Source organism: Crotalus tigris, unplaced genomic scaffold (assembly GCF_016545835.1).
Source record: "Crotalus tigris isolate CLP2741 ecotype Arizona unplaced genomic scaffold, ASM1654583v1 scf7180000024369.3102671, whole genome shotgun sequence".
NCBI classification, from domain to species: domain Eukaryota; kingdom Metazoa; phylum Chordata; class Lepidosauria; order Squamata; family Viperidae; genus Crotalus; species Crotalus tigris.
In genome coordinates, this window is record NW_024100539.1 from 859,553 (window position 1) to 931,641 (window position 72,089).

The 72,089-nt window shown below is 39.1% G+C and overlaps 1 protein-coding gene across 1 annotated transcript; it reads left to right on the forward strand.

Moving 5' to 3' along the window:
* Positions 1–20,730: 20,730 nt before the first annotated feature.
* On the forward strand, positions 20,731–48,369 carry RND3 (Rho family GTPase 3). Its single transcript, XM_039327827.1, has 5 exons — positions 20,731–21,117; positions 22,339–22,426; positions 37,003–37,112; positions 42,256–42,390; positions 46,461–48,369. Exons 1-5 carry the CDS (start codon positions 20,968–20,970, stop codon positions 46,710–46,712), a joined length of 735 nt encoding a protein of 244 aa, XP_039183761.1. The 5' UTR covers positions 20,731–20,967; the 3' UTR covers positions 46,713–48,369.
* Positions 48,370–72,089: the final 23,720 nt, after the last annotated feature.

The following is a 72,089-nucleotide window of genomic DNA, read 5'->3' on the forward strand; positions in this document are numbered from 1 at the left end:
TCTTTATGAATTCATTCTTCTCTCTCTCTCTCTCTCTCTCTCTCTCTCTCTCTTGCTCTCTCTTTCTCTCAGTGATACCTAATCAATGTTAAAAGGTCGTACTCCAAAAGGCCATTGTCACAATGCATCAGCTACTTCTGCATGCTAGAGAAGTAGAATAGGCCTGTCTGTGCATTGCACCCCCAACCCCTGTGAAGCTCTCAGATAGGAAACAGTTTATTATTATGGTCGGTTGCACAGTCAATCAGATGTTTAGACTGGATTTGACACTTTTATCCATCTATCAAGTCCTTCTCAAGGACCTGGGATAAGTACATGTTGTTTGCTGGTGTTAAAGGTCTCATCTCAGGATGTAAGTTGTTCCGAGTAAAGCTATCTTTTGCAATTGACTGATTTTGTTAGTGCCAATGATGTTCAAGTGATGCTCCATTTGTTTTGGGATTGCACCCAAGACACCTATGACTATTGGTTCTATCTTTGTTTTCGTTTGCCACATCCAGCTTCTATTTGCAGATCCCTATGTTTTGTGATTTTCTCCAGTTCTTTCTCTTCTCTTCTGCTGTCTCCAGGAACTGCAACAATCCAGACTTCTTTATCTTTTTTTATCAACATTTGTTAAATCTAGTAAGTTATGTGGCATACTTCCCTGTTTGAATTCTAAAGTGCCAGAGGATTTTAGCTTCTTCATTTTCTGTTATGATATTTTTAATCCCATGTTATTTTGTCTATAACTCAAGGCTGGGGGCATGCCTTATATTCCTGCCTGCCCGCACGAGAACAACCTTGTAAGTTGGGTTGGATTGAGAAAGAACAACTGGGTCAAAGTCAACCAGGCGGCTTTCATGCTCAAGAAACTTATAGAACTTATAATTTTCTGCTTTCCAGGCCTACACCATCACCACTGCACCAAACTGGCACTCATAATGGGCAAAAATTAAACCCAGAACACAGCAAAGAATCTTCCTTAAATAACGATTCAGGGAGACATTTGTAGGCCATTGACCTTGCTCAAAGCAGAAGTTCCAAGGGTGAAATCCTGAAACACACGCTGGATACATCCCCTCTATTTCTCTTTGGCAAGGGTTCTAATGTTGTTCTGTGCAGTTATCTCTGAATGTAAGGCTTGTCAAGAGGGCTTTTAAAGTAAGCTCCATCAAACACATATAGGTCATGGGCTCAAACCTGTGTGAACAACAGTAAGGTGGAGAAAGGCCAGTGTAGAGGGAACATGACCTCTTTCTCAATTTCTCCCTTCCAGTCACCTCTAACGTGGGAAAGGCCATGCATATATTGGTGTGGGGTTAGTTTGAAGCACAAAGCTTCGAGTTCAGAAACTGATATGTGGTATCACACTTTGCTGATTAATACAGTATATTATGCATTATTTGGTTGTTTTACTTTCTGGAAGTACTTGTGATTTTTATTGTTGCATTTTTCACTAAAGAAATCAAAAACGTGCTTTGCTCTCTAATGAACTCTCTCTTTTTTTTCTGTAGTTGAGCATTAACATAAACTGAAGCTGAAGTAGAAATAAAAGGCCATCAGATCCCATACAGCCTGAAGCATTGTGTTTGCTGTAGGGACTTGCTTTTAGAAATCTCTGATCTTCAGGAATCACATCGAATAGGGAATTGAGAAAAACAGATTGGTAGATCATAAAACAGGCTGAAAAATAGGCTTGCAGAATAAGGGCACAGGATTTATTTATTTATTTATTTATGAGACTTATATACCGCTTTAAGTGCAAGCACTCTCTAAGCGGTGTACACCAGTAAGCAATGTATATATATTTTACATTGCCCCCAACAATCTGGGTCCTCATTTTACCTACCCCGGAAGGATGGAAGGCTGAGTCAACCTTGAGCCAGTGAGATTTGAACTGCTGACCTGCTGAACACAGTCAGCTAAAGTGGCCTGCAGTACTGCACTCTAACTGCTGCGCCACCTCGGCTCAGAAGTATCTTTTCCAACCTTGTTAGTATCAAAGGAGCAACCTTCTTCCACACATGGCCACCTACAAATAGTGTGTTTGGTTTCTAGGGGTGAAATTTCTGAGGTGAAATTTCTGAGGTGAAATTTTCTAATTGAAGAGACCTTGTTAATCTATAGCTCATTTGTATGTATGTATGTATTATCTATGTGTTCACATACACACACACACAAATATACACACTCTCCTAAGCTCAGAGAGTGGCTCCAACAGATCCCAGGAACAAGATCAGAGTTCTCTGTTCAGAAGAATTCAGTGCTAGGAAGAACTAAGACCTTGTGCAGAAGCTTCAAGTTCCCAGGTCTCTTGTAGAGGACTCAAGACTGAAGCAGACACAGAGCACCCATAGGGGTGAGAAGAGTATTTTCTTTTATATACCACTGATATAGAAAAACAGTCATTAGTCATCTGAGTTAATTATAAAATCCATAATTCAGTATTTTCTTTATATATAGCTCATGTGAACTGCCCACATAATGGCAAATGAATATGTTAGAGAATCTGAACAAAGTTACTGGTTTTTGTTTTATAAACATTTTGCAATGCCAAACCCTTGGTGCAGTGATATCTGCAGGAAGGGTCAAAATGGGCAAGATGGCCCTTACAGCATCATGATCCAGGCCCAGCTTCTTCTCTACATGTGTTGACATCAGATACATGTTCAAAAGGGCAGGGCTGTGATTGGGAAGCTCTGCCTGCCATCACCCCTTCTAGATATCACTGCTAATACAACAATTTACTTTTTTGTAGATTAATATCTTAGATGTTGTTATGCATTTTTGCCTACTTACGCCCTTACACATTAATTTCATGGTAATCATAAATGTTACAATAAGATACTATCATTAGCTTCATGCAGAGACATATGGAATCCAAAAAAGTATTTTTTTTGTCCAATAACTTACAAATTCTTCAAGTTTAGATGGGCAATTCATTGCAGATGCTCTGATGCTGCAATGAAGAAACTAAGTATCAAAGCTTATTTAATTTTTTCCAAGATGCCAATGGATTCTTAGCAAGTTCTCCACCTGATCCACTATTTTAACTTGCACCAATTCCTATCTCTAATATCTGATTTAGAAAAGCTCTTGATTTAATTCCACCATAACACGCTCACCTTTTTCCAAGCACAACTGATATTCACTATAATATTCAAAAGGTGGGTCATTAAGAGAAAGGGACAATCATTCAAATTAGTTGTGTTTTTTCTTTTCATTTTGAAACTCCAAAATACAAAGGGATCTGTTTCCCGCTGCAGTCTGTTACCTAATTAGTTAATTATTTGTAGGATGTAGGTCATCAGAAAAGGAAAATACAAGTCAAATTATTTTCTTTTTTTTTATAATATATATAAAATTGGAAGGGACCTTGGAGGTCATCTAGTCCAACCCCCTGCTCAGGCAGGAAACTAGTCTACACCATTCTGGGCAAATGGCTGTCCAGTCTCTTCTTTAAAATTTCCAGTGTTGGAGCATTCACCGCTTCTGGAGGCAGGTTGTTCCACTGGTTAATTGTTCTAACTGTCAGAAAGTTTCTCCTTAGTTCTAGGTTGCTTCTCTCCTTGATTAGTTTCCATCCATTGCTTCTTGTCCTACCTTCAGGCGCTTTGGAAAATAGCTTGACTCCCTCTTCTTTATGGCAGCCCCTGAGATATTGGAACACTGTTATCATGTCCCCCCTTGTCCTTCTCTTCATTAAACCAGACATACCCAATTCCAGCAACCGTTCCTTATATGTTTTAGCCTCCGGTCCCCTAATCATCTTTGTTGCTCTTCTCTGTACTCTTTCTAGAGTCTCAACATCTTTTTTACATCTCAGTGACTAAAACTGGATGCAGTATTCCTAGTGTGGCCTTACCAAGGCATTGTAAAATGGTATTAACACTTCACATGATCTTGATTCTATCCCTCTGTTAATGCAGCCTAGCACTGTGTTGGCTTTTTTGGCAGCTGTAGCACACTGCTGGCTCATATTTAAGTGATTGTCCACTAGGACTCTGAGATCCCTCTCACAGTTACTACTATTTAGCAAGGTACCCCCTATACTATATCTGTACATTTGGTTTTTCTTGCCTAAATATAGAACCTTACTTTTTTCACCATTGAATTTCATTTTGTTAATAGCGCCCAGTGTTCAAGTCTGTCCAGATCCTTCTGTATCTTAAGCCTATTTTCTGGAGTGTTGGCTATTCCTGCCAGCTTGATGTCATCTGAAAATTTGATGAGTTCCCCATCTATCCCCTCGTCCAAATCATTGAAGATGTTGAAGAGCCCTGGGCCCAGAACAGAGCCCTGGGGCACCCCACTACACACTTCCCTCCATGTAGATGCGGTTCCGTTAAGGACCACATGCTGAGTATGGCCTGTCAGCCAGCTACAGATCCATCTGGTAGTGATGCTGTCTAACCCGCATTTTTCTATCTTATAAAATATCATATAAAATATTTGCTGCCTGATGAAGCTGATGGCATCCTTAGTTACCGAGCCGTGATCAGATTCATACAGTGTGCCATCTACAACTCTTCCTTTTCCCCACCTTCTTTAAAATCCAATTTTGAAACTGATGATGTGGGACAGAAGCTGGGATAGGAAATGTCACCTCCTTTTTCTTACTTCCATTTGAAGAGCTGGATTGCTATGACAACCACTTGAATCTGAAGGCTTTACAACATAAATACATTTATCTTAAAGAGTTTCCTGGGAGGATGCTTAAGATAATGCAAAAAAAAAATCATTTTTATTACATAACATCTTTGTTCAAGGTCTTGATTTCAGTCAGAAAGATTTCATCAAGGGCTCCCAATGGCTCAAAAATAAGTTCCAGAAGTAAGACGAAGGCTACAAGAGACAAGGTTTAGATCTAGGTGAAAATTTATAAAATACAACAGAGAAGGACTGAAAGTTCAAGATTTCCTTGTCTAGATGTGCCTGGGAAATCATGACGGAATGTATCTAGGATCTGGCTGGGTCCAAAATGCTAGGGATGTTCTCTCCAGCTACACTCCTTCAGGAATTTCTGAATTCCTTATTTTCTCTTATCAATTGCAGGATCATCCACATTCACTAAATTGGTGCTATGACATTATTTTTATTATTGGTAGTGAATGGGCTGGCTCTTCTGCCCTTCTCAGCAGCTCACCTCTAGCCAGGCATCTGAAGCAGAAATAGTTGGGGTTTGGCACCTCCACAACCAGTATTTCCCCCCCCCCACTTCTTTCTCCTAAATAGAAAAAGTTTTTTTTTAAAAAAAGTCAAGCTAGAAGGGGCTGATGATCTGGTCACCAGTAGGCTTTTTCAACTCAACCTCCAATTTAAGCTGGATTTTTGTGGAAAGCAGGATTTTCCAGGTAGTAAAATTGGCACAAGTTACATCTGTTTCAAGGGCCATCTATTCTCTAAGAAGCAAGGAGAAATTAACTAAGAACTGCCCTAAGCTTAATTTCGTTTCTGTCTCTGCTAGTTAAAGCTTAATGGTCTCTGATATTTTAGAGTTCTGTGTACATGTTGAAAAAAAATGTGTGGTTTTATGCAAGTTAGAACCTCTTTACAACTGGATTTCTCTAGATTCTAGGACTTTACTTTGAGTTTACCCAGAAACGTAATTGTAGTTTTCTTAGTTTTCTACCGAAAATCTTTTTATATCACAATCTGTGCTCTGAACAGTCCTGTAGTTTTTCACTTTTACTACTGAATGATTGATTTCTGGCTATTGAAGGAAGATAACGGAATTTTGTGCATTCTCCTTTTTAATTAAGTAATCTTATACTTTTTGGTCATGAGACTGACCTTCCTCCAAAAGTAAAGACAACTTCAGAGTCAAATAACTTTAAATCAATTCAATAATTTTACTTCAAACTATATTCATATAAATTATGATAAAAGCTTGATTTCATTGGGATCCTCCTCTATAACAACTGTCAAGGTCATCTCCCACAACAATGTAATAGCCAATATTATTTTATAAAATATAGGTAATTTATATACTTAAACAAGAATATAGCCTCTCTCTGACTACAATGTGTGTCATGTTCTTCATTGTATAGGGTATAGTATAGGGGGTACCTTGCTCAATAGTAGCAACTGTGAGAGGGACTTCGGAGTCCTAGTGCAGGGCTTTTCAAGCTTTTCACCCATTGTAGCACTTTTAGGATATGGCAATATCCAAGTACCACCAGTCGCCTAGCAAGGTGTCAAAAACTTGATGACCCAAAAAAAAAAGGAAAAAAGTGATAAGGTACAGGTAGTCCTCGACTTACAACAGTTCGCTTAGTGACTGTTTGAAGTTACAGTGGCACTGAAAAAAGTGTCCCCCAAGCCATAGCTGAGCAAGACACCTGCCTGCCCACCCGGTGGCTCTCTTCCTCCTGTCCGAGGTTTTTATTGTTGTGAGCATTTCTGTTGAGGATTGGCAGTGGGGGTGGGGTGGGGGGTGTTTGGTTTTTATTCCCCCCGTTTGCTGGGTGGTTGCAGCAGGTTTTGGTCACTTCACATGACCCTGGGACACTGTGACCGTCATAAATATGAATCAGTTGCCAAGCATCTGAATGTAAATCACAAGACCAGCAGAAGCACCAGGATCAGCACCAAGCTCCAGCTAGAGCAGTGGTTCTCAACCTGTGGGTCGGGACCCCATTTGGGGTCGAACGACCATTTCATGGGGGGTGCCAAACAATGCAGTCCGCCATTTTTCTCCCCTTTTCCTTAGCTGTGCTACTCCCTTTTATTCTATTGGCTTTTGAAAGCCAATAGAATAGACTCTCTTGAATAGAGTCTAATTCTATTGGCTTTCAAAAGCCAATAGGAATTGTCCAGGCTGTCTCTGCCCTGCTGAGCCGCCAAAAGTCCCATTCTGCAAACGGTGCTGCACCAGTTGAGTAGTCCTCGACTTACGACCGGTTGAGTAGTCCTCGACTTACGACCGGTTGGGGGTCGCGGCATTAAAAAGGTTGAGAACCACTGAGCTAGAGCCTGGCACTGATCCTGGTGCTTCCACTGAGCCCTGACAGCCCTGCAGCTCCAGCCATCTCTCGCTCAGGCTTGTGTGGTGCTGCCACCAGTTCAGCTCATTCCCCTCCCCTGCTACTACTTTTCTAGGATGGTCGCGTACCACCTGCCAGGTGCCAATGTACCACAGGTGGTACCCGTACCACTGGTTGAAAAGCCCTGTCCTAGTGCTCAATGACCTAAATATGAGCCAGCAGTGTGCTGCAGCTGCCAAAAAGGCCAACACAGTGCTAGGCTGCATTAACAGAGGGATAGAATTAAGATCACGTGAAGTATTAATATCACTTTACAATACCTTGGTAAGGCCACACTTGGAACACTGCATCCAGTTTTGGTCACCACGATGTAAAAAAGATGCTGAGACTCTAGAAAGAGTATAGAGAAGAGCAACAAAGATGATTAGAGGACTGGAGGCTAAAGCATATAAGGAACGGCTGCTGGAATTGGGTATGTCTAGTTTAATGAAGAGAAGGATGAGGGGTGAGATGATAACAGTGTTCCAATATCTCAGGGGCTGCCACAAAGAAAAGGGAGTCAAGCTATTTTCCAAAGTGCCTGAAGACAGGGCAAGAAGCAACGGATGGAAACTAATCAAGGAGAGAAGCAACCTAGAACTAAGGAGAAACTTCCTGACAGTTAGAACGATTAACCAGTGGAACAACCTGCCTCCAGAAGCGGTGAATGCTCCAACACTGAAAGTTTTTAAGAAGAGACTGGATAGCCATTTGTCCGAAATGGTATAGGGTTTCCTGCCTGAGCAGGGGTTTGGACTAGATGACCTCCAAGGTCCCTTCCAACTTTATTATTATTATTATTATTATTATTATTATTATTATTATCCCAAAGGGGTTTGTTGAGGGGCCCGAAATGCTTCTCAAAGTTGCACAATAATTTTAACAGTAATTGACAAAAGAAGAAATGAAATAGAAATTGTATAAGGCCTTCACTAAAAATAATCCCTTGAACTTTGGAATATTGCATTGCACTTATGATCGTTCTATTATCTCTGTAACATTTTGAATATACCATAATGATTTTGTACTTCATCCCATTCATCTTCTTTTTTTAGCAGATACTACTCAAAATAAGCATTTTAATTATTTTTCCTCCAGCAATTCTTGGTAGATTGTTCCAGTACCTTTATAAATGCATCATTTAAAAAAAAATTGCAAATTTCCAGTGAATGAAAATTAGGCTTGTGATACCAACCAAATACTATTTTTTCCCTTTAACTAGCAAAGTTCCTTCATTATTTAGCTTAAACCATAAAGACAGAAAAAGTTTAATAATAAAGAAATGAAGTATTTTTCTTCAAAATAATTGTTTCTATGTGAATACTTTTGCAAGTGTACAGGATGAATACAGGAAGATTGATTATACTGATTTTGGATGCAAACTTAGAGATAGTTAATCTACTACCAGCATTGTATCAATGAGTAGAATTTCTAAGGAAAATTTTGCAGGAACCATGGAAATTTGGGCATGTCAATGGGTACTAAGCCTTACAATTATTGTCCAAAGAAGCAATCATCATTATTCATCCAAGTAAGCATAACCCTTAAGGGGAACTACCTACAGGTAGTTTTAGACTTATGATAACAGCTGGAATCAGAATTTCTGCATAATTCCACATTTCTGAACACCTGCATAATTTGCTGAACAACTGCAATAATTCATTTAACAAATGGTTGTAAAATTAAGCATGACTCACTTAATTTGCCTTGCTTAGCAACAAAAATTCAGATGCCAGTTGCCACGTCATAAGTCAAGAACCACCTGTAATATGGGATTGAGTGCTGAAATCCAGACTTCACATAGTATTAGGGCCAAAGTAGGCCCCATGTCCTTCTGAGGATACCATCAAATTGTGGTGTGGTGCAACTGATGAAAATTAACAAGAAACATAGGACAACTGTTGGCTGGGCGCCATAGTACATTTAACCTAGTTAAAAAGCAAACAATTCTAAGTTTTGCCTGCCCAGAAAATCCCAATTGGGTCTGCTGCTTTACATCATCGTCCCTACCCACTTTGTATTTTAGCTCCCCAAATATTAAATCAGCTCCCAGCTGCCAGATGTTTGCTCATCTCAGGTGTAGAGGAATGAATCTGAGTTGGGACTTTATTTAAAAGGAAGGAAGTTTCTGAAAAATTCTGCAAACCCTTTGCATTCTCTGGAATTCTCCAACGTTGCCTCATGTGAGAATTTCTCAAGGATGACCTTTGGTGAACGTTTCATTACTTTTTCCAAACACTCTGAAGATAAACATGCTTCTCTCTGAATGTGCCTTTGTTTCTTTCAGAAGTGTTCTGTATCATCAATCGACTCAGAAGGGAAGGAGAAGACAGGGAAGGATTACTGTTGATGCACATCTAAGACCAGATGACCAGGAATAGGAAAGATTCTGCTTAGGGCAACTGACATTAAGACACACACCCCCTCCATTTCAATCTTTCAGATCCCTTGAATTTTGTCTAAAAAATTCAGGCCTGTTTTCCCTCATTTTAGAGGGGGAGGATCAAAACATTTGGGGAGGATCAAAAGAAAGACCAGTTTTAGGAAGCTAAGAGGATCTAGAACAGTGATGGCAAAACTTTTAGAGACCGAGTGCCCAAAACCCCACCACCACCCTTGTGCCGCACTGCCCCCCCACCCACCTGCAGGGCCACCCATCGCCTCCATGGCCCGCAGCATCATCTGCATGCGATGGAGTGAGAGGGCGGAGTCTTGTCCCCGCTGCTCGGCTGCCATGTCCTTGGCTGCGCTGCTCCATGCAGGCCACGCCTGGGAGTGACTCTCCTCTGGGGGGGCTGCTGGTGAGGAGGGGGCCGTGGCGGCAGTGTTGGGGTGATTGCATGCATGCCCACAGAGAAGGCTCTGAGTGCTGCCTCTGGCACGCGTGCCACAGGTTCGCCACCACTGATCTAGAAGAACTACTTCTTGCCAAAGTCTTATAACAATTCAATTTCTAAGTTTGATGTGTTACTTCTTTATGTCATGAATGGCCATTAAAAAAAAGTATTTTTGGCCAAAGACCTCACTGAGGATTCCATTCAGTTATTGGGTGGAAGTGGGAGATAGAGACAGAGTAGAAGTGTTCAAAGTAATTCATTTATCAATTGCTTCCCTTTTCCAACATACTTTTCCTTTTTTCACAAATGAAGGAGAATATATGTGTCCCAGGAATATGTTGCAGGATCCAACTTGGATCAGTCACTGGGACCAGAGGTTTTAGTCTTTTGAGTTTTTGGACTCATGCTGGAGACTATCTTCCTGGTTTTCATTTTGTTTTTTCCCCTTCAGAGATTTTTCCTCCTTCGTTCTCCACTTGCCTGTTTATTTAGGGTAGGGATTCGCTGTTCTTGCCAGAAATCTTAACTTCCCTTTTGGCAGAGGGAGCTTTAAATGAGTCGTGTTAAAATAATATGCACATCAGAGGGGCTTTAGGAGAGCAGCCTATGAACCCCAACTTTATGATCAGCTTCTCTAAAGTGAGCCCCAACAATTGTGAATATTCTTCTGGTTTTCTGCCTGGGCCTTGTGTCAAGATCAACAGATGTATGTTGCAATAGACATGGAAATATACTGTTGCACCATTGACAGACTGACCATTGCATCCAATATGTACAAACTGAGGTAATTAGACAATGCACGTAGTCTTCAAAAAAAACCAGGTCCATTCCTAGTGTCCCTAGAAACCATACCATGGCTTAGCTTTCCAGTTACAGACTGTACAAGAGATGACACCATATACAAACTCAAGAGGCAATCAAAGATCTTATTATTACAGGCACATTCTCCTGCCTCTGCCACACAGCAAACACACCCTGTTATCATATGTTATCAAGATGGTTGCTGTGTAGCAGCTGTAAACCTGCTACATCTTTCTGGTATCCTTCTGGGTTGTTTCCTGTAGGCCCTGATGAAGAGCCAAAAGCTTGCCTGATGTTACTGAGTTAAAATCATGGGTTCATGAGGAGCTTCTGTCCACCAATATCATTGTGTGCTTCCCCAGCATGATTCAGGCAGAGGGACTTCAGCAACGAGATTGTCCATACTAAAATTTGATTGTACACACATATGGGTATATATGATTATGCAAAATGAAATGTGTAAAGGAAAATATTCACCTATTTATGACTGCAAAAAATATACTTCTGGAGGAAGCCAAAAGGCTTGCCTTGCCAAACAATGGGAAAGGACTAGAAAAAAATATATATATGTAATTATGCTTAAGGAGCCGTTCCTCTTAATGTACTTTATAGGACTATTTCCTTGAAATACACTCTAGGCAATAATTACATATCTACATATCATACCATTTTCACATTCCTTAGCCTAATCCAGTCCCAAGGTTTTTGGCTTGTAATTTACATAACTCAGAAAATCACAGGATGGATATAGTTAAGTCTTTCTTTCACAGGTCAGACTTGTCTGTGCTCTCCTTATTGTGGAAAAGATTCAAGGAATGGATTCCTCTTTCTCCCTCTTCCTCTCCCCCCCCCCGCCTTCCGTTCCCGACACCTGCACTTGAGATATTCTAAACATGAATTTTGGACACCTACAATTGATAAAATTCACTGAGATCCAAAAGACCAAGGAAAATTCTTGTTAGCCCTTTGTTTGCACAAGAAACTTCTTCTTTTCTTTTCTTTTCTTTTATCAAAGGCAAACTTTCTAGAAAGTTTCTAAACATATGTTCAGGGAAGCTACAGCTCCTGTTATCCCCATCTAACACTTTTATTGTTCAAGGTTCCCATGGAGGATGGGACTTGTAATCTAATCTAATCTGAATGCAGAAAGCACCTGGCTAGAATAGTATGGTTTAAGAGGCAGCCTTAAAACTGTTACCTGCCTAAGACACCCTGGTTATTTATTGTATGGACTGAGGCTTGCATGCAGTTTCAGTTGAAAGTAACTCTGAGAAGCTTACAAGTTCAGATACAACAAAAAGGTTTAAAATGAAGACTTCAATGCAATGATAAATGCAACACTCACACACTCAGCAGTAGGCAATATACAATTTTTTTCTTGAAGGGAACAAAGACTCAAATCACATGCACACACAGCCAGATCTTTATTGGCTTTCCAAAATCATAACCAGGTTGGGTCATTCTGATTCTTCAACAAGTCCTTTTGTGGCATCAGTTAAGAAGGCCCAGTCCTGGGACCCATAGCCAGCCCTCCCTTTTAGTCAAGATTCTTAAAAAAGGAAAAGAAAAACAAATATTACCAAACCAACAAACTTCCAGAATAACTGGTATTCTATAAATGAATCACAGTCAAAGCATGAGTTGACTTTATTGTTGCAGAATGTAATAACTAAAGGCTGACAGCCTGGCAGCAGAGTGTCTATAGGATGTGGTTAAAAAAAAAAAAATCAAAACAGCAACCACAATAGTGACAATCAAATTTGTGTTTGCTTTTCACGTGTACACACATAGCATTGAGCCATAAACCATGACTTACACACCTTAAACAAGCCATGTTATCCTTTAGAGTTCTCCATACGCTTGTTATATATCTTACAGAACTGAATGTAATGCATGAGCTTGTTCAACAAATCATGATTGAAATAAATCATGTGTGCATTCTCTGGCAGCTGACCTTAAGCAGTTTACCTTATCTCATCTGAACCAATGTTTGGTGAAATTTCTTTTTTTTTTTTTCTGAAGTAAAGAAGGATAATGTTAAAAGAGGTATCAATTTTTTTAAACATTGTCTAGGGCAGTGGTGGCGAACCTATGGCATGGGTGCCAGAGGCGGCACTCGGAGCCCTCTCTGTGGGCACACGTGCTGTTGCCCCAGCCTCCCCTCCCCCTGTGGCCCCCTCCTCTCCAGCAGCCCCCCTGAAGGAGAGTCGTCCCTGAGCATGACCCACGTGGAGCAGCATAGCCAAGGACATGGCAGCCAGACAGCGTAGACAAGACTCTGCCCTCACACCCCATTGTGCACAGTTGATGCTGCAGGGCGTGGCCAGAGGGCATGACGCCATAGTGCTGCTGGGCTGCCTGGGCAATCTGTGGTGGGCCCTGGAGGTGGTGAGTGGCCTTGCGGGCAGGCGGGGTGGGGAATGGGGGGGCGGAGTGGGGGCGGGGCAGGGGTGGAGCGAGGGCGGGGCCAGTTTTTGGCACTTGGTCTCTAAAAGGTTCGCCATCACTGGTCTAGGACAATTTAAAGATCTCAGCAGAGGTCAAAAACTTGGTAATGTTCTCTGGACTTGGAAGGAAGCAGGGTTAACCCCAGTTTAGTATTTAGCTAGGAAACTCCCAGAGAATATTATATTTTGCAGCTGATTATGAAGCTGAAAAAAAAAGGCCATGGCAAACAACTTCTGGAACATTGGCAAGAAAACTGCATGTGTGTATATGGGTGACTACAGGAGGCAAATGATCACATGTATGAAAACATGTTATCACGCAAATCCTGCAACTTGCATACAGGACATGTATGACATGCTGGGACTCAAATATATAATCCTGGCATGGATATGATATCATATTTGGCATCTTGCAGTTAGTTATAAATGCCATGGATATGTCTGTGTCCATGAAGTCACTAAGTGACAGGTCTGAATTAAGGAAAACTCTACTTTTAAAGGACTTAAAACATTCACATCAAATGAATACCAATGAGTATATTTTAAAACCCCAAACACAGATTTTCTTTATCGTGAATTATTCTGTGACTGATTTATTGTTTACCCTTTCTGAAGACAATTGTTGCACAAGAATGCAGTCTGTATTTCTGAAGTGACTAAAGAAACAGATTGCACATTACATATGTGAAAAACAAAGCACTGGAATGTTTTTGTTCAAATGGTGACTGATTCTGTTACCGGTTTATTTATCTTAGAAATGTTTCATTAACACCAAGCCAGAAATGGCTGGAAAAATGTATTCAGGATGATGTATATGACCTGTGTTGTAATACAAAGAAAATACAGAATATGTTGCGGTATGTATTGGCAGCCACATGTTATTAACCTAATTAGTGGCATTTCTCTTGATTAAATTAGTATTATATCTGCTGAAATAAGAACTGGGGAATTTGTGCCAGAAGACCTGTAGTTATAGAATAAGATGATTCAAGGATTGGATCCCATGCCATCCTAAAGAGGAACTTGTACCTCAGAGGTAGTGCTGAATATCACAGAAAACACCCGCTGTTTGGTGGATGCCAAACTTGAACTGACCTGAAGCAATACACTTCATGGTCAAGTGAGCCAGCCTGGTGTAGTAGTTAAATTGCTGGCTCTAATTCTAGTCCAGCCTTAGGCATGAAAGCCCAACTGGGTGACCTTGAGCTAGTCACTCCCTCTCAGGCCAACACACCTCATAGGGTTTTGTTGTGGGGAAAACAGAAAGAAGTAGATTATTTATTTAATTTATATGCCACTCATCTTTCAGTTAGAGGTGACTCTGAGCAGCTTACAACATCATACAGGTAGTCCTCAACTTACAACAGTTCATTTAGTGACCATTCAAAGTCACAACGGCACTAAAAAAGTGACTTATGACCGTTTTTCATAGTTATCATCTTTGCGGCATCCCCATGATCATGTGATCAAAATTCAGATGCTTGGCAACTGGTTCATGCTTATGACCGTTGCTGTGTCCCAAGGTCATGTGATCACCTTTTGCGACCTTCTGACAAGCAAAGTCAATGGGGAAGCCAGATTCACTTAACAGACGGATTACTAACTTATCAGCTGCAGTGATTCCCTTAACAACCGTGGCAGGAAAGGTCATAAAATGGGGCAAAACTCACTTAACAAATGTCTCACTTAACAAAAGAAATTTTGGGCTCATTTGCAGTCATAAGTCGAGGACTACCTGTATGCATTATGCATGTTCACTGCCTTGAGTCACTTGTGAAGTAATAAAAGCGGGATAAAAATCTAATCAATAAATAATAGAGGAAGGTACTATAGCCCTTTAGGTAATACTTACAGCTTCCTTCTATGGGAAAGTTAAAGAGTAAGGACCCCATGAATCATGCTGCCACCTGATGAAGTGTGGGGATCCCCCCTCCCAGTATGAACACAAACACATATCATTGTTTTAAAGCAGGGATGGGCAACTAGGCCCCCTTTACGACCTGTGGACTTCAACTCCCAGAATTCCTGAGTCAGCATGGTTGGCTCAGGAATTCTGGGAAATGGAGCCCACAGGTCGTAAAGGGAGCATAGTGGCCCACCCCTGCTTTAAACAGGCCTCATGCTCATCTGTGAGGCCACTTGTGTGCATGTGTAAATACACCTATATGCTTTCGGCGGTTCAAACCAGAGTACTAAGATGTCAGCATTTATCCAGCGAATCTGTAATTGGCCTCTTGTGAAACATCCTTCAGGAACAAGTTGACAGAACGGAACTCCAGCTGGTCTTTTGATCTAAAGACACTTCCTGGGTGGGGTGAGGCCAACCGATTTTTTTCCCCTTATCTTCAGCAAGGTTTATTCCTTTCATTCATCTTGGCAGCATTTCTTAGATGCATTGTCATGCCAAAGAGATTGTTTTTTTTTTTCTTTCCCTCCTCCAGATACTATAAACCAAAAAGCAAATAGTTCTTGGAAATGAAGCAGAGTGGTTTCTCTTCTTTACTCCACCCCGCCCCACTCCAAGTTGTTTCTTTGGGAGGAGAAAGACATTCTGTCTTCAGCTTCCGTATAAGATTTCCTTCTGCATTTCAGAGCGTTTCTCACGCTTTTGACCGTAATCAAACTTTAATCCTTTTTGATATGGGAACTCGATTCAATACTGGCAGCGCAATCTTATCCTTTCGGAAACATTCCCACTGAATTCAACTTATAGGGGCAGAGAATGGCAACTTTCAATTGCTAGAGTCCCTCTAGCATAAATGACAGCAGACCTCACGTTTCCCTTTGACCACAGTTTCTGTTTTAATTTGTCTATGATATGGAAACAGAGGGAAAAGAGAGAGAAATCCATAAAAGCAAGATCTCTCTCTCTCTCTCTCTCTCCCCCCTCCCATGTGTTTGTGAGTGTGTGTGTGTGTGTGTGTTACTATATCAGTTATCTTAAAAATAGTGAAAAAGAAGAAAGCAAATCTACAGATATGTTGCCTTAATTTTCTCCAAATGGGATTCCAAGCCATAGGATTCTTGTTTAAATATGCGGAGGTGAGCTTGACAGAAAACAGACAACTTTTCATTCTATTCGTATACGTAGTATTTACTGCAATCATAAAAGCATACGATATATATTTACGTTATCTCCTATTTCATTTTTCGACTTTTGGCATGTTCACTATAAGTATATCATAAAAACCAGTATTACATTTCCAGTAAGGAACTAAATCTACCAATTTCTTCCTAAAGTCTCCAATATACCCCAATTAATTTTGGGTTGAATTGTATGTTTAAACTTATAGTAATGTGGCTATAGGAGATGACCAGGCTGAAACCAAGGGAGGAGTCAAGGACATTATCAGTTTGGAATCCCTTCGCACCCGCAAAAGATCTAAGTACAGCCCTCCTTGAATTCCACTGACTCTTATCTACCACCAATTTGCCTTGACTGTTAGTAGTTCAGACTCTTGTAGCGAGCTAGTGTGGATTAAATTTGTACTCACTTGAACGGCTTTGGCTCCTGATTTCTTACACCTGATATTGGCCTATTAATGCAAAATTTTAATCCATTAATTCTTCTCTCTCCTTCAATATCTATATTAATTTAATGCATTACATATCACTTATAAACAGTAGAGCTCTACAGCTCTCTGAAGGACATTTTGTTACATCTCTATAGGTACAGCATCTAACCAACCATGTCTGGACTCTGAAGTTAAGCAGGGTTGGGCCTGGTTGGTATTTGGATGAGACACCTCTTAGAAATGCCTGGGCTAGATTGGGAAGTCCAAAAGATATCGCAGGAAAAGTGAAGGACAAACTTATTCTGTAATTCTGCCAGCAAAAACATCATGGATATGAACATGAAGTTATCAGGAATTGTTTGACTTGAAGGAGATTTTACTTCCTTTTATTTATTTTTGTTTCATGAAGCAACACATGGTGCACTTCTTGTATAAATCTGGTCTTGAAAGGTCATGTAGTTCTCATTTCTCTGTTCTATTTCCTCCAGTAAATTAAATAACTGGAAGAGACTTTGTATACATATTCGCAATTCCTCTCACAGGTCTTTAGTTATTTTCCAATCCAGAAGGGATCCTGAAACAGAGCTACTTGCCCATATATACCTGATTAGCTTCTCTTAAAGTAATAATCACATAGTCCAGTTTCTCTTTTTAAAATCTAATACTGTAGCAGCTTCCAAGCTTTATAATCTTGCTAAATCCAACACCCTAACAACTCTAAGCTTAGGCAAAAGTCTGCATCAGAAACATTTCCCTTCCATCCTATGCAGACACATATACAAGGTTTCCACATCACACAAAGAATATGATTTAATTTATTCTGGAAACATAGTCATTGTGGTTTCTAAATCATGTTTGATGGCTTTAGTCCAAAGTGTGCGTCTAGCTATTGTGGTTAAGTCAATGAACCACAGGGAGAATTATCAATGGCTTCATATTATGTGTAATGTGAACTGTTTTTTTCCTTCCGGTCTCAATGAATCAGCTATAGTTTGACATTTAACCTATGTCCAGAATTTGATCTTCACACTTCGCGCAGGAGCCATGAATAAAATATTGAAAAGTCTCTGCCATAGAAACATAGGCAGTAAATTGAATTCTAAAGAGGGAAACAATCCAGTTGCTGACATTTCTACAACCTCTCCTCTTTCAATAAATTTTGGTAAAGAAACTCTAGGAAAAAAAAATCTTGTTTTTATGGGGGGGTGGGGCAACAAAGAATTTGACAAGTAGTTTGAACTGGGCTCTGGCTTAAATAGGCAGCCTGTTAACAACCTTGTGATGTAACACAACATGATAATACCCCAGAAGATCCAGAGCAGATTGAATGGCACTATTTCAGACTAGGATCAAAGGACAGAAAGGAAAATCAAGAACACCTGCCTGGAGACAATTGCAGTAGATTACAGTAATCTGATTTAGATTGCAGTAATATATGTAAAGGATGATGCAGTCAAGGCATGACCAAATAAAGGACACATATTCCTCTCAAAACTCTTTGGATCCTATGAATTACTCATCAAATGAAAATTAATGATCAATAAATAGATGCAAAGTGAATTGATTACCAATCCAGCCCTGAGATTATGGGCAGTTAAAAGGTGGGGGGGGGGAAATCTGAAAATCTTAGAGACAAAGAATATGAAGGACAGTCAAGCCAAAAGAGAACATTATCTACCTTATCCATCTTCAATTTGAAATGATGAGAGGACATGGCAATCGCAAGTTGTCTAGAAGTTTTTACAATAACAAAAGGCATGTTAACTAAGGTATGTACAGCAAATGTACACAATATTTTAAACACATTTGCTATGGCATCCACTTCTGTGAATTAGAATTCAACTGCAGATGACAATACCAAATTGTATACTAGTTATCTATTAAGCAAATGGTTCACTTAGCCAGTGTTGCCTGATCTTGAAAACTAAGCAAGATACATCTGGGTTAGAATTTGCATGGGAGAACTGCTCCAAAATCAGATTGGTGATTATCTTCTTCTAGAAAGACATTCTGGAAACAGCAATGGCAAACTATTTCTGTAATGCTGCCAAGGACATGACTTCCTCTAAGTGTCATCTACTAGGAGCAACTTCCTCTAGCAAGGATACAACTGAAAAAGAGGCCGAACTAGAAGTCATTAAGGATGATGTTAGCTCCAATTTTGTGGATTGGTCCCCTTAAGGTACGGTTTTCATCTTGTCTAAGAAGGAAAGAAATTTGATAAATTATTCTCCCTCCATAACCACAAAATCTGCATACTGTATGTAGCTTTGGGGGGAAAAAATTCTCAGTAAATAAATGAAGAAGTATAATATTTTTGACTCATTTGTTTAATTGGGGTCTCTTCACCCACTTGTTTTAGGACTTGTGTGGAGAATATATCCATTTTATATCATCTTTACGCAGTAATATTGAAAGACTGTCTTGCAGTCTACCAACTTTTAAGCACCATTGTATGTTGAGCAGGCCCTCTACAAGGGAATTTTTGGGATGCAATACATGAACATTGAAAAGTCAGGTGCCTTCTGCCCTACCACACCTAAGATGACATATGGGATGCATAGCTGTGTGATTTTGGCCCTAGTCTATCAACAGTTACCTGTATCTGTACAAGGTATTTCTCGCCTTATGGCCACAATTGAGCCCCAAAATTGCCGCTGGTAAGCAAGACAGTTGTTAAGTGAATTTGCCTCATTTTATGACCTTTCTTGCCACAGTTAAGTGCAGTGGTTAAGTTAGTAACAACTGCAATTGTTAAGCTAGTAACACAGTTGTTAAGGGAACCTGGCTTCCTCATTGACTTTGCTCGTCAGAAGGTCACAAAAGGTGATCATATGACCCTGGACATAAATATGAACCAGTTTGCCAAGTACCTGAATTTTGATTACATAACCATGGGGATGCTGCAACAGTCTTAAATGTGAAAAACAATCTTAAGTCACTTTTTTCAGTATCGGACTATCATTGTAATTTCAAACAGTCACTTAATGAATGGTTTTAAGTCAAGGACTATCTCTATTTTCATCCCTATGTGACTGCCTGTAAATAGACATGTACATTCAAGGCGAAGCTCCTTCCTCAGAGTCCACCTCAATCTCTAAATCAGGGGTAGGCAACCTTGGCTCTTTTATGACTCGTGGACTTCAACTCCCAGAATTCCTGAGCCAGCTTGGCTGGCTCAAGAATTCTGGGAGTTGAAGTCCACAAGTCATAAAAAAGCCAAGGTTGCTTAGCCCTGCTCTAAATTAACACTGAAAGAGGAAGAGCAAAAAACGCACTCAGCACGGAAGACAATTGTTCCTTGCTGACACCGCAACATTTAAATGGCAATTCCAACCAGATTCCATTTGTTTTTTTTGTCAGAAAATACTTTCTGGAACTTCACTCCAGAGTGAAAGGAAGGTGACCCCTCTTGAACATATTTCGAGTTAATGCTACTGACATCACTACCACTTCTTTTGAAGGAAAGTACAGATGGTCCTCAACTTACAACAGTTCATTTAGTGACCGTCCAATGTTACAACATTGAAAAAAGGTGACTTACAACCATTTTTTACACTTATGACCGTTGCAGCATCCCCATGGTCATGTGACCAAAATTCAGATGTTTGGTAACGGATTCGTATTTATGATGGTTACAGTGTCCCGATGTCACATGACCCCCCCTTTTGTGACCTTCTGACAAGCAAAGTCAATGTGACCTTCTGACAAGCAAAGTCACTTAACAACCCTGTTCCTAAATTAACAAACCGAAGCGGTTCACTTAACCATGGTGACAAGAAAAGTTGTAAAACGGGGCAAAATCCACTTAACAAATGACTCACTTAGCAACATAAATTTTGGGCTCCATTGTGGTCGTAAGTCGAGGACCACCTGCCTCGAGCGAGGTCCTTTGTCAAATATCATCCGACCGCCGCTTTCTAGCGGGCCGAGCCGATTTCTCCTTCCCGCGATCGCCGCGTTACTCCCGGTGGTTTCTCCCCTAGAGGGCGCGTCAGGGCCTATTGCCGTCAGGGCCTGGCCGGCTTATAGCAACCATAAAAGGGCAGGAGGCGGATCGCTGCTTTCTTTCCTTGAGCTTCGGATTGGAAGGCGGCAGGGTGTATAAATTCCGGCGGGGCGGAGTGAAACAAAGCAGTTTGCCTTAGGATCCGGCGCGGAGAGGTGGGAACCGAGCTGCTTAATTCAAAGGATCGACGAGCGAGCCTTCGTTTGGCAGCGATCCGGGAGATTCCTTTTGCGCTTTTGGATCGTTCCCTTCCTCCCCCCGCCCCCTTTCCTCGAAACTGGTAACTTTCGTGGTTTTTTTTTTTTTTAATCAGAGAGAGCGAGGGGAAATCAAAAGATTACGGACATCTCAATGAAGGAAAGAAGAGCGAGCCAGAAATTATCCAGCAAATCGATCATGGACCCTAATCAGAATGTGAAGTGCAAAATAGTGGTGGTGGGAGATACGCAGTGTGGGAAGACGGCGTTGCTTCACGTCTTCGCCAAGGATTGCTTTCCCGAGGTAAGTTTCCACCCGCCAGCCTCGGGGATCACTCGAAGTTTTTGAAGCTTCGTCCCGGCTGCAGGCGAGACGGATTTCCCAGTCTCTCGTGGCCCTCAGTTAATGCGGAATGCCAAAGAAATGCGACCTGATCCGGATCCCTCAGTTTAGAAATTAGCTTGTCCCGGACCCGGGTTTGTGGGTGATAATGGGGGGGGGGAGAGAGAGAAGTGAGAGAGAGAGAGAGAGAGAGACTGTGATCATCAGGATCTCAGCTCCCCAAGTCTTTCCTCTGAGAGACTTTAGTCTAGCTCTGGATCCCGATTGTGCTGTCAGGATTAAAGCTGCTTCCTCGCTCGTGATTAATAGTGTCACCTAGCCACCCTGCTGGTGACATAAAGCCTGTCGCCTTGGCTGATATATTAGCCCTGGACTGGTTCATTGCCTTATAAATCACCAGTGAGGAAATGGACTGGATGCCCTTAACTTCTAGTTGCTGTCCTTTATCCCTCCACTCTTTAGAAACCATGCTTGGGTTCTTCCCAGTAAAGCTTTGCTGAACTTATGTATAGCAATTGAGTTAAATGTAATAGACCCTTGCCTCCATGATTTAGTAAATTTAACTTGTTTAAGTGAGGAGTGGATGAAACCCTAAGAATCTGTTTAAAGCATACTTGTGCAAGCAGATAAACTCCAGCAGGACTTTGTCAAGCTGCACTGTACATCCATTGTAAAAAAATATTTTTGTGAGGGGTGGGGAAGGAAAGAATAATCATGGGGGTGGGGGGGGCATCCAGACTTCTGCCCCCTTGATTGAGTATTGCAAAGGAGACAAGATTCCTCATCTGGGAGCAGAATCCATTTTAATTTGTCCTTCTCCAAGCTTGGTGCCCACGGAACACTTTGAAGAATGACTCCCATTAGTCCCATCTACCCTGACCTTTGAACCAAGCGTGAACAACCGAGAGGCTAGGTTGACTTTCAAGATCTGAGAAGGATAAACTTGGTGGGAGGAGGTGAACAGAGCCTGATGCCGCAATGTACATACGTTCCAAAGCAATAAAGGAAAGTGGTATAGAAATAAAGGGATGACCCATGGCTGAGCGGTCCCAGGGAAAGATTTGTGTTCCCGTCTGAGTCTTTGAATCTTCGAGAAGGAGGAACAAAAAAAAATGTTAAAAGTGATGTGATGTTAACTTTCAAAGCGACCGTAACACTGTGCTTCTCTCTTTTGTTGCCTAGAATTATGTGCCCACGGTGTTTGAGAATTACACCGCCAGTTTTGAAATAGACACACAGAGGATAGAGCTCAGTCTCTGGGACACGTCTGGTAAGAGCCTGGCTGTGTAGCAGGAATTCTCCCCTTCCATGCCATTCCAATGACTCATAGCTGCCTTGCATCCATAATTATAAGGCTTCACTCAAACCTCTGTTAACACCCTGTTGATGAAGTAATTACTTGCCATCTAGAAGGCTGCCTTTTTCAGAGGGTTATGTGTATGTCTTGTGTGTCTTTGTCAGATTTTTGACAGAAAGTATTGTGTCCCCTCCTCCGTCCTTTCTTTGTTTTAATTGTAACACTTTCTGCAGTGTGGTTAATGCTTCCGTCATGTTTACCTGATTTTCCCCCCTTCCCTCTTATTTTTAATTCTCTCAAGGGTCTTAGGGTAATTAGCTGAACAGATGGGAGAAGGTTATACTGGCCTATTGTGAGCCATTCTTTTTAATATTTGCCTCCACTGCTGGGGGAAGCCGGCATGTGTTCTCCTTCTGGTAATATGTGATTATACAGCCGCAAGAAAATGAGTAAATACACATATGCCAACGTAGATTGTGGGGGTGTACGTGTTTCTCAGTGGGGTTTTTTTCCTGCCATTTCGGCACGCATTTCCCACATATTTTCTCCCCCCAAATATTCTCCACCGCAAAATGTGTAGGAAGGCCTCCACTTAGTGGATATGAGGTGATTTTAGCTTGGGGGTGTAATCCCTGGAGGATTTGACAATACATCCAGCAGGGGGTGGAAAAGCTTTTTGAAATGGAATTTGACAAAAAGCTGAAAGAAGTTTAAAGGCAAACTTGAGTTTTATGCCTGAGCATAGTTCAGTTAGGTAATTCTAGAAAAGGGGTTATGACAAGGTAGGTAATTGAGGAGTGGGTTGCAGAATTTCAGCAGCTGAACAAACTTTATACCTTCCAATTGTTTTTAACCCGCAGCAAGAAAAGGGCTCTTTGTGCTGTAAAATTTGTCTTGGGATCTCTAGTAATTGGGATGTAGACTTGAAATTGTCATATTCAGGTCACTCTGTATGTAAGGTTAACTGAGGAAAATAAATGGCAGGAGTTCCTCTCATCTGAGCCATTATTGTTGTGTATGTGATATAATTTGGTCACTTTTAGTTGCTGCTTAAAGTAGCCTTGTTTACTAAATCTAGGAACCATTGTTTTGTAGCAAGACAAATCAACATAGCTTGAATTGACTAGCAATCATCCTGTGGCTTTCAAACAAGAATCATTCCCACACCTACATGGGGATATCAGAGCCTGAACCATGGGCCTCCTGAGTGATGGTCCTTCTCTTCCCCTGCCTTCCATCTTGCTAAATTACAACACTGGAAACCATTGCTGTTCTCCTCCCCCCCCTGCTGTGCACCAGATTGTCTCGCAATCTTCCAGATGAATTTTCTGCCCCATAAATCATCCTCTTGAGTCTTTTTTACCTTTCCCCTAGGCCAGTGATTTAGTGCTAGGTTTATAGATACTGTAATCTCAGCCCATGTTCTACCCTAAGGGAATAACATTGAGATGATGGGGGAAATTAAAGAAAAAAATGTAACCTGGATCATTTCTGAGAGACTGAGACAATAGTTGTATAAAGAGAATAATCTGTGTTTTCTGGTGGCGATAGATAGATAGATAGATAGATAGATAGATAGATAGATAGATAGATAGATAGATAGATGCTTGCACAGTTCATTGCAAAGCTTTTTACAGATTATATATATATAATCTGTAAAAAGATATATCTGTAAAAAGATATTATATATATATATAAAACTTCTTTCAGGCCAAATGTGTAAAGGGCTTTGCAATGAACTGTGCTAGGGGATGCTAGAAGCAATGTACACAGATACACTGATGCCCTTCAGGACTTTCATAAGGCCAAATTCTCTTCTAAAAGAAGTGGCTGGATTTTGTCTTCTCAAGAACCACTAGAGTCCTAAAGTCTGTCGTGGCCTAATAAAATCAGTTCCGTTTAGCAATGAAATACATTCATTCAAGCACAGCATTCCAGAAAGAGCAAAACCAGGAAATGCTGGACTCTTTCAGTATTTTATTTATTAAATTGATATACAGGTAACATATTAGCAGGGTATCTTAGAAGCCTCTGCTAAGGGCATAAGAATTTTACTTCTCTCTCACCCTTTCTTCTGACTGATTTTATATATAAATCCAACAATGGAGATGAGAGCTATAAAATTCTTAACGCAGAACAAATGCAATCTTCCTGGTTCACTGTCATTTATGATGATTAAAAAAAAAAAACAGTGCTACTGAAGAAGACCAGGAGTGGGAGGGAAAGAAGGGTACAGGATGATCAGAACAAATGGCAAGGCAATCTGAACTCTTGCCTTAAGCCTGTTGTGTGTAAGACCACCCTGTGGGTTAGCATTCTTCCAAGGTAAAGAAACCCAAAGAATTGCTGAAGAGGATGCCTCTTTTACAGCCTAACACCAAGTACAAAGCTCTTGCTGGTTTTAAAAACACTTCTAAGTATGAGAGCAAACGTTTGTCTGCTGATTGCAGGAAGCAACATTATGAAATCACATTATGGCACAAAGAATTGTCTGATGGGAAAAGGATGTTAATAAAAGTCCCAAATGGCAAGTCTGCATGTCTTGTACATTGGGCAACATTTCTGCAGCTCTTTTGAAGACACCACAATTAAGTTCTTTCTGCTTTAGCAACCTTCCTCATATATTACTGCTGTTGGCATCATTGGAATGCAAGCTTCCAGATGTGGATGACAGCTGGGAGGCCCATAGCTCTGATTTTCTTTCTCTTTCCTCCTCCTCCCCCTACAGAGGAATGTGTGCTGCTTTTCTTGCTCCACTGTGGTGGAACAAAATTAAAATCGCTACCCCATGGCAGGAGAATGAGCATAAAATGGAAAAGTGCAGAGAAGGAAAATTAACATAAAAATCTCAGAACTTATGCTTGTATTCAAAGCTGGAGGTCTCCTAAAGTATGGTGCGTGTTTAAGGTAGTCTGTAGAAACATTTTGTTTTTAAATTTAATGAGTAAGAATTAAATTCCATTAAACCCAATGGGCCTTATTCTAAATCTAAGCCAACCAGTTTAGATTAGGATCTTACTGACATATGTTAGTTATTAGAGTTATAATTATAGGCCTGATGCTCTATGAGCTGGAGGTGAAGAGAATTAACAATTAAAAATCTGGCATTTACTGGGTTAAATTTCCAGGAATTTTTATGTTGCTAAAGAAAATAGAACAATTTCTTCCTGGCATGAACCAAAGATAGCCTTCCATTTCCAACAGGATATGATGAAACAGACTTCAAAAACTTTCAGGAGATTGCCTTGATTCTTAATTATCATGTTTTTGTATGTTGATTTCTTTTGCTCATCTGTGTCCCATGATCTCTTCTACACTGCCCTCTGATATTTTTTAGGTGTTCAGTAAACGGGCTATAACTCTAAAACAAAAAGTAATCCTCATTTGTATTATTCACACTTGTGGGTTACTGGGAAGAGAAACCTTAGTCTGATATTACCCTTCTCATCTTTGTTAAAGATTAACATATCTTTTGCAAGCCTACTGTAGAGAAAGGACTTTTCTGTTTGCTAGACTTATTCTCAGCTAGAGATTATAGAATTGCAACATGTCTCTGAATCAAAATCTAGGCCTAGTGTGAACTGCATAAACTTTCAATTAAAGTCTGACTGCTCAAGTAGGACAAATATCAGAGTAGCAATAAATACCAGTAATGGTCTAAAATAGTCAACCTGTGATCTTCATAGTGGGAATCCAACTTTCATTGTCATCTTTATCATTGGCTGTGCTGGCTAAGAAACTGGCATTCAGCATCCACAGGGCTGCATTGTCAACCCTGTTAACCACATAGGGCAGGAGTGTCAAACTGCCAGCCCACAGCCGGACACGTCACCAGGAAACCGTGTCCACCCCATTGTCAGTAATGGGGAAAAAGCTCCGATACGTTGCGCGACATTACGTGACATTGCAAGTTTGACATGTCTGACATAGGGGAAATACTTCCTTGACTGTGGATGATAATAGGGGCAAAAGGATGGCAAAACAGAATAAAAAGAACAAAAGGATATTTTCCCATTGGGAAATTCCAAAGTTGGTATAAGTTTATGTATGGAAAAAATGTGATGTTCTACTATGTACTTTATTTAGAGTATACTACTAAATAAATTGCTAAAACAGTGAATTTTTATAGCTTCTTGTCTACCAGAGCTAGTCTATTGTATAATTGAACACAGTTCAAGAAAATGATGCCTCACTTTTAATGATACCACTTGGGTAGTGCTCATTCTTCATATGTTGGTTGAGGCTCCCAAAATATTTCAACATGATTCTTAGTCTCTTGTGTTCTCATTAAACAAACGGTCTACGTTATTTCACTGTACATTTGAGATGAACATTCCTGAATGAGTAGTGTCCTCAGTTAACAACAGTTAATTGCTGTTTGACCAAGTCTATCCATTTGGGGTTAAATTGTGTACAAAGGTTTAGAAATTAATAAGGACAATAAATATCTGAATGTTTTATGCTTTAATCTATCCCTAGTCCTGCTGAGATTGCAAACACTCAAATGGCAACCAATAGAGTTATCTTAGAGCCATTTTCATGAAAGTCAAGAACTCATTTTTAAAATGTGAGAGAGTGAAGTCCAGCCTTCACGGTGTTTTTGTGTCATAAATCTAGTAAATTAGGGAACAGGCAGCAATGGCATTCTGACATGCTTAAAGCATCTATATTATGGGCAGACAGTCTAGCACAGTGGTTCTCAACCTTTCTAATGCCGCGACCCCATAATACAGTTCCCCATGTTGTGGTGACCCCCAATCACTTATACATCACCGGGTGCCAGGGGCGTGGCCAAAGAAAAGGGGGGAAAAATGGTGGACAGCCTTGTTTGGCGACCCCCGTGAAATGGTCGTTCGACTCCAAATGGGGTCCCGACCCACAGGTTGAGAACCACTGGTCTAGCAACTCTCTCTTCCATCAAGGTGGAATCCAGCTTCTGATTATGTACTCCTGACTCAGACTGACCTCTTATGACAGGGGCGGGCAATCTTTTAGAGACCAAGTATGATATATATGACAATTGTGGAGTGACCAAAAATAGCAAAGTTGATGAGGCCACCTTATTCATGTGAGACGCCTTGATTTTTTTTGATGAGAATGCTATTAAACCATCTTCTGCCTCTTTTATATCTAAAGTTCTCATTTCCCAACTCAAAATTGTGCAGGATTGTGCTACCTTGCTCAGAGGAGACTCCCCCACAACTTGGGAGTTGCGTACAACCCTGAGGTTGAAAGTTGCCAATCTTGACTTTTGATATGCTGTAAGATGAAAGCCAGTTTGGTGTAATGGTTAAGGCATCAGGCTAGAAATCAGGAGACCTTGAGTTCTAGTCCCACCTGAGGCACAAAACCAGTTGGGTGACCTTGGGTCCATCAATCTTTTTCTCAACCTTAGGAAAGTGATGAGGGCAAACCACTTCCAAAATCTTGCCAGAAAACTGGAAGGCTTTGCTCAGGCAGTTATGAGGAGTCAACATAATACAAAGGCACCAAAAAGGGGAATACAACCCTGTAAGTCATAACCTGTAAAATGTATTAAAATGCATTAACAATATTAATTGTACATTCCACAGACAAAAGTACCTTCCCAAGGAGAGTGTTCTAATATTGTCTCATTAATCTAAATTGCACATAAAGTGTACCAGCCGGATTGGACAAAATGACTCTCTTCCCTGTTGCAGTTACTAGAAAATAATTTGCAGTAAATTATTTATTCTTTTACAGTCTTATCATACAGCTGGTTGCCACAGAAGATGAACTAATTTTAGCAGCTTTATTTTGTTATATCTTATTAAGGACTCAAAGCACCTGAAAGGTGTATCCAATGAAAACTGTATGTGTGTTTACTTGTTTTTTTTTCCTCATCTTAAATACTATCTATCACATCTAGCAGATGTGTTTTATATTCTCTCATTCAAATTGTTTTCAGGCATTCAGATTTCAGTTATATGGTAACCCAGTGCTAAATCATAGGGCATTGAAGATGGCTAATATGTGAATTTTGATTAAGTTTAATTACAAGAAAAACATGATGGCATACCAAGAGACCTTGATGACTTTCAAATTAATTGATTTTGATATTAATCTATTAGGGTAATCCAAATATAGTTTTCCTAGATAGGTTGGACTTCATTTCCCATAAATCCTCAAAGAATGTTATCATAGATCAAAGTAATTTGTCTACTGAAGCATTCTGTGGCCTTTTGGAATGTTGGAGTGGCCTGCAAATGTATAATTTCATGGGACATTTCCTCTCCTTGATCAGTTTAGCAATTAGCCACTAGTTTCCCAGATAAAATATTAATCACTGTGGATTGTCAGTCTTCCAAAATGTTATCTCATCGTCTTGGAGAAAGGGCTTAATAAACTCAAACTGGGTAAATTTTCCTGCCTCCTGAAAAGAATATGATAAACACCATCTGACTCCTTTGCAATAATCAGGATTGTTATACATGATAGAATTGATTTTAAAAGCCATCCATGATAATTTAATTGGATTTAAGAAGGCTTTTCATGTATGACATCTGGGAGGTAAGCATTATAAACTGACAACCATTCAGCTTAGGGAACTGGTACTGGAGGCAATGGGTCAGCCTTTCATTCCTAGATCAGTGGCAGATCCCTGATCCAAATAGTGATAAACAGTTATTACAAGTTATTGTTATACTTTCAGGTTCCACTTCTACAGCAGTGGCATTTTCTGCTGCTCTTATATTTTACATTTTGTGTTTAAAATCAGCCGTGATGGCGCAGTGGTTAGAATGCAGTATTGCAGGCTGGCTGCCCATTGCCAACAGTTCGATTCTGACTGGCACAAGGTTGACTCAGCCTTTCATCTTTCCGAAGTCAGTAAAACGAGGACCCAGATTGTTGGGGGGGGCAATAGGCTGACTCTGTAAAACCGTTTAGAGAGGGCTGTAAAGCACTGTGAAGCTACATATAAATCTAAGTGGTCTTGCTATTGTGCTTATTAGACCAACTTTTCAATGGTCCCACAATGATAGACAAGCTTTTGAAAGTTTATTAAAAATCTTGATCAGGCAGCAAGGGGAAACTCTCATCAGGCAGCAAGAAGGAAAACCTGGGAAAGAAATGGTTAGAATGAAGCTAGAGAACCTGCATTTAGCTATGTCAGGTTGACAAACGGGATCAAGATGTTAGCTATAGATCAGGTTTAGAGGAAGCCCAAGTGTCCTTTCCTAATAACAAAGATACCAACATATGGCATGCGTGTGGTGATGTTGTGACACAAGATCTGCTCTCTCGCATTTGTGTTGCAATGTGGCATGCAAATACATAAAGAACAGAGTTTGTGCTGCGATAATACCATGACACATTTCCTTATCTCTCCCTCCCCTTTCTGGATAACTTCACTATCCAAAATTGTTCAAGGAATAACTTTATTGATGACCAAAAAGATCCAAGTAGCAAAGTACAAATGCAATCTAAAATTTAGCAGTAGATAAAACAGTTTAACGGATAAAATAATTGATAAATATTACAGAATACATTGCAAGTTCTAGCTTGTTGATGTGTTCATGAAGCCTTTGTTTTATAGCCATAGTTAAAATTTTGGCTATCATCAAATATTCTTTCAAAAGCAACTGGGAAAAAATTGACTTTCACCCTTTCCCTCTTGGAAAACCTAGCCTTTACTTGGAACTTTCACCAAATGTACCAATTTTTAATAGGTAGAAAATGAATAGAATCTGGACAGTTATTATATGGATAAAACCATATCTAATGCTAATTATTTTTTAAACTTCCCTCACTTTTTCTACTTTGTTTTCCACTTCGTTGGATAATTTCTGAAACATTCCTGTGTTTATTTTATGGGTTGACTTCAAAAATTACTACTTTGTAAAGCAAAATGCTACTTCCTGAATAGCCAAGATGGAAGCTTTATTTTCTGGCTAATATTGAAGCCCTATTGCGTGCCGTTCTCTGTCAAAAACACAGCATCTGGGAGAAAAAGTAGTTTTTCTTTTGCCTTGCCTTCATGTAAGTAGGCATGACCCAGTTATGTAACCAAATGCATTTCAGACCATGATTTGCTTAAAGCCCATTTATTTTAATACATAACAAAGTTTTGGCATGCGTTCTTGATCTCAACAAAACAGAATAATAAGAGATCAAACAAGATTTTAGAAAGGCTCCTTGTAATTGTAGTTTACCTTTCATACCCTCATGAAACTAGCTAGTTTTAGGCTGGAAGAAGAAAGTGGTCATGGCAAAATATTGCTGAACTACAACTTCCACTGCTCCCGAAACACAGGGACAGTGGTGAGAAATGCTTATGGTTTTATGTTACCTTTGGTTTTGTTGTAATAAGTAGCCTACAGTTGTACGATATAGGTTGGATAGAGAATGATTTTTGACTAGAGCTACCCCCCCTTCCCCAAATGGTTATTGAGACAAGCTAATGTGTTGGAGAGATAAGCTTGACATGGAATGTTAGCTTCACAGCAGTAAACTTTGACATGGAACACAATGTCAATACTAAATGCAGATTCCTAATCTCTGTGAACTTCATTGATAGAATAAATTCTGAATCCAAATATTCATCGGATGTACAGTGATCTACTCAATCTGTGCCACTTCAGTGTTTTGGGCAGAGTTTCAGGGGTTTTTTGTTTTTGTTTTTAATCATCTTGGGGAAAGATTGAACAGAGTGCTATTGAGCTGTCTTGAAAAGAGACTTTTTAGATTTAGCACACATTCTCAAGATTCCTCAGCTCTGAGGATTTGGTTCTAAGTAAAAAGGTTGGGAGGATAAAGTGCCCTATTGAATTCCATCTTGATGCCTTTGTTCCTAAACTGCTGTCTTCTTGGGCAGAGATAAAGGATGGCTTTTGAAAGAAACCAGAAAATTTCTTAGGAAACATTCTTTAACTATATATTCTTGAAGGTTGTATCATACAACAACATTCTTCCGTTGTTCCCTCACATTTTTTTCCCAGATAAGAATGCCAGATTGTTTTCCTCCTATCCTTGGATTCAGCAAATTTATAATTAAATAAGGTGACTCTGGCTTATCAGTATATCATTCATATACATGTACATATATGGTGTATAAATCTCCTGGGAGGTGACTGAACAGTTAGGTATGTGTCTAAAGAATTGTTATTATATTTTGGGGGCGAGGCTCCTCATTCTTCTCTTATGCAAGCAATATCTCTGCCAAAACCCTTAGAAGTTAAGGGTTTATCATGCCTGGACTTGTCTCAAGAATCTTCAAATGAGAAGAGAAGGTGGCACCCATGCTAAGAGCTATACAATAGCTGTAGGTCGGAAATTAAAATATTATGCATTTCCCCGAAATTAGTCAAGGTTATGTATGCACAATGATAAGAGCATAATATCTGGCTATCAGTGATTGCACTTGAGAGAACAGTGGTGTTGGAATAGCAGCTTAAAAATATGTGATCATTGTTAACATTCTTTAGTTGACTGTAGGTGTGCCATAAAAGGATAACTTAAGAATTTGGCCAGCTAATTAATTGCTGCCAATCTGTGGCCTTGCCAGCAAAAAATATATCTAATATTGAGTTTTAGATATGTTTCTTAAAGGCTGCTTATTCTTTTATCAGGAGAAGGCAGGTGGGACCAGTGACTTTGTCCTTTAAAGATATGCAAAGCAGATTGTGATGGCCAAATCCAACAGTTTGTGTCTTTTCCTTGAGAGATAGGCCAGGTAGGAACAAAGAGTGATCATCTGACTTTTTGATTGTGGCTCAGGAAAGGTCAGCAGAAACCTCTCGCAACTACACTACCCAAAAAAAAAAAAAAAAAAATAGACAGGAGAGACCATTTGGAGGCTGAGCTCATCACAAGAAACCATGATTTGATATTGCATCTGAATACACTATAAACCAGTGGTTCTCAACCTTTTTAATGCCACAACCCCCAACCGGTCGTAAGTCGAGGACTATTCAACCGGTCGTAAGTCGAGGACTACTCAACTGGTGCGGCACCGTTTGCAGAATGGGACTTTTGGCGGGCTTAGCAGGGCAGAGACAGCCTGGACAATTCCTATTGGCTTTTGAAAGCCAATAGAATTAGACTCTATTCAAGAGAGTCTATTCTATTGGCTTTCAAAAGCCAATAGAATAAAAGGGAGTAGCACAGCTAAGGAAAAGGGGAGAAAAATGGCGGACTGCGTTGTTTGGCGACCCCTGTGAAATGGTCATTCGACCCCAAATGGGGTCCCAACCCACAGGTTGAGAACGACTGCTATAAACATGTCAGTTGCAGAGGTCAGAAAGGTCAGACAAGAACACTTTTGTCTTAAAAGTAGGGTCAATACAGTATTAACTTAATTGCAAAAGATTTCAGCTTTCATATCCCAGGGAAAAGAGTCTGGTGACATATTATGGGAAAGAACTTGGCAAGATGTCCTGGTAAATTTCTGTTAAGCAAGGTTAGTTATGTTTGTTTAGATCAGGGGTGGGGAACTATGGTCCTTTTACGATCTGTGAACTTCAACTCCCAGAATTGCCATGCTGGCTCAGGAATTCTGGGAGTTGAAGTCCACAGATTGTAAAAAGGCCATAGTTCCCCACCCCTGGTTTAGATGGACAAATATCTGTATCCTCCAAGAGTAATTCACTTTTTGGGGGTGAGGGCTATGTTTTAACTTTGAATGACATGCCACAGAATACGTCTCACTGTTTACATTTAAGCTCAGATGAATACATTGTTCCACAAATGTTTAATGGCTGTTAAACATTTCTATCACATTAAGAATTGTAATGAGGTAGGCCTCTTTGGAGTTACTTTAGCGTAGGCTTTCTTCTCCAGATGTGAATTCTTTGGCCAGCTTGTTCATTCCTGAGTATTCTAGGAATTGTGTACACATCTGGACAACATCCCGATTTGGGATAAGTCATTCTAGAAGTTACTTTAGCTTTGGGGAAGGTACACATTTTTCTCTCTAGCAACCCTATTGCAGTAGTAACTGTTCTGCCTATGAAGTGCTTGGCCGTGTTGCCAGGTTCACGCAGGAGTCAGTGAAGCAGCAGTGAGATACTCAAGGTTTATTGTTCCTGTGTAAAATGTTAGCTGTGGTATTGACACGATTAATACACAGAAGACCATTTGAGATGTCCGACTTCATCTTTTTCTCGGTTCCTAATCCAAAACTTACAGAAATGATGAGAAAATTATGCCATCGACTGTCCTCATTGTATGTACTGTTTGAATGAGGGCTAATGGAATTGGGTCATGTGCAAAAAAAACCTAAGGGAATTCCTTCTTCCTCTAGAACTTTAAATAGCTTGTTGAGCATTTGATTCTTAGAATGGGAGAGGTGCCTTATATTAGCCTATGTCCAGGAGCAACTTTCTCCAATTTATACATAGGCCTGAAATTAAACTTGAAAGGAAGTTGCAGATCAGCTTTTCCTGGCCGGGGCTTTGCTCCATATGTTCCTGTTTCTTTCAAAAGCAGCATACCTCAAATTCCTTCCTTCTGTCCAGCTGCCCCTTCCCCCCCCCCCCAAGATGAGTCCCTTTTGCTGTTTACCTTAAACACCCTGAAACAGCAGAAGGTGTTTTAGGGGGTGGGGTGGGGGCATTTTGCAGAGTGCTCTCTATCTTGCTAAATTATAATGTTATACAACCCCTAGCTTGTCTGTAGCATGCTGCAGATTTAAAATATGACTAGTTCCCCAAAGCCAAATGCGATCTGATCACCAAATGTTTGCGTGTCATCTTCCAGCAAACAGTATGCAGCTAACTATTATCCAGTGCATTGATGGAGAATGTCTGCCAAGAGAAGACCCCTTGGTAGCCAGCACGGCACCATCCCTGCTAAGATTTGGCTGGCTCTCAAGAGCCCTAGGGTGTGCTATACAAAAAAATGATCGGGGGGGGGGGGGACAAGGATCCTCTTTTTGACCATCAGGAAATAAAATCTAGCCCAGCGAGGACTGAGCATATGCCGTAGTCCCCATGTCATTGTTTTAAAAGAAAAGAAAAGAAAAAGGTCTAAAAGAGCTATGGGATAGATTATTCTACTGGTTGATTGAGTTTCTTCAAAAGCATTTTTTTTTCTGCCCTGTTTTGTGGCAGGTCAATGATAAGCAGGAGTAAATGTGTTTTTAAGGATGCAGACTAATTCTTCAGATTCCTGGGAGAGAGACCAGTCAATCATTTAAAAATACTTAAGCCATTGACTTCTTCAAGAAACAGCCTGTTCTAGCAGGCCTTTTTAGTTTCATGGGAACTGCTCGCAAAGACAGTGTGGCTGGGGGCAGTGTGGAATTCTGCATTCCAGAAGACCAATTCCCTCTAATGACCTATCATAGATTTGAGCAGGTCATTAAACGGAGGGTGCTCCAAAGGTTTCTTTTACTGATATATGATGGAAGTGACACTACAAATAGGATGGAGAAAATTAATAGTTACATGTAAAGGCAGGCCAGACTTATGGCGGCTGTGGCCAGATAACTGCTTAGGGTAGGGACTTAGTTATACCCTTGTTGCATATCTGGTGACCCGCAAAGCTGTGGGCAGTCTGATAATTCTATCAGTGTTATGATAATGGCTGTATAGAGTCAAATATACAGAGAGAAGCAACCTGGAATTAAGGAGAAACGTCTTAACAATGAGGACAATGAACCAGTGGAACAGAAGCTATAGGTGCTTCATCACTGGAGGGTTTTTAAAAAAAAAAAAAAAGATTAGACAACCACCTATCTGAAATAGGTACCGGGTCTCCTGCTTGAGCAGGGGGTTGGACTAGAAGACCTCCAAGGACCCTTCCAGCTGTATGCCGATTGACTAACGACCAAGCTTCAACAGAAAAGTCCTATTGTCTTTGTGACTTCATTGTGGCCAAATACATAGCTTCTTGTTGCCCACTCTGTAGAGATGGGATGCTAAGGTAAGTGAATGATAGCTTTGATCGTAGAGAGTTTTTCTCTATTTGTAGATGTTGTTTCTGGCTAGATGATAGGCAGGGAACATAAATGAGAGGTTTATTGAGTTTCTGGTGGTTGCATTATTGGGTCGCAAGTTGTGACAAGCTAAAGGTGTAAGTGCATAGAGCTTTACAATTAAAATGCTTTGCTTAACGATAGCAACTGGTAACTTAAGCAAGGGAGTTTTAAAGTGCAGCGTCACATGTCGGCACCAACTTGTGATGATCGTTGTGGCAGTCCTAGTTGAGTCCCATGTGGTTGCAGCCTATTGCAGCCTCTCGCCATTTGTGATCCCCTACCAGCTTCCCTATTGACTTTGTTGGAAGCTGGCAATGAAGGTTGTCAATGGCAAACACATGACTGCGGGCTGCTGCAGCGGGACCCATCATAAGTCCCCATCATTCAGGGCTGTTGAACGGTCACTGACTGAATGGTCATTCATCATGAAAAGAGGATATAACTAAATAATCATCCAGCTGATCTCCAGCACTCTTCTTTGTAGCAGCAAAGCTCTGCAGAGTTATAGTAGTTGGATATATAATAGGGAGATAATGCTTGGGAAGGATCAGCAGCTTTATGGGAATAGGCTAAAGCAGGGGTAGGCAACTTTGGCTCTTTTATGACTCGTGGAGTTCAACTCCCAGAATTCCTGAGCCAGCATGGCTCAGATTGGAAACCTCTCCCTTTCCCCTCAGCATGGCTGGCTCAGGAATTCTGGGAGTTGAAGTCCATGAGTCATAAAAAAGCCAAGGCTGCCTACCCCTGGGCTAAAGCGTTGTATATATTTTCCCATTTTGGAACTGGCCGTCTCAGGTACGGCAAAAGTAATACTGAGAAGAGTGTATTTCTCTAGGGTTCGGGCTTGAAGTGAACTTAATATAGTGCTTAAATCTAGAATTCAATCAAGTTCTGAAAAATGCTGAGGTAACAATAGCTGAACCTAACTACATTAGTCATGCAACAGAAACTTAGAGGTGTGCGTCATTTGACTACAGCTGTAGACCTTTTAAAAGAAGGCAGACAGCTCCTGGGCTCTCTGGGCATAAATGCAAGAGATTTTAGTGAGCTTAATCATGTTTTAATTCTCTGGGGAGACGGGAACAATTTCAAATTGTTGTTTCCCGTCCAAACTGTATGTGAGAGCTGTTTCTGGGCAGCAATGTTGCACATCCTTCATTTATGGCTTACCCATAAGACTTACCCATATGGGATGAAGAGGGTCTGCATGCCCATTGGTTACCCTATGTGATTATGCCTTCTCTCTTAGTAAATGTAAAACATGTTCAAAATATGGTGACCATTTCATCTGAAACTAGTCTAAATGATATGACCTTTAATTGAGAATATGGGGTTGTGCTAATTCTAATGGATAATAGAAACTTCAAGGTGAGGATCAGGAAGTCACGGTACATGTGACACATGAGAGTTCTCTAATCTAGTATTCTCCAGATTGGATCGGGTTGCACTTGTTAGCACTGTCATCAGAGCTGAAGTCTAGTGCATTTGGGGAGCACACGATTAGAAATGATTGTCATGTGCCACGATTAAAACTCTTGGGGCACATAATTTTGTGATACCTATGTGTTTTTTTTCTATTGTATAACCCTAATTTAATTTATTCCTGCAGGGTCTCCTTATTATGATAATGTCCGCCCACTTTCCTATCCAGATTCTGATGCCGTCTTAATTTGCTTTGACATTAGCCGTCCAGAAACTCTTGACAGCGTATTGAAAAAGGTAGGTGTTTTAGAAATGTGCATATCTATGAAACACTACTGTTTTCATTTTTATATATTTAAATACGTACTCTAGGCTGATGATTGCAAAAAAAAAAAGAATAGTTCATCATTTTCCCAAGCATATTTAGCTCTTGATGATAAGCATTGGGCATCCACTTTTGTTTCTCTACTTGGGGTTTGAGTTAAAACATTTAGCTTAATGCTGAGAGGGATCAAGGATGTATCTCTTGGTCTATATGTTGGCCAGGAATTGTAGATCAGTAAAAGAACATATAATCTGAATCTTGGAAAACTAGATTGTCAATCTAGGAATCATAGCTCAAAAGAACATATAATCTGAATCTTGGAAAACTAGATTGTCAATCTAGGAATCATAGCTCAGTAGAAGAACATATAATCTGAATCTTGGAAAACTAGATTGTCTATCTAGGAATCATAGCTCAGTAGAAGAACATATAACTTGAATCTTGGAAAACTAGATTGTCAAAATCCCAGCATCCTCACCATTGGCCAAGCTGACAGGAACTGCAATAGACTATAGCTGAAGAAGAATAGGTTTCCCATTGGTTCAAATTTAGTGTAAGGCAATGTTATTATTAAACTATTTATTGACAACAAAAAGAGCCATTGCCCTCAAAAGGAGGAGAACACTGAAATTAACATCTGATTATTAGTCAAATTACAAACTATGTCTTTTTTAATTGACTAATATGATGAATTTCTTACAGCTGCTTCTTAAAGGCATGAAGCATTGCTTCTTCAACTTTCCCTCTTAAATATAACATTTGTTTTTATATGTTATGATGTATGCCACCCAGAGTCATTGGTTCAAATGGGGGGGGGGGGTTGTACAGTAATCAAATAAATAACCCATGAATTAAATACTCAGAAGCTGAAATAATTTAGTTGACTCAAAGAAGGTGTTCCGCCTAGGCCGCAAATTAATCACTGTTAGATTTGGGTAGAATTTTATCTTTATTCATTACAATATGATCTGACGTCTTTCTCATCTCATACATTATGAATAATTGACTATTCTCTCATTCATAATTTTCTATATTTTGATGTCTAATCCTAACACTGTATTAAAATTTCATAAAATGTTAGGAACAACTGGAGATATGTCAATAAATAAAACATACTGAGGAATATCTGCTTTTAGCGATTGTTTGAAACGATTGAAGATTAATGAAGAAATGACATGTAAAGCAGCCAGAAATGTAATTGAAAGGGACTAAAATTAGAAGGATCCATCTTTATTTCTTTGAATTATGGAGGGACCAGAAACATTATTTGAAGCACCAGTCTTAAAAAAAATAATGGAACATTCTCCTCTCCTGGGATACTTATAAGGAGAAGGAGGATATCTAATCAAGCATTTGTAAAACTGCATGAAGGCAGGATCTCAAGCCAATGACATACATGAAACATTATTTTCTAGTTTTCTTGGATGCCTTTGTTCCCCTATATTTTTTTGATGTAACAGGATAATGGTTAAGAACCCGTGTCCTTCCAGAAGATATGTGTGTGGAGATTCTCAGTCATCCAGGTCATGATTGCATCAAAGGTGCTTTTTGGGGAAGCTGAAATTCAGTTATCACCTGGAAGACTCAAAGGTGCTTTTTTTTTTCTTTAAAAGAAAACTGGATTGTTTTTATCCTTGAGGAAGAAAAAGAAATTGTTTTTTGTCCAAGAAGCTTCCTCAGTTCCATCCCCTCGCCATCAGAACTGAGGAAGCTTCTTGGCTGAGAAGTGAAACATTTTTTTCCTCAAGGAAAAAAAAACAGTTCCGTTGCCTTTTGAAGAAAAAAGCACCTTTGAGACTTCCAGAAGACACTGATTCTAGAATCTGCCATTTAACATAAATGATGAAGGCCTTGTTAGAATCCTTTTCTTCCCCTTTTGCCCTGAGGAACAGAGTGGGGAGATTAATATTTCACCCTTCCAATAGATTTTTTTAAAAAACTAGGGCCCTTTCATATTTACTTCCAATTACAGAGGTGAATGATGTTAAAAATACGAAAAGTACAGGTTCCAAAGTGACATTCTGACCTACAGAGAAACCTTGACAAATTTCTGTATCTTGGCTTCTGTTTTTACCTTCAGCCTCTCTAGATCCCAAATAAACCTCTAACTCTAACCTGTAGCGTAAAGGTTTCATATTACAATTTAAACACATGGTTATTGATATCCACCTTCGCATTACTATTGCTGCAGTGGTTCCCTTGTTAATCCTCCAAATATTGCTGGACCAAGCAGTATGGTGAGCAATGCCAGTTTGACAACATCCAAGTTTCTGTTCCCTGTTTTATTATATAGGAAGTAGATTTCTCATTACTTTCCAGACAAAAATATTTAGAGAAATGTTAGTGCTAATCGTGATACTCCTATAAGTTAGGATCCATCAATTGAAGATAACCTTTACTAGGAATGTAATCAAGCAATCTACTATGTTCAGTAGGTCTTACAGATAAATAGTCCCCTGGACTGCAAGGCGATCAAACCGGTCAGTCCTAGAGGAGATCAAGCCTGACTGCTCTTTAGAAGGCCAGATCCTGAAGTTGAAACTCAAATACTTTGGCCACCTAACGAGAAGGAAGGACTCACTGGAGAAGAGCCTAATGCTGGGAAAGATTGAGGGTGATAGAAGAAGGGGATGACAGAGAATGAGGTGGCTGGATGGAGTCCCTGAAGCAGTAGGCATGAGCTTAAATGGACTCCAGAAAATGGTAGAGGACAGGAAGGCCTATAGCAGTGGTTCTCAACCTGTGGGTCGGGACCCCATTTGGGGTCGAACGACCATTTCACGGGGGTCGCCAAACAATGCAGTCCGCCATTTTTTTCCCCTTTTCCTTAGCTACTCCCTTTTATTCTATTGGCTTTTGAAAGCCAATAGAATAGACTCTCTTGAATAGAGTCTAATTCTATTGGCTTTCAAAAGCCAATAGGAATTGTCCAGGCTGTCTCTGCCCTGCTGAGCCTGCCAAAACTCCCATTCTGCAAAATGGTGCTGCACCAGTTGAGTAGTCCTCGACTTACGACCGGTTGGGGGTCGTGGCATTAAAAAGGTTGAGAACCATTGGCCTAGAGGAACGTTGTCCATGGGGTTGCGATGGGTCGGACACAACTTTGCAACTAACAACAACATAGATAAATAGATGGGAATCCCAGGAACTAAGGGATTTGAACAAGCAATATATTCGTGTATATTAGGTATGCTCTAGTTTTAAGCAAACTTTCAGCCATAAGGAGAAGTAGGGGAAAGCACCTGTGATCTTCTACATATATTAAAAGAACAACTGCCCAGGCCTCGTATATCATTCAGTTACCGTGTTTTCTGTGGTTAATTGTGACTAAATTGGATTGCCTTCTTTTTTTCTTTCGCTGCATTGCTGATACACATTTTGTAACCTAGCCCATTTCTAGAACTGCTGCTGATTTAACACATTCCACCTTTCTGCAGTGGGAAGGAAATATACACCTAGGCGCTTGCTGCTAAGCTGCTTTATATTAAAAAGCAAGTCAGTTTTCATACTGTACAGACTGGCATTTTGTGTGTGCGCATGACACAGGTTAAGGCCACAGTTTAATGATTACAGTACACGAAATTTAGGGAGCAGTTGAAACTTGTTCTCTCAGAAACTCCCATGATTAGATCTGTGCTGTCGGTTGATGTGATGACTCAAATGCAGGGCAGCTGGGCCACTATCTGTAGGGGATGCAGAGGCTCATCTTGCCAGCCTTTCTTCCTCAGCCCTCTGGAGTTGGATGGGTTTAAAATTAGCAGCACTACAGAAATTTAAGACTTGTCCTGACAGGCCAGAAACTCCCATTCTCCATAAGATGGCTTCTGATCTTTGGTGAACCATAAGAGACAACTCTGCATAGAAACACAGTGGTGGTGATAGTGGTATATATGTAAAGATATATAGATATACAGTAACTGTAAATAGCATAGACCAGGGGTCTTCAAACTTGGCCCGTTTATGACTTGTGGACTTCTACTCCCAGAATTCTCCACAAGTCATAAAAGGGCCAAGTTTGAAGACCCCTGGGATACACATACATCTTTCTACTATGTTGGATGTGGAGTCTTTGGTGATCTCTGAGCTTGGTTGTTTGCTTGTAGACATTTTATAACCCAACTAGATAGCATTATCAGTTCTAGTGGGTGTGGTATTTGCTCCCTGTTTATATACAGTAGCACCAAGGTAGCACTGTAGATTTTTAGATAGAGTGAAACGTTTCTAGACCTATAAGATCTATTTGCTTCAGAGCCATCTGCTGCTGTTATTTGGCATTGGACATGGTTGGGAGATTTTACATTGGGGAAAAAAAAGGAGGGAAAGGAGGAAGAGGATGATAAGAGAAAGATATTAAGGGTCAACATCTGTGGCCAGAGGTTAAAAAAATGTTAAAATTAAGATTTTGGCAAAGCAGTAGTATACTATTGTAAACCACCCAGAGTCAGTCAAGATAATGAGATGGATGGCGTATAAATTGAATAAAAAAATAAAATAAAGCTCCAGCCTTTTTGCATATATTTATCAAAGGGATAGGACTTTGTTCACCATGCTGTGATTACTCTTGATTTTTTTTTTTTTAACTCGGTCCACTCCTGTGGATGCTGGAGCTACTTATGGTCCATGGATTGTACTAATTCTGCACTCTTTAATGTAGTTGAGAACCTTGGACTGTGGGGAAAAAAGCTGTTGAAATCTAATCCATGCGTACTTGAGGATTCATACAAATTTGACTGGAAGAAAAGGACTTAAATGCTAGGCATCTGCAAATGCAGATGATGTAAGTGATGCAAACATTATTGAATGTCCATCCTGACACCGCAAAGCAGACATTTACGATTTGAGTCCAGAATAGAGCAGAACCTTACAATCCTATGCATGTTTACTCAGAAAAAAAAGTTTTATTACCTGTGACTGATTTTACTCACAGATAAGGGTGTGTGTAGGATTACAATCCAACACTATTTAATACTTTAATTGGATGTTTTACTGTTACATAGCACTTCAAGTATACAGCTAATCATGATAGGGATTAACACTTTAAACTTCTCAGTGAAGCAAGATGCTCTACTGTGTTCTTATGGCATTGGTAAGATCAAGAATATCTTATTTTTACAGTGGAAAGGAGAAATTCAAGAATTTTGCCCCAACACCAAAATGCTTTTGGTTGGCTGCAAGTCTGATCTGCGCACAGATGTTAGTACGCTTGTAGAGTTGTCCAATCACAGACAGACACCAGTGTCATATGATCAGGTAAGTTCTGAAGATTCCATATTTTGCTTGTTACTTGGGCAGACTTTTCTACTGATGCTTCCCATCACTATTTGTAGTACAGTGTAGCAAAGACAGACATATACGCTACACTGATTTTCACCATTCATAATTGCTACGGCCACTGAGAACTTGTGTTGAATTTCTTGAAACCAGAGAATATGAATTATTGACTCGTGGTGCTTGTAGAGTCATTGCTTACTTGCAGAGCTCACCCTGCATTAAGAGAGCCCAGGTTCAGTTTGTAGTATGTCCAGATAGGGCTACAGAAATATTGAACTATTGGTGCAATAGTGGTCAGTCTTTTTCATTTGGGTGCCTGCACATTTTCTTTGAGTTCTGTCTGGGGCAACAGACATGCATATGGACCCCTGTTTCTTTTAAAGACTTCCCCTAAACACAAATGAAAGTCTACAATTTTGGTTCCATTCATTCTGGGTGGGGGTTGAAAATAAAGTCCTGGAGGGGAGTAAATTTGAGTGGCAGGTTCCCCAACCATTCCTAATGAAATGTTGCCCAGTAAGTTAGCAAAATGGACTAATGGATTGACTCCAGGAAGATAGTCCTATGGCACAGGCTCCACATTGGACTGGAAATCATGATACAGAAAGTTGATATTTTGTAGGAAGGTTTTTCTTGAACAATGCCAGTATTGCTACATAGATTGTGAAGCTCAAAAAAAAAAAGGAAAAAAGGAATGGTCTATGCATGAATGATTGCATGTTGCTATGACAACACTCATTAGCGTGTTAGGTAAAACCTAGTCATGGTGGTTTATATGAACCTACCCATTGCAGCTTATTCCATAAGTTGAGTTTAAAGCAAGCTGTGGCTTCTGCAGTATATAAAGAAAGCACAATAGCAGAAATGTGTTTACACGTATCCTACCAGAATCCAATTACTCAACAACTTCTGAGGACTTCCGTGCAAGAGCTTTTGTGTGAACAGAATCCTCTTCAAAAGGAAATGGGTTTTTTTTTTCCCCTTGACAACTCAGAGTATAATCTGCAGAAAATGTTATCAACAACTGCGGGCTTTGTCCTCCTCCTTCTTTTCTGTGTTGCTTGAGCTAAATTGCTAAACCGGGCAGGAGTCCCATTTGGCTTCAAAATGTTCTCCTCCCTTTTGTGGAAAGAGTGAGCTGAATGTGTATTTCCTTTTGTCACGATAAGCAATAAGGCAGAAACTGGCTGTTTTTCTTTAAAGAAGCAAAAAAAGTAGGGAGTCTGTCTAACAAATGTCTCAAGCTGGGAATTACCATCGTTCTCCCCCACGAAGATGGCAAAGGACTTTTTTATATTATTATAAAGCTGCATCATCCTAAATCTAATGTAACACAAGTGTCAAAAAATCCACTTCCAGAACATTTCCCGAGGCGAATAGATTCAAACTGCATTGAAAACACTAATTATACTTTTAAAAAAAAATTGATTTCAGCTGGCATACAACTGGTTTACAATATGCGGACTTCTGTTTGTTGTTGAACACCAAATCACATCAACCCTAGCCAAATGGTTGATGGTGATGAAGTTAGGAGCTGCAGTCCAGCTATGTCTGGAAAACAACATAGTTGCCTTGCAGTCTTGAGGTTTCTTCAAATTCTACAGCTTCAGGATATTTGTCAACCTTTTTAGGTCTGCCACATCTGATGAGATCTTGACAATATTGTTACAAGACCTTGTTAGACAGTGCTGAATGTTCACAAAATTTCACATGAAATTTTGGCATCCACCCCCGTTCCCCCAATGATTACATCTCAAAGGCGATATTTAGAGATATCTGCTAAAAGCAGAGAAGCAAAACAATGACAGAGCTTATGTCATGAATCTTCCCTATTTTTTAAAACAAGTTACAGATGAAACCATTTTTGTCCTGAAGAAACAGGAATTAGTTCAATTTGAATTGTCAAGAAAATAATCAGGATTTTTTTTTCACACAATGTTTGCTTTCTAAATTTTATCGAGCTGCAATTGAGTCTTATGAACAAATTTATTCCTATACAGCAGGGGTGTCAAACTGCCGGCCCATGGGCCGGTTGCATCATACAGAGACCGCACTTACCCCAGCTCCAGCAATGCAAAAAAAGTTGCGATACGTCGCAACACGCGGCGAGTTTGACACCCCTGCTATACAGAATCTATAGGAACAAATAGGAGTAAATACCTACAGTTTACAACATAGATGAATACTGTGATAAAATGGGGAAAGAGTCTTTTGGTTCTTAGGGGTGGGGTGATCTTGATAGTAGTTTCAAACTAGAATCATATGGCCTTAAATCGGGGCTTCATGGTGTACAGCATGACCACAATCTTATGTCTTTGAGGACTACATTTTTGTGGGCACCAAATTGTAGCTTTGTAAAATAACGTATGAAACAAATACGTCTCTGTGGCTTCCCATTAGTGCTGGTGAATTTAACTTTCTCACTGCAGATTGATTGTCATGGATAATCCAAAAGCTATCTGGTTGCCCCTTCAGTTGTAATGAGACAAGCCATTTAATTATCTTGATTTATTTTTCTCCCAAAAAACGTTTGAGTTTGCACAAAATTATGCAGCTTTGCTCCGAGAGTCAACTCAAAGTTCCAGCTCTTATTAGCTAAGCAACCAACAACCTTTGGTTTCTGAATGCCTTCCAGATCATTTCCATTGGGCATAAAGTTCTCCAGTCAGTGACAAAGTACAGGAGACATTTCCTAACGTCAGTAGTGAGACCCGTATTTGTACAACTGGAATATGCAAACTGTTCTAAGTTCTAGTTGAACAACATTTTTCCCCTGTCCCAGGCTGAGCAAATAAGCATTAGTACCCCAGCAGGAAAGTCAAATATTTGTTTTTTTTTTTTCAGTTTTACATGGCCTGTATCTCTTCCGGATGCTTTAAGACACTAAATGGCTCAGAGGAATAAAATTATAAATCTGATTGATAGACAACATATATCTTGTTTATTAATTGTTGGCTTAGTGAAAGTTGAGGGCTTCTAGAAAACACTGTTCTTTGCCTACATAGTATAACAGTAGACTTTTCTATGTTGAAGCATATATGGGTGATTTTAGAGTCAAATTACAGGTTTTAGCAGTCTTGACTAGCAGTGGAAAAAAAGATGCCATCTACTGTCCAGAATCTTATTTCAAGGAGCTCTACCCTATTCCTTTAAGAGAACAGAGAAAGTGGATTAACTTCACCACATTTGAGTGGCTTGCTTCATCTTTTGAAGCCAGTAGGGTTTTTTAAGTCAACAACTATAGGTCATAATCTAAACTAGCTGAACTATTCAACCTTGTATTTAGAGGGAAAGATAGCAGACAGCCCAAACCCCAAAGACTACATTGGTTGCCCCATAAAGAGCGGTCTGTACCACAGTAATTAAAAGCAATTTGCTCAACTTGGGAAGAAAAATGTGTCTTTGTCTGCTATGTTGGATCCGTATATGAACCCATCATATAAAATTGTGTTAGGAATCTTTAGATCTTTTCCCCCTTGCTGTTACTTGTTACCGGTCGTATCTAATCCATTTCGTAAGGTCTGCTGATGAGAGCACACACAGACACTTCACTGTAGGATTGCTCATAGGAACATGAAATGTTCAGACCATTGAGCCAGAATTTAGGATCTGATGATTGTTGCCTATCTCTGATTCTGTTACTTCTCCATGAGTACTCTCTTTGAAATAGGTGTGGTTCAGTAAGAGCTGTTTAAAACAATGGGACTATTGTCAGGCTATCAAACTACTTAAAAATTCCACTATCTAAATTGCTGTCAAAGATCATTTAAGGCTGTAATGTAGACAATAAGACCTAGAATCAGCCTTTATTGGTTGAGTGTCCTGCAAATTCATCAAGGTTAAAATTCCTAGAATTGGCTGTGCTGGTTGGGATTCTGGGAATTGTAGTCCTAACACATCTGAATTATATCTAGGTGTAGAAGTCTGTTTTTATGTGCCTGATTGTTCTATATAAAAGCAGTATCGAAAAGAGAATATGACTTTGTTTAGATTTGAACTGATTTTTACTGAGGGCTAATATCTGCCTCTCTTTTGTCTTTTCTTCCTAGGGTGCAAACATGGCCAAACAGATTGGAGCAGCCACTTATATTGAATGCTCAGCTTTGCAGTCTGAAAACAGCGTACGAGACATTTTTCATGTGGCGACCCTAGCCTGTGTGAACAAAACTAATAAAAATGTTAAGCGGAACAAGTCGCAGAGGGCAACAAAACGAATTTCACACATGCCAGGCCGGCCAGAACTCACCACAGTCACCACAGATCTGCGGAAGGACAAAGCAAAGAGCTGTACAGTGATGTGAAGATTCAAGTTTCTCACTCAAGATGGCCAAGGACCATGTGTTTGGGGGGATAGATGACAACTCAAAAAGAAGTGCCCAGTGAAAATGGCCTATTGTGTGGGCATGCCAATGCTTAAAGGCCACCGTTTCCCCTTAGTAGCAAGAACTGTACTTGAGGGGTCAGTATGTAGGGAATCAGTGGGAAAAGATGGATCCTGAAGGGTTGTTGAAGCTACTTGGATGAAATACCAAATATGAACAAAGCTATTTGAATGTGCTAACATGGCTAAAGGATTAAGTAGCATCCAAGAAAATGATGTTCTGGAGGAAGCTTTTTTTTTCAGTCTATTTTGAATACCAACTTTGATTCTGATTACGTTCTAAACGATACTCTCAGATCTAAAGTCGAGATTTTCCTACTCCTTTCATTGTGAATTTTGGCCTTGTGATGCAGTTTTAGTTTTTTCCAAAGAATATATCTTTGCCTTTTAGTTGAACCTTAAAAATAGGAAGAGTTATTCTGGAGGAGAGTGCTCTTAGACTTTAAAAATATATGTTGTGTGAGAGGATTAGAGTGAAGGGAGAAATTAAACACTTTTTTTTTCAGATTGTTCAGAAGCTATTATTGTGAAAACACGGATGGATAAGGAAGAGGGTTTTAAGAATCTCTTTTTCAGAGCAGATCTTGGATACGACATCTTTCCCTTCATGTTGACCATCATTTTGGATAATGGGCTGAAAATTAAGATGGATTTCAGTGGCTTCTTCAGGAATTGTATACAACAAGAATGGCATAGACAGAAAAGTAACCTCCAACAAATGGTGCTAAGAGTTAGCTATAAAGGAGCTTAGTCTTACTGCCCTCCTAACCAGCTCCTTTAGTGTGAAGGAAGTCAGCCACAGCACTGTGTGTAAGAGAGTAAGTGCTGTTTTGCTATATGACCTTTTCTACAGTTCTGTCCTGGTTATTTTCTGTTTCAACTAGCACATAAACCAACCTTCTCCAATTAGCTCCATTAAAATGTATCTCAGAGAAAGAGAAAAAAATGGCTGCGTATGGATGACCGTCTCTTATTACACATTTCTGTTTACTTGTAATGAGCACTCTGAGGAAATGGGGGGAGGAGCCCAAAGAATGTTGGAGCCTTAACAGGTCCCATGTGGAAACAGGATATTGCATTAATCCTGAAGGTCTAATGCAAGCATATCCAGACAGTGATCATTAAACATTACTCGGGTGACCCAGATTCTGTCAAATTCCTTTTCCCTGGCTGATGACTATTGTTACATCTACTAGGCCAATCTCAAAAATAGTTTGCAGATGTTGTTGCGCTTTGGAAGACACTGCAAAGCTCTGCTGAGAATATCTCTCTGGCTTGTCAAAAGCCAGCGTTTTCTCCAATGCTTCATTTTTGAAGTACTTCCACACAAAAGGTCCAGATCTATTGCCACCGTGATAACGCTTTTGATTGATGCAATGGTATGCTTATGGCAGTATTAAACAAACAAAAAAGCTGGCAAGTGCTTTCCGTATTTAAATATTGTAAAATGAGAAATAAGTTAACTGTTTCAGCAGAACATCACTTTTTAACAAATGTTGGTCACTTTGTATGGTTGGTTATTGTTTCTGCAGTATTTATTTTTCTTTTAAATAAAAAATGTTTAGTCGTTGATTACATCTGTGTTCCTATGTTGTTTTATACTGACCACCACTGATACTTCTGAGGGGCAAAGCACAGAAAGACCCATTTGGATGACCCAGAGATAAAAATCTGGAATCAGTGATCAAAGGGGAATTTATAAATGTTTCAGTGTTTGGAGAGAGGTCAGGACAATGGTGCAAACAGTTGCACTCTGGTTCTATGTTACTTTATATAAGAAAGTTTAGATGACACCAGAACATTTTACTTAATTTCTGGTAAATGCCTGGTATTTTTGTGTGACTTGCTGCAGCTTAGTATAGGACTTTTATAGATGGTGTTGGAAAGACACTCATAGAGAAAGAGAGAGAGGAAAGAAAGAAAAGAAAGAAAAAGGAAGGAAGAGAGGGAGGGAAGGGAGAGGAAGGAAGGAAGGAAGGAAGGAAGGAAGGAAGGAAGGAAGGAAGGAAGGAAGGAAGGAAGGCGATATTGGGAAAAGGTAGAGAACAAGCCTACAAGTGGATTCGGATCTTTTTTCAGTGAACGTTAAAAGTTTTATTGGATCATAAATGATGATGTTGATTGTCATCATGATGATGATTTTGCTACTGTGGGGTCTTTCCAAAGCAGAAGACAGTGCTAACTTACTGTTATCCTAGCTCTACTAAGCTGAGCTGTGGAAGTTTAGAATGGAGAAGTTAGGGCAGCAAACTCCATAGTGCTTGGGAAAGCTGTAATTTTCCTGAATAGTTGCTTTGAACACACTGAACCTAAAGTTACCTTTAAAAATGTTCAGCTAATTGCATGAGTTATATATTGTCTTGGTTGGCTCAGTAGTACGGCTGTGTTATGAAGTAAGGCTGGCTGGTGGAAAAGAAAGAATTGCTGATCTGCTGCATACTATCAGTTTGTTTACTTTGCTCATGACTTACTTCATCCGTGCAAGAAAAGTTACATATTGAAAAGATTTGAACGGCTATTACACATAGTTGACATTTGTAATTAAAATAATAATACTCATTATGCCTGAAATGTTGAGATCACCTCATCTGAACTGGCCCTTTCAGATGTGTTCAATCAAAGCTCCCACCTGCCATAGTCTTAAAGCAGGGGACTTCGAACTTGGCCCTTTTATGACTTGTGGACTTCAAATCCCAGAATTCCTCAGCCAGTATGCCTGGCTGAGGAATTCTGGGAGTTGAAGTCCACAAGTCATAAAAGGGCCAGGTTTGAAGAACCCTGTCTTAAAGTCTCTGTGAACAGTTGCTGGTTGTAAATGGAACAGATAATTCCTCACTGGAAACCAGTTCCCTTAATTTGCATTTTTAGATCAACTTGATGAATTCAATGATTTTGAGCTGCGGAGGGGAGAAATAACCCACTGAGATTTAGTCTTATCAACTTCCTTGCAAATAAGTGTGTCAGGCACAAAGAATCAGGACCGCTTATAGGTTGCAGCATAGAAGATTAGCCATGAAAGTCAGCTGGATGATCTTGGGCCAGTCAATTCTCTCAGCCCCCAACCCACCTCACAGGGTTGTTCTTGTGAGGAAAAAAAGGAGGAAAGTGTGTTAGATGTATTTCCCACCTTCAGTTACTTGTATAAATAATAAAGGCTGGATACAAATAAATAAAAAAAAATAGATCTATTCAAACCTACACACAAGAATCTGGTCAACTAAAGCTCAACACTAAATTGGCGCTAGGTAAGGGTCAACAATTCAGGAAGGGTGGAATTTGGTGTGCTTGTGGGAATGCAAATCAATTTAATGATGCACTTAACTCTGCCCCTCCTCCTCCCCCCCAACTTTGCCTGCTCTTCTACAAAGGGGAAGAAAGGACCTGTTGGGATTCCATTCCATCAATTTCCTTGCAAGGAAGTGGATGGCCACCCAGATTTTACAGCCTAAATCTGTATCAAGCAAAAGGATATAAAAACGTTTTGCCAGGAAAGCTTGCCAGCCCTGGGGACTGGCACTATTACCATTATAACAGCTTCCATCACCAGGTGCAGTAATAGGGAGAGCAGTTGTGTGTTGTCCAATTAATCACAATCTACAGTGGGATTGCATCTCGCAGGTAATCACAGATGGCCAGAGATTATTTCGCTTACTAACCAAGGGATGCTTCTGGCTATAGTTACAGGCTATAAGTGTTGATAAGACACTTTGATAAGACATTTTCATGCCTGCTACTTTACCCTTTTGCATTTGAGTCATTTGGGACAAAATCTTAAGCCAGGTCACAAGGGCAGTGACCATGCTGAATATACTCTGCTCTGCACAAAGGCTTGCGAGGAAATAGATGTACGGTGCTTTGTGAAACAAACAGCCATATCCCAGTTATGCCGCTGGCAGAGAGAATACAAATAAAACAAGAGGAAATAACATCTCCTTAACCTGAAGCTGTTTCCCCATTAAGGAGACAATTCAACCATAAAAACAAGAAATGAGCAAAATGGTGAACAAAAACCGAGGCCCTCAAGAGTCGATAGGCAGCCTGAGGGAAAAGGAGTTTTAAAGCAGAGCGTGTCTGAAAACCAACTGGAGGAAGCAGAAAGCTTGGAAACTGGTTGCATTACCAGGATGGATATTGAGCAGAAAGAGGAAGAAGAGTGTTCAAGGTTGATTGGTCAGGGCAGGGCCTACCAACCAGCAAAATGTGGTTGGGTGATAACTGAAAGCAGGGCTTTTTTTCTCATAGAATGCCCAGAACTGAGTTCCGGCACCTTTTTTGGATGGAACCTTGTAGGGTAGGCAAGGTGGGTTGTATGAAGTGTGTGAGTTCCGGCACCTTTTTTTTTTTTTTTTTAGAAAAACACTGACTGAAAGTGTTGAGAAATAAGAGTGTTGGGTTTTACTTTGCCTTCTTCAGGCTAGACCAAAGTCCTCAGATGTGATGGTGAATGTTGTGGCGTCACCAATCTTGACATGACATTCAGCTAGCAGTCTAGTCAGTTTCTATATATGGATTAGGATGAGTTGGTGCCACTTTGTCTTTTGCCTCAGGCTGCAAAAGATCTCAGATTGTGCTTTGAATTGGAAGGTGTGGCTTTTCTATAAGTTTTAGATTTTGAGTTCTATATATCTTATTTATTTATTTATTTATTTATTTATTTATTTATCCCTCCATTATTTTTTATAAGCAAGTTAAGGTAGCAAACATATCTAGTATTCCTTCCTCTTCCTATTTTCCCCACAATGACAACCTTGTGATTGGGCTGAGTGAGTGTGATTGGCCCAAAGTCACCCAATTGTCTTTCATACTTAAGATGGGACCAGAACCCCCCGTCTCCCATTTTCTAGCCTGATGCCTTAACCACTAGATCAAACTGGTTCCCTTTTATCTTTCTCTTTATTTTTTATCTTTTATACTTGATTCAATCAGCAAAGTGCCTCAATCTTGTAAAATAAAAACAAGCAAAGAAGGAAGGCCTAAAGTGCAATTATTGTTTCACACATTTTTCATAGAAAAACATACTTTTTTAAAAAAAAAATTAAAACAAACATTTTAAAAATGCAGTCCAGAAGCACATTTAATTTTTTTATTCTAAATCCAGAAGAACTAATATACTGTAACCTGGGAAATTGACATTGGCAGTTATATTGTGAGGATATTTTTGGTTAACAAGTTTTTAAAATGTATTGACCTGATTTCTAAAACATATTCTGCTTTGCAAACAGAAGAGTTCTATGACATCAGTTACAATTACTCTAATACTAGAATTTTCTGAAACGTCTAACTTTTAATGTTGCTAATTGTTTATAATTAGAAAATCAGAGAAACAACATTTGAAATATGAGGGGCTTAAGTGGGTTCTTTGAAACAGAGAAATATTTTTGTCAAGTCAAGACAAACTAAATATTTCAAACCTATTTTTTTTGGGGGGGGGGGTTTCTGTGCTATCTGAAGAGGAAGCTATAATATTGACCATTCTTCTGTTTTTAAAGTTACAAAAAAAAAAAAAAAAGTTTAAGTTTCTTCTTCCAACTGAATGACCTGAGTCACTTTTTTTTTTTTTTTAAGAAAACTATTTTTAGGAGAAGGAAAAGAAACGCAAGAAACACATTTTTATTTTTAACATGAGAAGCTAAACTGATTTCAGGATTCCGGTGCAAACTTGCAATTAAAGCATTGTATTTGGTTTTTCCTTTGTCAGGAATTGGAAAACGAGACCTCCAGAATTCCCAGTGCAATCATTAGCCCTTGAGGGAACCATTGCAATTTTGTTTTTCTGCTTGTTTTCCTAAGGCTAAGGAACACATCCTTCTTACACACTCACATCTGATTCTTTTATGGTTTTACTGGATCAAACCGAAGGTACAGTTGCCAACTCTTTATCTTCAGTAAGTGGCCAGAGGTTGATGGGAAGATCATAATCATGTGAAATGAATAGTCTTGCCTAATGTTTGTTCCTAGTCTCTTATCTGGAGCTAGAATTATAGGGGCCAGCAATTGGAAATCATCTGAGGACTAACACAACAATCCAAGCTGGTCCTCCAGCTGCCTGTCCAGCAAGATACATTTTTGGTTGTTTGCTTGAGCCAGGAAAATTATGGCTGAATAAGCTTGATCTATTTTCAAAGTGGTTTCCAATATAATTAATTGCTGGCCAACGGCCAAAGTGCATTGAGTTTCTTTTCGTAGTTACACTGAAGTCTTACAAGACAAACAATTCAGAAGGCTAAATATTTTCTCCCTGATAGGAATATAATAGGAACTTCATGATTCCACATGTATACATTTAGATCTAATATCATCTAGTATACAAAATTGCACAAAGACTTTTTTTACACTTAAGCTGTTATAGGTATATAGCTATATATTAATGACTTCTGCATGTTTAATTGAATTCAGCAGTTTTTGCTCCTAACAAACTGCATGGGATTTTCCTATACATTAATTTATCTAGTCTTCATTGTTTATAAATAGGCTCATTTTTTTAAAAAAAAACAGATTTAATGAGTCAGGAAATAACTGTACACTATCCTAGCTAGAGCTGATAGTCTAATGTTCAGAAGTATTTTTGTCACTCTTCATCTCTTGAAGATAATTGATATCTGAAAACAGAGGAAGAATCTCTGCTGATGTTTCTCTTTCAGGCTGAGGTAAAACTATTCTAATTCAACTTTGGAAGAGATGTTTCCGAAGATGGCTTATTTGGATCTGGTTTTCTCATTTCAAAAATATATGAAGGCCAAAGGGTGGTGTCCTTGGTGCTCTCTGAGTTTGGTTGTCCCAAAGGTGCTTTTTCAAAAGGCAATTGGACTTTGTTTTTCCTTAAAGACATTTCTGTCTTTATAATGTGGAAAGATTTTAGTATATACATTTCCTTGTTCTTGCATTTAGATTTTTGATTCTATATGCACAGGGACCATCACTGATGAGAAAAACGATTCTTTCTAAATTGGCTAAGGTCTCTTTGATGTCACAACTCTCCTTAATTGGCTTTTGTTGTTTGGAGCGTTTCTCCAGGCATACATTTAGACAATTATCTGTAATGACAAAGATTTAAGCCATCCTGGTTCAGATCATCAATTGGTCATATTAGAGAGGGGTATGCTGAAGGATTGCAAAGCCTGAAGATCAAACCTGAAGTAACAGTAATCAGAGGTTACCAATTTCACTCCTTCCATCCCATAATCACAAAGAAATAGCTGCTTTTTGCATTGGGAAGTCAGGCCATCCTGGGGGAACAGTGAGAGAAGTAGAATAAAAAAAATTCTTCCTCCAACCACTGCCCATTCTCTTGAATTCTAGACCACTCTAAACAAGTAAAACTCCCAGTGAACTCTTAAATTACTTCTGCTCGGCTTCTACTTGTCTCTTTCTTTCAAGATAAACCCTGGAGCATTTGATCAGAAACAGTAAAATGTTCTGGAAATGAGGTTTCCAATTTATGTTGAAGAAGAAGAAGGGAGAGGAGGAGGAGGAGGAGGAGGAGGAGGAGGAGGAGGAGGAGGAGGAGGAGGAGGAGGAGGAGGAAGAGGAAGAGGAAAAGGAGAATAATCTTTATGCTAAATTGGTATATTGAGAATCCAGTATTATACCTACAGATATATATTTGTAGGTTATTTTATACTGTAAATCTCTCTCTCCTGCTCTCTCTCGCTATCTATCTATCTATCTATCTATCTATCTATCTATCTATCTATCATCTCTTTAGTATCTATCATGTATCTATCTCTGTCTTTCTATCTATCTGTCTTTGGTATCATCTATTTATTATTTCTAAATCTAAATAATAATAATAATAATAATAATAATAATAATAATAATAGTAGTAGTAAAGTTGGAAGGGACCTTGGAGGTCATCTAGTCCAACCCCCTGCTCAGGCAGGAAACCCACACCATTTCGGACAAATGGCTGTCCAGTATCTTCTTAAAAACTTCCAGTGTTGGAGCATTTACTGCTTCTGGAGGCAGGCTGTTCCACTGATTAATTGTTCTTTAATTTATAATTATAATAGATGATATAATTTATCATCTATCTATCTATCTATCTATCTATCTATCTATCTATCTCTCTATCTCTATCTATCTATCTATCTATCTATCTATCTATCTATCTATCTATCTATCTATCATCTATCTATCTATTATCTATCTATCATCTATCATTGTATCTATCATCTATCTATCTATCTATTTGTCTTTGGTATCTCTCTATTTCTATCTCTGCTACCTCTCTATCGATCTCTATGTATCAATCTATCATCTTTCTATCTTTCTATACCTTTCTATACCTTTCTATCTATAGCCATATTTTATACATTAAGGCTCTATTTAAATATTCAGCTGAAACTTTCTGAAAGCATGAAAAGGAGAACATATGGAGAAGAAAATTTCAATGAATTTATCATGGTTTGGATATGGGATTCATCTTTTTGTTCAGTATAGGAATGCCTTGTCATTCTACCATCATCTCATCAGCAGTCTACAGTTTCAGTCTTAATATACTTCAGATGGGTTCCAAAGAAAGATAGCAGGAAGAAATTTCTTCCAAAGGGCTTTTTCAAGCTAGAGACTGTTGGAAGATATGGATATTCCAAAAGACAGACAGGGATGCAACAGAAAAGAAACAAAGCGACTTCCACTTTTTTGTAGCAATAATGTTAGCTCAAAAATATCGGCTAAAGAAATTTTAATGTACCCCAAGAATTACATGGACAATCTGAGGGGGAAAAGAACACCCAAAAGACCAATTTCAACAAAATAATTTTCTCCTTCCCATACAGAATATCTTTCTATTGGGGAAAGGGTGAGGTGGAACATAATGTAATCCAGAGGTGCCCAATTTTGGCAACTTCAAACTTGTGGCTGGCTGAGGAATTCTGGCAGTTGAAGTCCACAGGTCTTAAAGTTTTCAAGGTTGGACTCCCCTGACATAGACCTTGTCTGTTTACAGGAGCTTGATTGCCCTGGATTGGATTCTAGACATATCACAACCCAACTATATTAACTGAGCATGGAAGAGATATGTCTGCTCAGATATGAAATATTTCAAAATCTAATAATTCTTTCTGAGCTATTTTAGTCATATACATCATAATCACCCATTATTTATCATCTAATTCAGCTTCCTATACTCACCAAACTGCATTAATCATGCAGTTTCTTTTGAGCCACTGACACTCAAAGGACAGCTGGAGAAAAGAAAGAGGCTATCCACCTTTTTGCTATATTTAAAAGATCAAATGATGAATGAGACACTTTTAGTTCCTGTGGACCTTTTGAATTATTTTATCCATTCTCTCATCCACCATGCAGTGAATAATCCATTTCAATCAGCAACAGAGAATCACAAACAGATGATCTTTTGCTTTTAAAGAGAAGCTACAGTACATGTAATGATTTATATTATATTAATCCATCCAGGGCACTCCTATTAACCCCCAGCTCTATAGAGAGCAAACCTGTTCAAACAGGCAGCTCAATCCTTTTCAACTTTACTTTGAAATGGACCAATTTTACTTTCAAATAAAATTTCAGTGCAGGTCTGTGCAATATTCTCAACAATGGCATTCTCCCTGAGCTTAGTGCAGTAGTCCTACTATGTAACTCGAGATGCTTTTGAATCTATCATTATCTTTTGAGTGGCCTCCAACAAGTTAAGATTGTGTTAACTGCTCTGGAGTTGGATAATCCAGCTGCAGTGAACATTGTGTTAATTCTCTTCTACCTGGGTTACTGTAATAGGCTGTGTATTGGACTCCTTTTGAAAGCAGTTTCAGCAGCTTCATCTGATCCAGATGTTCAACCAATTCATATGTATATCAAAAGGACAAGAAACATGGCCCAATACAATGCAGAAAATATTATGACGGTGAATACTGTCAAAGCAGATATAGAGAAATGGGTATGGGTTGCCTCATTTCAAATTGTTTAAAGCAGTCACATCTTTTTCTCAGTATATTTCAGAAATACCTCTTCTTACAGGTTTGTCTAACCCAGTGGTGGTGAACCTATGGCACGTGTGCCAGAGGCGGCACTCGGAGCCCTCTCTGTGGGCACGTGCGCCATCACCCCAGCCCTGCCTCCCCCTGTGGCCCCCTCCTCTCCAGCAGCCTCCCTGGAGGAGAGTTGCCCCCGGGCACGGCCTGCATGGAGCAGCGCAGCCAAGGACATAGCCAGGCAGCAGAGACAAGACTCCACCCTCGTGCCTCATAGCATGTAGATGATGCTGCGGGATGTGGGTGGAGGGCGTGGCTGCCATGGCGCTGCAGGGCTGCCTGGGCAATCTGCGGTGGGCCATGGAGGCGGTGCGTGGTCCTGCAGGTGAGCGGGGCAGGGGGAGGGCAGGGGCGGAGCAGGCAGGATGGGAGGTGGAGCAGGGGCAGGGGGCAGTTTTGGGGCACTTGGTCTCTAAAAGGTTCGCCATCACTGGTCTAACCCTACACAATAATCTAAGCCAGGATTAAAAGTACATTTATATATACAAAATGCATTTAAAGTGCAATATTCTAAAATGCAAGCTATATTAAACAATATAAACCCACCAAAGGAAGAAGTTTCTCAACATTTACATGTGTGTCAATTGTATAAAAAAACAAAACAAAACTGGGGAACCTTAAAAAAACCTGAAAAATTAGGAGCTAAAAAATTGCAATTATATTTGGAAACCCTCAAAATGCTAGTTGAACAGGGTTAACCATGCTTGCCTAATTTCAATGACAGAGTTTATTGGATGTTGGTACTGCATTTTTAAAAATGGGCTGATTTTTATAAGTTTGAATCTTTTTATTTCTATGTAACACAGTAGGGTTGTGCAAGCTTTTAAATTGCTTCAGAAGAAAAAATGTCTTGGGCTCAGAAGCCTGATAAAAGATGGACTACTTTAAAGAATAGAGATGCAGTACTTACGCTGTGTGAGGCTTGTAGTGTGTCTTCCAAACTGTTTTTGAAGCTAGTGCAACCAAACAATGTATTCTATATGCTGCATGCTGTCAAACGTGTGATCATCTTGAAAATTGCTTTGCTGCATTTGTATTTGTGGAATACTAGAAGCCACGATGTATGCATTCAAAGTGAATGGATCAGCTGGATGAAGTCAAAAGGGGTGAGGATGGATGGAAGACTAAAGTGTGCATTACTATCTGTGTTTGAGAGGAAGATGTACTTTGATGACAGTTTTCATCAATTAACCACATCGACTAGCCTGCTTACCCGAATGGACTCACAGCTGTGCAGCAGGATTGCTAAATACCATTACAAATAGTTCATAGTGATTACAGCCCAATACAACCTATTTTAAGAAGAAATTAAGTTAAAGAGGAATCCAATAGGTAGACAGTCTTGGAACAGATCCATTCCAAGCAGTCAGCAAAACCTTTTCAGAATTCAGCCAAACAATGAAGAATGCATTGTCAAAACCCATGCATTAGAGATAAATGGGCTAAGAATTAGTAGACAAATTAAATATTAGATCCTAGGAAATAAATAATCTAAGAAAAGTAAAATAGACAATAGGGAAGCTAATAATAACTTCTGTTAACTTTTCATTATAGTGTTAGATCATGTTTGGGACATTATAAAAAGGAAAGTACACTTGGGTTTGAATATATATATATATATTAACAATTACACTAAAGATATATATGTAGGTCTTTGGTTATTCAGGTTTTCTCCCGCATCAAATTGGAAGTGTCTTGGTGACGTTTCGACGAAGTCTCATTCGTCATCTTCAGGCTGGTGTTTTCGGCTTCGTGCTTCTAGGAGCAATGTGTGATCGTAACTGTTTCTTCCTTTTAACTGCCAATGGGGGTATGAATAAAAGGAAGAAACAGCTACGATCACACATTGCTCCTAGAAACACAAAGCCGAAAACACCAGCCTGAAGATGACGAATGAGACTTCATCGAAACATCGCCAAGACACTTCCAATTTGACACGGGAGAAAACCCGAATAACCAAAGACCTACATACAAACATCCGCAAAAACCTCAGAATATATATATATATATATATATATATATATATATATATATATATATATACATACATACATACATACATACATACATGTAAATGTTCATATATATATATATATCAGCTATGCAAGTAAAAATATGACTCTTGGGTATGTTCATATTAAAATCAATAAATAGTTGAACACCAAGAGAATAAAATTATACAAAAGTTAAAAATGTTAAAACTTTTATTTACTAAACCTAGCTTTCGTCAAGAGCTCTTGACATCATCAGGGTATAAACGGCAGTCGTTGGGAGGGCTTATATGCAGCCTCCAATCATTTGCGCTTGGCTCTTGGATCATGTTATAGGTTCCAGCTGTGTGAGTTGTAATCCAAGTGTGTGTCCTGCATAGGGTGTAGTTGTTTCTCACCCTTTCTACGTGTGCTGTTACGTGTCTCTTTCTCACCCAAAGTCACCCAAAAGCAACTTACCCAAAGAGGAACAGACAGCACTACTTAATCTGAAAGACACCAGTATAATAATCCTACCAGCAGACAAGGGCAACACCACGGTGGTTATGAACACATCTGACTACCAACCAAATTAATCAACCTAGAAAAATCGGATCACAAACCCAAACTCTGGCTCAGATACGTAGACGACACCTTCATAATCTGGCCACATGGGAAAGAAAAACTGGACAACTTCCTCACACACCTCAACAGCCTACACCCCAAAATACAGTTCACCATGGAAACAGAAGCTAACAACCAACTTCCCTTCCTGGATGTCTTAGTCTACAAGAAATCCAATGGCTCCCTAGGACACACCATCTACCAGAAGAAAACACACACAAACCGCTATCTGCACGCTCTCTCACACCACCACCCAGCACAGATCAACTCTGTAGCCAAGACACTCATCTCCAGAACAAAACGCTTAGCTGACGAACAACACCTAAAAACCGAACTACACACTCTCACCAATGTACTAACATCCAATGGATTCCAAAGAAATAAGATTACAAACCTAATCCAAAAAGAAACCCCCACTAAAATCCAAGACAAAGAACAAGAAAACGGCAAAGCCCTCCTCCCATACATAAAAGGCACCACAGACAGAATCAGTAAGATCCTCCATAAACACAACATCAAAACAGCATTCTGCACAAACAGAAAAATAGCCACCATCCTTAGAAACCCCAAAGATAAAATTGAATAGGGGTTTCCAAATGGCTGGTAGGCGAGAGGTATCATCTCGCTTGTTCATGTTGTGTGGGCATTTTTCTATCTCGATGGCTTCTCTAATTATTCTGTTATTAAAATGTTCACTTTTGGCAATGGTTCTGGTATTTTTAAAGTCAATTTCATGTCCTGTGGCTTTAAGGTGTTGGACCAGGGAAGATGTTGGTTCCTCTTTTTTGACTGAGTTCTTATGTTCTTCAATGCGTGCACTTATTCTTCTGTTGGTTTGTCCGATGTATGTGGTGGGACAAGTGGTGCATGGGATTTCGTATACTCCTTGATTTTCTAATTCAATTTTATCTTTGGGGTTTCTAAGGATGGTGGATATTTTTCTGTTTGTGCAGAATGCTGTTTTGATGTTGTGTTTATGAGGATCTTACTGATTCTGTCTGTGGTGCCTTTTATGTATGGGAGGAGGGCTTTGCCGTTTTCTTGTTCTTTGTCTTGGATTTTAGTGGGGGTTTCTTTTTGGATTAGGTTTGTAATCTTATTTCTTTGGAATCCATTGGATGTTAGTACATTGGTGAGAGTGTGTAGTTCGTTTTTTAGGTGTTGTTCGTCAGCTAAGCGTTTTGTTCTGGAGATGAGTGTCTTGGCTACAGAGTTGATCTGTGCTGGGTGGTGGTGTGAGAGAGCGTGCAGATAGCGGTTTGTGTGTGTTTTCTTCTGGTAGATGGTGTGTCCTAGGGAGCCATTGGATTTCTTGTAGACTAAGACATCCAGGAAGGGAAGTTGGTTGTTAGCTTCTGTTTCCATGGTGAACTGTATTTTGGGGTGTAGGCTGTTGAGGTGTGTGAGGAAGTTGTCCAGTTTTTCTTTCCCATGTGGCCAGATTATGAAGGTGTCGTCTACGTATCTGAGCCAGAGTTTGGGTTTGTGATCCGATTTTTCTAGGTTGATTAATTTGGTTGGTAGTCAGATGTGTTCATAACCACCGTGGTGTTGCCCTTGTCTGCTGGTAGGATTATTATCCTGGTGTCTTTCAGATTAAGTAGTGCTGTCTGTTCCTCTTTGGGTAAGTTGCTTTTGGGTGGCTTGCTTTAAAAAGACCAGAACTATCGCCAAAACTGAACACTTTAATAACAGAATAATCAGAGAAGCCATTGAGATAGAAAAATGCCCACACAGCATGAATAAATGAGATGATACCTCCTGCCTACCAGCCATTTGGAAACCCACCCTTATTGACAAACAAGTCCCTAACACAAAGAATGACACCAGATCCACACTCACAAAAACCACACAGGATGTCACCACCACACATCCATGCAAAAAGCAAACCCAAACCCACACCGATGATGAGGCACAACCACAAACCAGAAGCCAGACCACAGCTGCATCATTAGCCACTTTAAACCCCTCCAATCCATACATGAAGCAAACTGACACCCACCATGAAGATGAGGCACGACCATGAATGCGAAGCCAAACAACAGCAACACAGCTCACCATCTCAAATCCCCTTGCAACTCAGACTAACCCGAGCATAACAAAGCCCCCACCCAAACAGAACACTCCCCCATCCAATCAGAGCACAGCCAAGCTCCCACCCAATCAGTTCATACCCTCACTGACAGTTAAAAGGAAGAAACATGTATGACCACACATTGCTCCTAGAAGTACGAAGCTTAAAACACCAGCCTAAAGATGACGAATGGGATGTCGCCAAGACACTTCCAATTTTACGCAGGAGAAAACCTGAATAACCAAAGACCTACATACAAACACATGCTAAAACCTCAGAAAACACACACACACACACACACACACACACACACACACATATATCTAAATTGGAAATCATATAGGAAGCACTATCAAAATTCATTGATTCCAAACAAGAAAAGCCACCATACAAGAAACCAGAAAATGCAAACTTTTTTGCTAGGGCTATTGCAGCAATGCTGCAAAATGAACAAACTAACAATGAAATGGCAGAAGACAAATGAAATATTTGGACATAATAAAATTAAAAGGGAAAAATATGACAACGATGGTACTAAAATGTGTAAGTTTAATGGAATACTTCATTGCTGGAAAGGAGAGATTTGTCCTCTTTTGTCCATCTTTCTTCTTTGCTCTTTGATCTCTTTTATGACCTTCATGAAAGAATGTAAACCTTCTTCTTCACTCAGATCTTTTCAGTCTAGTTTGTCATATTTTAGTTTTGGGGTTCTTTTCTCAAGTGGATTTTAACTGTCACAGATATTCCTGTTAATTGCTTTGCTGAGCATCAAGAAAGTCTGGAGCATAATCGTAAAGGAAATGTCACAGGACAAAAGGATGGCTAGCAAATACGAATCTAAGTAGATGGGTTTCTTTTTCATGTTTAAACACTGCCAGCCTCACTGCTCAGCAAGTGTTAAATTGACTTTCCCAATGTAGCTTACTCATGATTGCATTAAATGAAGGTTGCAGTCTTGGTGGCTATGAGGACATTGTGTTTTCTAGATGAATAATGGGCTAGAAATGTCCAGCTAGCGATACAAATTTTGACAGAATCAACAGTCTTGCCTTCTTTTTTCTTGCCCTTTTAAAGCTCATTTAAGGAAAAAAGGTGCCTTTATTTTGTTCAATTATTCCTGCTCTTGGGGTTGCCCAAAATTTATTTAACAGTCTTTAAATTGTTGATATTGCCCATCATTTATTTATTTATTTATTTATTTATGAGACTTATATACCGCTTTAAGTGCAAGCACTCTCTAAGTGGTGTACACCAGTAAGCAATGTATATATATATTTACATTGCCCCCAACAATCTGGGTCCTCATTTTACCTACCCCGGAAGGATGGAAGGCTGAGTCAACCTTGAGCCGGTGAGATTTGAACCGCTGACCTGCTGAACACAGTCAGCTAAATTACTGGACTATATCTTTTTAAAAAAGACATAAAAAATAAAAATGCAGTATCTCCTTTCTGTATAGTAGGGTGCTATTTCAAAGAACTAACCAAAATGGTTTACTAAGAATGGAGGAGACAATGAAATCTCTTGGACAGATAAATACATGCAATAATTAAGTCTTTAAAAGAATGATTTCATTTTAAAATGCACAATTGCCAAATTAGGAAAAAGTCTCATAAAGTTGGTAAGTTCATGGACAGCATTTTCTTTGAATCTCCATTTTTTTTTATGAAGTTCTCCAGTTTTTGTGATGGGATGAGATTCATTGTTAGCAATGCTGACTGCTTACAACTGCTTTTCTCTTCGCTATATCTCCCCACCCAGTTTTTCTCAGTTTGCAAGCTGCTAGTAATTTCTCTGGCATTCTGACTATCATTTTGTAACCTCTACAGAGTTCCACAAAATGCGTTTGGAGGAAAAAGAACCTGACATCTGGCATTCATTTTTGCAACCTGGTTTTCATTTTCTAGAGGGATGTAAAAGAAAAAGAAAAAAATTAGACAAATTTAGTTAGAAAATGTCTTCTGAGAAATTTCAGTTCTGTGTTTCTCAACCTGAGCCATTTTAAGATGTGCGAGCTTTAACTCCCAGAGTTCTCCAGCCAGTGTTGCTGGCTGGGGAATTCTGGGAATTGAAGTCCACATATCTTAAAATGGCTGGAGTCGAGAAAAACTTTACTAAGCTACTTCTCAACTTCAGCACATTTGGAAGGAAACTTCTCCCCAGAGTCCCAAAGCTTTAATGGCTTAAAATCAAGAATTGGCGCCAGGAATGGAAATAAACTACTGAAGTATCTTTTTTTCAAGATACTTCAGCCTGTTCTCTCTGATTTTCCTTTGTTTTTCTGAACAATCAACCATTTCATGACTAACAAGTATATTCAACTGTCACGGGCTTGACTGTGTATATGTCCCTTATTCTCGGTGTGTCATATGTATATTCTTTATACTTTCAAAAATCTACTGATTTGACAGTCAATGTATCAGCCAAGGATAATGGGAGTTTTACACCAATTACGGGTAAAGGTATCTGATAACATAGCTATTGAACAAGAACTTAAACTATCAATAACAACAGTGGGAACATAATCAAATATACTATGTTTTGTTGTTATTTTATAAATGACTTTTATTTATTACCATTCTAATTGAAGTTGGTCAGATATAATATTCAGAATATGTTTTCAAACGCATAAAATACTAAGACTAAAGAAAAAAATGGAAAAAAGAGCATTGATTTCTGTGATAACATCAATATTCAAAAATACACAAATTTCATTGTTTTTGAATGTATAAGATCTTTTGATTTTACATCACACATAATTTTCATTGTTTTCAAGGAGGCTTATTCCTGAGTATATGTAGTCTTAACATTTGTAAGCTGATTACTCATTATTTGACATTTTTCCAAATATTATTAATATTTTATTCATATTTTTAATTCTGTACGCAAGGCTGGATAGTTAAACAGAGAATTAAATGTCCTCAACAAACTCTAATTTATCAATGCCTCATGTCTATTAGCATCTAATTGGGAAAAAGTTACTTAATATTTATTTTAAATGAGACTCATTTAAAAAAAATGAATGAAGTGCAGATAAATACCCTATCAGGAAATTTCCTGCATGCTAATAATTGTTTAGGAGTCAAATGACATTAAGTAAAAATAAAGCATATTGTAAAATTAGCAATAGCAATAGCACGTAGACTTATATACTGCTTCATAGTGCCTTATAGCCCTTTCTAAGCCGTTTTACAGAGTCAGCCTATTGCCCCCAACAATCTGGGTCCTCATTTTACCAATCTCAGAAGGATGGAAGGATGAATCAACCTTGAGCCAGTGAGAATTGAACTCCTGGCAGTGAGCAGAGTTAGTCTGCAATACTGCATTCTAACCACTATGCCAGCACAGCCCATAAATTGGTATTTTGTGAACGCTTTGGTTTTAAAAAAAATCTGAACAACATTTTTTCTAGTGAGAAGTTCAGAAACTAATGCAGGGGTGTCAAACCTAGACAACTTAAAAGACTTGTGAACTTCAAGAATGACTAGGGAATTCTGGGAGTTAAAGTCCAAAGGTCTATAAGTTGCCATGGTTGGACACCCCTGGGCTAATGCAGTCAGAAGTCCACCTTCTCTCCCCATGTCTAGATTTTTGGCTTCACATTTCATTCTTTTATGATGAGGACAGAAGTGAAAATGGTTCTTTGGTTTCAGTTCTTCCTGGAGTAGATTGCTGAGAATATGCAGACTTTCATTCACTCTCTTTTATTCACTTTTAATTTTATAAACATAATTAAACAGGGTTATGTGCTTTTCTAGGTATAGTATAATCATCTTGTTTCCAACCATATTCTACTTTGTGGGATTTAAAAAAAATAATTTTCTATTAAAAGAGGACTTTACAAAGAATTTAAAAACTGCAGAAACATAGAAGAAGAAATAGAACAACAAAATAATGGAGTTGGGAGAGACCTCAGAGATCTTCTAGTAGTCCAACCTCCTACTCAAGCAGGAAAGCCCATTTGAAAAGATTATAAAAGGCTAAAAGAAGAGAATAACAAAAACCAAGAAAAAGAATGATAGCTAAAGAAGCAACATCCGATCTTTTCTGCAGCAGTTACAAACATGGCAATTAACATTTCCATCCAGCCATATTGCATATCATAATTCTCTCCTTCCCATAAATAAACCTTTTTAATCAATACATCCCCCAATCAGCATTTTTTTTTCATTTTTATCTGTTTTCAGTAAAATCTCAACAAAGGGTTGCCAATCTTTTATAAAAGTAATTGTAGTTAGCTCCTTAATCAGACTAGTTAATTTAGCCATTTCTGCAAACTCAGCCATCTTCACAATCCATCCTTTCTTTATTGGTGTTTCTGTAGTCTTCCATCTTCATGCATATAATGGCCTCACTGCAGTTACCATATATAAAACCGATCATCCATGAGTCTTTTTTAGTTGAGCGTCCATAAATCCTAATAAGAAAAGTCCCGATTTCATCTGAATGTTAATTTTTAAAACTCTCTCCATGACCATATGTATTTGTATCCATTTTTCCCTCTTTTTCATAAGTCCGCTCTGGATAATAAAAAGTTCCTTCATGATTTTCACATTTTCAATAGTGATTAGAACTAGCTTTATACATCTTAGACAATTTCTCTGGTTCATACATACATATATCATTTTTAAAAAAGCTTTCTTTTAAATTATAACCCAGTGAGAATTTCAGACTTTTTAACCACATTCTCTTTTACCTAGCTATTTGAATATTATAACCATCCATTTTACCATACATTCTTTAAATTGTATTTCCTTCATTTCAAATCTCAACAAAAATTATTCACTTTAGCAATCATCCTTGTGAAATGTGGCATATTACTCCAGTGTCTTACTATGGGTCTAGAATTTTGGCCAACACATCTAATAGAATAACTAAAGCTGTTTGGTTGTTCCTATTATTTTTCTTTTGTTCCTTCCTGTTATCATTTTCAGAGTTTCTCACTGTTAAAATGTGGGCAGTAATTTTACTGAGTTGAATACAGAACTATTAAATCTGAGTTGCTAAACCCCAAATAACCGCTATATAATAGCAGAGAGACCAATTCTAGTGTTGATTGCATTGTTGTAACTCTGATGTGGTAGTCGTAGAGAAGGAGTTCTCTTGGTGTTGCCAATGCCATGTTTCATGACTCATACATAGTGATTTAATCACAGACAATTCTCACAGAAATCAGCAGAATGTAAAAGAACATGCACATCCCATCATGCTTCAAAGTCCCTGGTGTACAAACACATATGAAAGACTTTAACGTAAAACTCATCCTGGTTCGTGATGGCTGATTTTTGTCTCTGTGTGTGATACAACTCAGCTTTTGGAATAACCAACCCTTGTAGAATGTTTTTACACACTATAGTAACTATTACAGTGTAGATCTAGGTTGAAATGAATGAGGAAATATAATATAGATATCACCTTTTGGTTGCAGTTACATGGTGAAATTGAAAAAAAGATGGATGGCACACAGTAGTCACTACACACTTGAATTTTTATCAGTTCCCACACCAAGCTCTGAAATATAAATTAGATACTTGGTGTTCCTAACTATTGTTTAATTGCACTCCACGTGAACAAAACAGCATTTTTTCTTCCAGTGCTTTGTGATTGTCTTTAATGAGTATTTGTAAAATCTGTCAACAATTTCTATAAAACTAGCAAAAATGGGATTTATATGCATAAATGCCCCTTCATGGAAAGATATAATTCAATAAGCTTGAATAGCTTATAAGTGCAGAAGATGAATATTGACTTCATAGTACAATATTAGATGATGAAAAATTACATCAGTGGTTCAGGAAGATACTTTGAAATAAAACCTATGTCTAGCATAATATGCTGACTGGGCATGCTTCATGTAACTTTAACCATTATTAATGCAGGATAAATCTGGAGGTAAATATACCTAAAGCTAAATCTCCATTAAGTGGCCAAATCATGAGATTAATTTAAATAAAAAATAACATTAGTAGATGAAAAAGTACAATATCTTAAAATAGCAAAAAAGAACTATTGACTTTGAACTAGGATAGCTCTGTTCTTATTGAAAGATGGTAAGAAATGAGTAAATGGTACATGGGCAAATCACATCATAGATTACTTTTTGCTTGATCTACTTCTGTTTTACTCACAATCTTCTCCATCATTTCTACCATAGCAAAGGAAGTTCTAGCTGGAGGTTTAGACAGATAGTCAGATGTTAGAAAACAACCCTATAGCTTAACTGCTTCACAGAATAAGACCAACCTTGACTGGGCATCCATCATTAAGAGTCATTCGGAACTAAATAAATTTGGATTTATTTAGAAACCAGACCCAAAATGGATGCCCTGTTGAATTGAAAAATGCACACCGGTTTTTCTCAGTAGGCTCAAAAGCTTTCCATTTCTAAATAAGAAACAGAAGTGAGATTTGGGGAGTAGACTGAAAGCAATTTCAATGATCCTTGCAGCAGAAATTGCTTTCTATTTGAAATCCAGCGGGGTCTTGCTCAGTATAGAATTTTATCCTTACCCAATTATAACTCAAACATTCCTACTCACCTTGATTGCAAGGTCCTTGTTTACTGGATGTTCTAATCTGTACATATTATCTTTGTTAAGGAATAAGTGATCAAGGACATGTATTCCTTGCTTGGCTGGCATTGGGAGGCTACCAGGATGTTTGACTGTCAGACACATTCATGTGTAAAACAGGGACTGAAGAGAGCGCATTTTCTTTTTAACCAAGCTAGCTTTTCAGACCAGAATGAGCACCAGAAAGGGTGCTGCACGCTTGAAGGTTAGCTTATAGTAGTACCAACTGGCTGTAACTGCATCTGCTCTCATCTAGCCAGAAATCATGTTTAATAACAAGAAAATCTACTTCGTCCAAATCCCTATTGGGAGGGCTTTGCCCTGAACAAAAGAGCCCCGTGGGTTGTGATTTCCATAACAGATGCAGGATCTGATGCATGACAGCTCAGCAGAGGTTTTCCCTGCCATTATTACTCCGCATATCCATCTGCAAGTCTTAGTCTTTCGTTTTATTAATTGTTCCTCGTGTCCTGTGTTTTGTTCTCACAACATGTTTTTTGTGCTACTCAAGAGCACAGCAAAGGCCTAGGCTCCTTTAAACGTAAGGCTCAAAGTGGGTATAGGAATAAAATGTTGTTATTAATCCAACCATCATTGCTCTTCTTATCTTAGCCTTAATCTTTTCTCCATTAACATCTATGATATGAATCAAACGGAGCTTGTGAAATCTAAACTAACACCACAAGAACAGGATCTGAACATGGGCAGACGGGAAAGAAGACATGCCAGCACTCAAGATGAGGGATGATGAAGGCAAGACTATTTCATCACTGCAAAAAGCAAAAATGGAAACAAACAGACAAAAATCCTGAATAAAAAAAAAATCACATTGGGGATATTTATAGGAATTGTTTCCTGTATTATTGTACCTATTGCCCATCTCAGATAGCAGGAAATAAAACACATAAGACTCTAAAAAGGGAACTGCTAGCTTGCTGTAAAACTGAGGGAGGGGTTTTTTGTGTGTTTTGATTTGGAATTGAGGTTTGATGGATAGAGAATTTCTCCCTGCAACATTATTTTCGGAAGAAGATCTATTGTTAAGATCCTCCTGCCTGGGCAGAAGAAGGAAAGGACAGATGGAGGCTGGGACAAAACACCATAATAATAATCGGGGGGGGTGGCCTGAAACACAATGGGAACTATTGCTGCTACTCTACAGGCCTGAAATGTATGTGATCAAATTTTAAATGCTCATGTCCCTTTCTTATTCCTCCCACATCCGTGCCTTTCCTGCAACCAGTTGGAAACATTAGGAATAGGAATAGAGCAGATTAAAAACTCATTTTTAAAGTTGATGAGAAGATTGTTCCCAAAATTTTGGTCACTACTATCATTTCTTTTTCTTTCTTTCTTTCTTTCTTTCTTTCTTTCTTTCTTTCTTTCTTTCTTTCTTTCTTTCTTTCTTTCTTTCTTTCTTTCTTCCTTTCTTCCTTCCTTTCTCTTTCTTTCTTTCCATCTAATCTATCATCTCTCTCTCTTTCTCACCATTATTATTTTTATAAATAACTCAAGTTGCAAACCTATAGACAATACTCCTTCCTCCTCCTATTTTCTCCACAACAACAACCCTGTGAGGTGGGTTGGAGTGAGGCAGAGTAATTAACCCAAAGTCACCCAGCTGGCTTTCATGCCTAACGCAGAACTAGAACTCAAGACTTCCGGTTTTCTAGCCTGGTGCCTTAACCACTAGACCAAACTGAGTTGTACATTTATAAATGAAACCAAGCCATTTTTAGAAGAATCAATTCCAAAGCACAACAGGATAGTTCATTTCACTTCTTCCTAACATTAGGAGTTTTAAAAAACTGTGCTAGCTTATTCTAATAGAAATTTGGTAGTCATCCCAACGTCACAGCATCCCAAATTATATTTATTGTGTTTCTGGTGGAGTTGAAAATCTCAGTAAAGATTTTATGTTTTATCTTTCATTCACCATGGCAACAGATCACAGGCAGAGTATGTCATCATTCTGAGGTTGACGAAGAAAAAGAAGTCAAGATTTATCATCCCAAGGATAGTAAGAACAGATGTGTGCAAATGAATGGCATAGCAAGCTACAGATCTCTATGGAGAAAAAAAGATTTCTCAGGAGACATTGTGTTAGTGCCTTTGATAAAGTGAGGATATGGGGTGTCAACCTTCTGCCCAAGGGCTGCAAATGCCCAGCTCCTTTTCTATGGGCCCATAAATTAGTTTTTTTGACAGTATCAGTTTTGGTGGGTCTTTTTTTGTGCGAGTCGATGGAAAGGGCAAATTGTTCAGATACATTAAGGCTTAATTAATATTTTTTGTTTTTATCAAAAAGGGCTGAAATCCTAGCTCCATATTTCCAGATGATATCTAGCCTCATAGCTCTTAAAGGTTACCATGGTGCCCCTGAAGATAGACCTTGTCTGCCCTTTTTTAGTCGGTCCAGCTACAGTCCAATCCATCTTTGGTACCCTTTACAACTGTTACCATGTACTGTCCTTTCTGAATCTTTTCTTTTGCAGGCAGTGCTTGCTCATCTCCATAAGGCACTTTATGGGGTTTGGTTTTTAAAAACCTCTGATCATTCTGCTTACCTTCCTCTGGATCTGTTTCTGTTTGTCAATGTTTGTCTTAATATTTGCCGCCAAGAACTCGACACAATACTTTAAATGCAGTTTGGCCTATGCAAAATAGAGTAAAAATCTCTCTTCTTATTCTCTGTTCTGTAATAATGTGAGTGAAGCATATGGTGCATGAGTTTTGTTGCCTGCTCTTCTGAGACAGTTTCACTCCATTCTCTTAGCTAGGGGTAATACTAGGAGATTTCAGTAGCAATAGCACTTAGACTTATATACTGCTTCATAGTGGTTTACAATGTTCAACATATTGCCCCCAACAATCTGAGTCATCATTTTAATAAACTCGGAAGTATGGAAAGCTGAATCAACCTTGAGTCGGTCAGGATCAAACTGCTGACTGTGGGCAGAGTTAGCCTGCAATACTGCATTCTAACCACTGTGCCACCAGGGCTTTCAGTAAATGTGATTTTATTGGCAAGCAGTAATGCTCTTCTTTTCCTTTAATAAGATGGGCTGTTGTTTTTTTTCCAGGCTAGTCTGACTACTAGGATATTACTTTCAGGAATTAAGCAAGATGAAGGAGTCCTTAATTGGCATTTTTTTTGGTTCTTATATTTGGAGAGTGTGCATAGTATTTTGTTTCTCTAACTTGGTTTAGAAAAATAAATCAGAGAGCCAAAGAATAAATTTCTCTTAAAAACGAAGAATGAATGTCTATTAGTGAAGCAAATTATCCCGGTTTTAAAAGCATTATCTATATTTTCCATTGTACAATGGCGAACACAGCTGAGTAACATATTTAATATTATGTCACTGTCTTTTGTGTTGGAGTATTTTAATTACATGAGTAATTGAAGGTTGTCAAAAGAATCCCAGGACCGTTAGAATCTTTTTCATTATGTATTTGCAAGGAAAACAAAAATGATACTGCAGCGCCATAATAAATCAAAAACCAGTTAAACTTTAGGCTTATCAGACCCACAGAAAGCTTCTATCCTTAATTATGTTAAGAAGAGACAACAGGAGCAGTAGTATGAATGTTCAGACATTAGTATCAATCTGTCTTGTGTTTTATTCCATAAAATGCTGTGTTGGTTTCCCTAAGGAGAGTAAGACAGAAAACAATTCACAATCCATGCAACTATTGCAAAATGTTTCCTGAGTTTTCAATCCTTTCATTGTTTATGTAAAATATTGAGGGGAAAAAAATGACAGCAGAGTTCAAGAATGTGACATGGTAATATTTTGAAACAGCAATGTATCATCATTTTTTAATAGAAAGGTAAATGACATGATTGATCTGTGATGATTCATTACCTGACATATAGTATACATGCCACCATGTGACCTGGTCCTTTGTATCCTAACTGAAATGCCCGGAAAAGTTTCCATAAAAATAAAACGGACATGTATTTTCTGAAATTCAACTAAAGAAAAAAAAAATACCGTAAAATGTAGATAATGGTTTCTGTTTTAATACACATAGTTGCATATGTACAGCATTTGGCTGCAA

Excerpts from the sequence above, each read along its gene's own strand:
- RND3 (XM_039327827.1), top strand. The coding sequence starts at position 20,968 with ATGAAGGAAAGAAGAGCGAGCCAGAAATTATCCAGCAAATCGATCATG. Across the intron at positions 21,118-22,338 it reads CCAAGGATTGCTTTCCCGAG|AATTATGTGCCCACGGTGTT; the intron begins GTAAGTTTCCAC and ends TTTGTTGCCTAG. Across the intron at positions 22,427-37,002 it reads CAGTCTCTGGGACACGTCTG|GGTCTCCTTATTATGATAAT; the intron begins GTAAGAGCCTGG and ends TTATTCCTGCAG.